Raw genomic sequence first — 58,468 nt, forward strand, 5'->3', positions numbered from 1 at the left:
ACATTCGCGGGAGGGCTCCTGCTACCACTTTCCCGGAGCTTTACCGGGAGTTCAACTCCGCGGAGAGGCGCCGCGCCACCAACCGCAATCACTACGATCCAGTCGAGGGTAACGAGTGCGCTCCCTGCTGCAGTCGCTAGGGGCGGGCTCGTCGCGTCCCTCCCCCTAAACGGGTCCCCGTTTGCGCACGCGTGATTACTTTCCTCCGGCGCTCTCGCCCCACTCTAGGCACGTTCGCGCGGCGCGTTACAGGCATTTTCTGACGTAAGGCGCTGCAGCGAGGAGCCGAGCGGAAGTGCAGCGCGACGACGGCTACAGGAGGGGAGGGTGAGAGAGGTGGAAGTGGAGCCGGAAGTGTGACTAACTAGCCTGCCTCCCGGTCGCCCGCGAAGCAGGAAGGAGAAGGTGTCGGCCTGGCGGGGTGTGGCCTCGGGAGGCGGAGGGCGCTGCGATTGGCCCTTGGCTGTGGCGCCGGCGACGATTGGCCCTTGCTTGCGGAGGGAGGTGAGAAAGGTGGCGGCGGTTGGAATTCAAAAGTGGCGGGTGTGGCACCCGGCTGGTAGCCCCCCGGAGCCCGGAGCGCGCGTGCTTTGTGTCGCGAGCCGGCGAGAGAACGCGGGTCCCGGGAGCCCGGGCGCCGTGTCCTCTTCATTGTGCTCCCCTGGCGCGTGTGGTACGGAACTGGACATGGAGCCGCAGGTGAGTAGAAGCCGCGTTGGGTCTCTTGCCCACGATGCTGACGAGCCCCCGGCTCCCGGCCGGCCTTCGTCCTGCCTGCTTGGAGGGTGAAAGTCCGTGCGTCCCCGAACAGTGGACAGGAGGGAGGGAGAGGGCAGGGAGCAGACCCAGGAAGTCGGAGTGCATGTCTGTCTGCTCTCCCCCAATTTCAGGGAGTCCCATACACCCTTCCTCACTTTCATGTCTCCAGGATTTTCCATTTCGATTTCTCAGGCTTGTCTGACTCGTACCTACTTCTCCATTCCTACCGACGATTGCAGTGTGTGATCGAGAAAGGGGAGTTCTGAGATTCCGTCTACCGCTGGGGAAATGGTGCCCGAGGCCAAATCCCCGCTGATGATCTTTCCAGTTCTCTCTTGTTCCTTTCGCTTTGGAGTGCTGGAAGGGGATAAAGGGATTGGGGTAACCTGAACGGAAGGACTCCTCGTTCTCTCTCCTCCAGGTTTTACAGAGATCTCTGACTCCTGAGACTGGCTTGACTTAAGTTTCTTCTCTTATCAGCGCCCTGCTGCACCCCACAACCATCTGCAGCCTTCCCTCTCCAGTGGAGAGAGAGGTGTGACAGCGAGAGTGTATTGACTTTTGGTGCCAGAAAAAGACTCCTGTCTGGATCCTCTGTTTACTAGTATTTCACATTCAGATTTACCCAAAACAAGTTTCAACCTGAAGAGATGTTCTTTGTATCCTGACAGCTAAAGAGCAGAGCAGTATGATTGTGACAGTGAAAAACAGTAGAAGCCTTCTCATATTTACTGAGCACCTACTATGTACCAGGCACAGTTGTAGATAACTTGGGATGCAACAATAAACAAGACTAATCCCTGTCATCTCTATAGATGTCATTCTATGAGAAGCTGCCATTCTATGGGGAGATGGGAAATGTGTCATAAGTTATATAACTCTATTCTTTGTGCACATTTCTGCAGGCAGCAGGAAAAATAATGCCACCTCCTTTTTTTTTTTTTTTGTATAGAAGCCAGTGGTCTGGATATATCACAGTTTATTTAAGTATTCCCCCACCGGTGGACATCCAATTTCATTCCTTTAAAAATGTATTGAGTCCTGACATGTAGCAGACATTATACTGGTTATATGGTTGTGAACAAAACAGATATGTTCTTATGATGCTCACAATCTAATGTAAGGAAAGACAATAAGCCAATAAACTAAAATTTAAAAAACCTGGGCATCAAATTGTTCCAGAGTTTTCTCTATAGGGAAAACATCCTTAAATATAAGGATGTAAACATCCTTAAATATATCTCGTTGTATTTGGAATCTCTCCATGTTGTTTCTTAACAAGTTCATATGGATCTGCAATGAGTTTTAAATAAAAAGTTTAATTAAAAAACAAAAGAATAGGGGTGCCTGGGTGGCTCAGTCAGTTAAGTGACCAACTCTTGGTTTTGGCTCAGGTCATGATCTCATGGGTCATGAGATCAAGCCCCATTGTAGGGCTCTGCACTCAGCAGGGAGTCTGCTTAAAGATTCTCTCCCTCTGCCCCTCCCCCTACTTGAGTGCACTCTCTCTCTCAAAATACATTTTTTAAAAATATTTATTTATTTGGGGTGCCTGAGTGGCTCAGTCGGTTGAGCGTCTGCCTTCGGCTCGGGTCATGATCCCAGGATCCTGGGATCGAGCCCCACATCGGCTTCCTGCTCAGCAGAGAGCCTGCTTCTCCCTCTCCCTCTGCCTGCCTCTCTGCCTACCTGTACTCTCTCTGTCAAATAAATAAATAAAATATTTTAAAAAAAATTATTTGACAGAGAGAGCACACAAGAGGGCGGGGAAGCAGCAGAGGGAGAGAGAGAAGTAGGCTGAGCAGGGAGCTCAAGGTGGGGTTGGATCCCAGGACTCCAGGATCATGACCCGAGCCAAAGGCAGAGGCTCAACTGACCGAGCCATCCAGGCATCCCAAATAAATTTTTTAAAAAAGGGAAAAACAGCCCTTCCTCCTGTTCTCTTGGTTGTTGGAACTGTGGCAGGCCTCTTGGAATCACCCTGGACTCCTCCATCTCCCTCACTGCCTGCCCTCTACCTCCCCTCACCAGGCCAGCTCCTAAGTTAGATCAATACTTGGTTTCTAGTAATCCAGCCCCTCCTCTTCATCCCCACTGCCTGCCCTCTCTCAGATGGATTTCTACTTAGCCCTCAAGCTCCTAAAACAGCCCCTCTCGGCTGAGTTCCATGAAAATTAAGCTGTATGCATCTTTTTTATCTAATGAATTAACTTCTCTCTTATGCATCTAGAATGGTAAGAGGTGTATACATCCTTGGGAGAATTGAGAAAGTGGATCATTTTTTGTAGAGTTTAATTCTGTGGTACTCCAGTCTGGAAAGAATGTCCTATAAAGTTACCTCTGGGAGGGCAGGGATTTTATTCATTACTCTCACCCCAGCTTCTAGAACAGTGTCTGGCATGGAGCAGTCTTGCAACAAATCTTAGTGCAACAAATCCTTGTTGGATGAAGGAAGAAAGGAATGATGCATTCTTTCTGCCTGTCATACCCCTCATCTACCTCCATTCATTCTTCACCTTGTTTCACGTTGCTTTTTGGTACAAATCTTGTCTTACTATTCTGACAAAATCATCATGGTCCCACTTGCCTTCAGTAAACGCTAGACTCCTTATCATGGCAGGCCGACTGCCACAATCCTTTCCCTTCATCTCCCCACTTTCCGCGCACACTCCGTGTGTCAGCTAAACAGAACAACTTGACATTCCTTGCATGCACCCCTCCTTGCTTTCTGCCTGGGATGCTCTTCCTTGGCCCAAGCCCCCTGGCTAACTCTCATCATCAAGGTTTTGCCTTAAAAGACCTTTTAGAAGTGTTCTCTGACACTCTCCCCATCTGAACTACATGCTCATCCCCTCCTTGGGGCACTTTTTATGATAGCACTCAGTAAAGTTTTAATAATCTCTTTAAATGCTTCTCTTCCCCATTTTTTCATGAGTATTTTGCAGGCAGGGATCACATCTATTACTCCCAAACCCAGATCGTTTTCTGGCACATAACAAACACTAAGTAAATATCGAATGAATGAAGGAAGCCAAAGGGCAGAGAGACTGGCCTTGGAATTAAAAGTTAATTATAGTGAAGATCAGAAGTTGATCAGTCTACATAGTGCTCTCCTGATGGTGGGATCAGAGTAGGGTTTGCATAGGAAGGATCTGGCTTTAGCACGGAGAAGTTCTGTGTCCTCAGAAACCCGCTAGTTCTGCGCAAACTAGAATGGTTGGTCACCCTAGATAGGAGTAGCTGTGGAGTGGACATAATCTCCAGGCACCGAATTGAGGTGCTTAGGAGAGGATCTCTCTTTCACACTGCCCCCACCCCACACCTGTACTTTGGTGGTCTCTAAACTGGGTCATGCTGCTTCTTAGTCTTCTCCATGCAAGTCAGCCTACTTACAACTCATTGTTTTTTATAAATAGGCTCTTTTGTATATTTTTAACATGCCTGATCAGAAACTGTGTCCGGTTTTCCACACACACAAAGCTAAAGCCTAAACTCCTCCTTAGCCTGGCATCAAAGTCCTACAGGTCACTATATTCTAGCAGTTAAACGCGTGGCCTCCAGAACCAGACTGTCTAGATTGTAACTGCGGTTCTGCCTTTTACTCGCTGATGAGCTTAGAGAAGCTATTTTACCTCTCAGTGCCTTCCTTTCCCTCATCTGCGAAATGAGGCTGATAATAGCACCTCCTCAGTGGGCTGCTGTAAGGATTAGGTTGATACAGAGGAAGCATTTAAAACAAATTCTAAAATGTTACCCACTTGAGGAGCCTGGGTGGCTCAGTTGGTTGAGCATCAGACTCTTGATTTCAGCTCAGGTCATGATCTCAGGGTCATGAGATCGAGCCCCACATGGTGCTTGGGCTGGATGTGGAGCCTGTGTAAGATTCTCTCTCTCCCTCTCTAAAAAAAATTTTTTAAAAAAATAAGTAAAATATTACCTACTCCTCCTATCTAGTCTTCAGCCTTATCTATCTTCCACTCTCTCTCCTATTTATGATTCTCCATTTTAGCTGAAAGAGCCTATTGGTTTCCCAGCCATATTATGTGTATGTTTGAGGTTTTGCCTTCTGAAGAAAGTATCCATTTCTCTGTGCTTGTTTAAGTACTACCCTTGGGATGCCTGGGTGGCTCAGTTGGTTAAGTGTCTGCCTTTGGCTCAGGTCAGGATCCCGGGGTCCTGGGATCAAGCTTGGTATCAGGCTCCTTGCTCAGCGGGGAGCCTGCTTCTCCCTCTCCCTCTGCCTGCCACTCACCCTCTCTTGTGCATGCTCTCTCTGTCAAATAAATAAATAAAATCTTAAAAAAAAAAAAAGTACTACTCTTAAAGTTCGCTGAAGTTCAGCATCTGTCCAGCTTTTCCCTTAGAACTTTCTCCCACTTTTGCATTATGTCCCACTTCTCTCTGTGCCTTTTGGCTGGCACATCATCTGTGGGCCCCGGTTTGTGCACAGGAGGTACTCAGTCAGTGCTTGTTGGTGGTTGAGAATTAGGCTAGGGGACTAAGAAGGGGAGTTCTTGGGACATTTGGGCTCCAGGGTATGTCTGAAGGGTCTCTCTTTTCCCAGCAGAGGTCCCCCTTGTTGGAAGTGAGGGGGAACGTAGAGCTGAAGAGGCCCCTGGTCAAGGCTCCTTCTCGGCTGCCTCTACCGGGAACCAGGTTTAAGAGGGGGCCTGACCAGATGGAGGATGCCTTAGAGCCTGAGAAGGTGAGCTGGGTTTGGAAAAGCTTTACGTGTGTGTGTGTGTGTGTGTGTGTGTGTGTGTGAAAGAGACAGAGGGAGAGTGTGTGTGTCTAAACCAATCAGGGAGAGTAAATGTACGCAATTCTTGTCTATCTCCAGAAAAGGACACGAGGACTGGATACAGTGACCAAAGTTGCCACGTCCCACCCCAGAGCACCTGCCCTCACTGCAAGACCACAGACACAAGGCCAGACCATAGGTGGGTTCTAGCAGTGGGCAGAAACCAAGGGAATAGAAGTCCAGTGCTCTTCAACTCACTTATTTCTTGTCTTTCAATTTTAGCTTATTTTGAATAGGTAATAGGTTTCACTTGTTTTAAAATTCCAAAGGCACAAGGGGTGCCTGGGTGGCTCGGTGGGTTAAGCATCTGACTCTTGATTTTGCCTCAAGTCATAATCTCAGGATCATGAGATCCAGCCCCAAGTCAGGCTCCACCATGGGCATGGAGCCTGCTTGGGATTCTCTCTCTCCCTCTCCCTCTCCACCCCCCTCCAAATTCCAAAGGCACAAAAGTCATTTTACAGAGGAAAGTCTCCCTCCTACCCCTGTCCCCCAGCCACCCAGTTCCCCTGCCCAGGGGCATTCTGTGGGTGTTCTGTCCCTTCCAGGGCGTTCTGTGGGCGTTCAAGCACATCTGGACATGTTCTCCAACATTTTTTTTTTTTTATATAAATGGTAGCACTCTTGACACATGGCTCTGCCCCCTGCTCTTTTTGCTTATCTTGGTCCAACTTATTTCTTGGTGTCTTGAGTAATTTCTGGTCCTGGGAAGGATATCTTCAGAGCTGGGCAGATTTCAAGGAAGAGGGAAGTTATCTTCTTTCTTTTTTTTTTTTTTTTTTTAAGATTTTATTTATCCATTTGAGACACAGAGATAGAGAGAGAGAGAGAGAAAGCATGAGCAGGGAGAGAGGCAGAGGCAGAGGGAGAAGCAGGCTCCTCGCTGAGCCAGGAGCCCGATGTGGGGCTCGATCCCAGGACCCTGGGATCATGACCTGAGCTGAAGGCAGACGCTTAACCATCTGAGCCCCCCAGGCGCCCCGAAGTTATCTTATTTCTAATCCTCAGAAAAAGCAACGACTCTGTGCCTGGCCCAGCCAGAGTTCATGCCACCCTGAGACTGATTGTGCTACTTTTTCCTGTCCCATCTCCCGACAGCTCCAAAAGTTCCCAAGAATTCAGGACCCCGATGTTCTACAGCTATTGCCACAGGTAATAGTGCTTCAGAGCTGGGGCTGAGGAGAGATTTGAGGGTATGTGTAAAAGGAGATGATGGGGGTGGAAAGACCCTGGTGCTGTGATTTCTTATGTTAACTCCCCGATTCTCTAGTGTTGAAGAATCAGAAACCAGGCCCTGCTGTTCCTGCCCAGAAGCCTGCAGGTAAGTGCCAAGCATAACCATTGGGTGAGAGGCTGGGATAGGAAGGAGAGGAGGTGGTGAGTACCCCCCCAAAAAATCCATTTGGTTCCCTCCGTCTCTGGAGGGGAAAGAGTTGTAGCAGTGGGTGTGGAGGCCTTAAAGGCCTGGAGGGAGGAAAGATAGAAAGCCACGACCTCCCTGACCTTTGTCCTTTCCGTGCCCATCTTAGCGGCTGCCCCTCCCATGGTGGGAGGGAAGAAACCCACCAAACGTCCGGCCTGGGACTTAAAGGGTCAGTTATGTGACCTGAATGCCCAGCTGAAGTGCTTCCGTGAGAGGACTCAGACTTTGAACCAGGAGAACCTACAACTGCAGGACCAACTCGAGGAGGCCCAGCAACAGGCCCAGGCCCTGGGGGCAGAGTGCAGGACACTGGAAGGGGAGTTGGCCAGGCTGCAGGCCCAGGCTGAGCAGGGTCAGCAGGAGTTGGGGAACCTCAGGGCCCATGTCCTGGAGCTGGAAGAGCAGCTGGGCACAAAGGAAGGCTTGGTGCAAGAGCTCCAGAAAGAACAGTTGGGATTGCAGGAGGAGCGAAGGGGACTGGCCGCCCGGCTGGAGGAGCAGGAGGTAAGGGCCACCTTCTTACCAAACGCCAACCCTCCTTTCTGGGTTACCCTGAGGACTCTTTGGGCTTGGGAGTCCCTGGCCACCTCTCTCCAGCAGTATTCCTCTGTCCTTCTCCACCCCTGCCCACTCCTGACTGCGTCTTGCTTTCTGCCCCACTTCTCCCTATCCTGACTGCTTTCCTAGCCCCCCACCCCACCCCAGATCTGTGTCTCCCCTCATCCTCCATCTTCTCCTCAGTCTCTTTCTTCCCTGGTCAAAAATCCCTGCGGCATTCTCTCTTCTTCTCATGTCCATTTGACTCCTTGATCTTGATGTCCCCACCAACTAGATGGAATTACTTGCAGTTTCTCAAATGATTCAATCTTCTCTTCAGGGCATTTTGCACATTCACTTCCCACTTTGTGGAACATTCTTTCTGTTCTCCGTCTTTTCCTTGGTTTATTCCAATACTTTTGGGTGTCGGCTTAGCTATCATTGTCCTTGTGCCCCTTTTGGCTGTTCCCAGAGCACTCCCTAATCTGGTACCATGACTCTTATTTTCTTACCTCTTTCCTTAGCAGACTTTGAAGTCCTTGGGGACAGGGACCGCCCTCCCTCCACCCCCCACCTCGTTATGACTTGTCCTTATTCTTCTGCTGGGTCTCACCCTCTGTGTCCACTCCATTCCGAACAGAGGAGGCTGAAGGCCTCAGAAGCAGCTCTGTCAGTTAGCCAAGCGGAGGTGGCATGTCTGCGTCAGGAGGCTGCAGCGCAGGCAGCCGCACTGGTGGAGCAAGGAGAACGTCTTCATGGGCTAGAGATGGAGCGCCGGCGACTCCACAACCAGCTACAGGAACTCAAAGGCAATATCCGTGTGTTCTGCCGGGTCCGCCCTGTCCTTCCAGGGGAGCCCACCCCGTCCCCAGGCTTCCTCCTGTTTCCCTCTGGCCCCGGCGGGCCCTCCGATCCTCCAACCCGCCTCAGTGTCTCCCGGTCTGACGATCGTCGTGGGACCCTGAGTGGGGCGCCGGCCCCCACCACCCGCCACGACTTCTCCTTCGACCGGGTATTCCCACCAGGGAGTGGACAGGACCAAGTGTTTGAGGAGATTGCCATGCTTGTCCAGTCAGCCCTGGATGGCTACCCAGTGTGCATCTTTGCCTATGGCCAGACAGGCAGTGGCAAGACCTTCACCATGGAGGGTGGGCCTGGGGGAGACCCCCAGGTGGAGGGCCTGATCCCTCGGGCCCTGCGGCACCTCTTCTCTGTGGCCCAGGAGCTGGGCGGTCAGGGCTGGACCTACAGCTTTGTGGCAAGCTACGTAGAGATCTATAATGAGACTGTCCGAGACCTGCTGGCCACGGGGACCCGGAAGGGCCAGGGCGGTGAGTGTGAGATTCGCCGGGCAGGGCCGGGGAGTGAGGAGCTCACTGTCACCAATGCCCGCTATGTTCCTGTGTCCTGTGAGAAAGAGGTAAGCACCGAGGGGCACTGGGACTGGAGAATGGGGAGGAGCAGGCAGGGTGGCACAGGATGTAGGTGGACAGAGGAGGGACCAGGAGAGAGCAGAAGGATGGGGGAAGGGTGGGTTGCGTCGGTGGGTCGCCACGTCAGTTTTGGCCGGGGGTTGGGGGGGGTTGGGGGGCTGTAAGGTAGATCTGTCTGCCTTAGGGAACGAGGGGGTGGAGTGACGCACATGCCGAGGGCTTCCTGGCCCCTGCCCACTGTATCTCAGGTCCCATTTCCTACTACTCCCCTTGCTCAGCTCTCTCCAGCCACGCTGGCCTCCTGGCTGTTCCCCAGCCAGCTCATCACATTCTCGATTCAGGGCTTTTGCCTGAATGTTCCTCTCTTCGAATGGCTTGCTCCCTCGCTGCCTTCAGAGTTGAAGGCACTGAAGCTGTCCCTGGCCATCCTGTCTCAAATTGCAGCCCTCACCCTACCTTCACGCGCTCCTCCTGGTTCTGTTCTAGTTTCCCCCTCAGGACTCTGGGGCCGTAGCTGTGCATTTTACTTAATCATTCTGTCTCTTCACTGGCTAGAAAGAAATCTTCAAGAGGGCAGGCACTGGCTCTGGGTCATTGCTACCGATGTGGCTGCGTGCTGAGCCCCTGCCCGCTCTTGCCCCTTGCTCCTCCTGTCCCCAGGTGGAGGCCCTGCTCCACGTGGCCCGCCAGAACAGGGCGGTGGCCCGCACGTCACAGAACGAGCGCTCATCACGCAGTCACAGCGTGTTCCAGCTCCAGATCTCTGGGGAGCACGCCGGGCGGGGCCTGCAGTGTGGGGCCCCCCTCAGCCTTGTGGACCTGGCTGGGAGTGAGCGGCTGGACCCTGGCTTAGCCCTTGGCCCTGGGGAACGGGAACGCCTTCGGGAAACACAAGCCATTAACAGCAGCCTGTCCACGCTGGGGCTGGTCATCATGGCCTTGAGCAACAAGGTGGGAATGGGGATGGGGGCCGGTGGGACCTGGGGTGGGTTGAGGCTGCTCACGCTGAACCCTGTCCTATCCTAATCACCCGTCTCCCTCAACCCTCCAGGAGTCCCACATTCCTTACCGGAACAGCAAACTCACCTACCTGCTGCAGAATTCTCTGGGTGGCAGCGCTAAGATGTGAGTGAAAGCGACAGACAGACAGGAGGGGTTGGGTGGAGACTGTGAGGCTGGGGTCAGGGGCCGGAAAGGGGCAACAGTGGGAACCTGGTTCAGGCTCCACCCAGCCACTGATGCTGGGGTTTGGTCCCCTCTCCTCTCTCCACAGGCTCATGTTCGTGAACATTTCCCCCCTAGAAGAGAACGTCTCTGAGTCCCTCAACTCCCTACGCTTTGCCTCCAAGGTGCAGTTACCACCAAGCCCAGGCCCTGTCAGGACCCCTGGGTGATTGTAGGCTTCTCCATTCTGACCCTTTAGGGTCCCCTTCAGTCCTTTAGGCCAAGGGCACATTCATCTGGAAAGGATTTGCATTTGCCGGGCATCTGGGGTACTATCTCTCTGGATCCATTTTTAGCTATTGGGTCTTGGGGTTTTTAAAATTTTTTTTTTTTAAGATTTTATTTATTTATTTGACAGAGAGAGACACAGCGAGAGAGGGAACACAAGCAGGGGGAGTGGGAGAGGGAGAAGCAGGCTTCCCGCAGAGCAGGGAGCCCGATGGAGGGCTCGATCCCAGGACCCTGGGATCATGACCTGAGCTGGAGGCAGACGCTGAACGACTGAACCACTCAGGTGCCCCAGGGTTTTTTAATTTTTAAAAATAGGTAGTTAAGGGGTCAAAACTATATAAAAGCTATACACAACAAATGAAGTTTTACCACCGCCCCTGTACACCCCATTCTCCCCACCTGCCCTGGTAGAGGTAGTCATTTTTAACATTTGGCATTTTACTTATCCTTTCAGTGTTTCTTCTTGCAAATATAAGCAATATGCTTGTGCTTATTCCCTTCTTCTATAGACATCTCTCTTTTCATATATATGTATGTATATGTGTGTGTGGATATATATATATATGTTGTTCTGTACTTTGTTCTGCTTAACAAGATATCCCTAAGATTACTCCTCTCCCCACCCCCAGCACGCAGAGATCATCCCATTATTTTTATGTCTGCCTGGGACTCTGCTATGTGGCTGCACCAAAGTTTATCCACCAGTTCCCTCTACTGGACACTTGGATTGTTTCCACCCTTTTACAAACAAGACCATGTTGGCTAACCTTGTACATATATGTCATTTTATATTTGTTTAGTCATATCTGACTATGTAGGGAGAGATTCCTAGCATTGGGATTGCTGGATCGAAGGAGACTTAGATGTGGGCACCTGGGTGGCTCAGTCGGTTAAGCGTCCGACTCTTGATACCGGTTCAGGGCATGATCTCAGGGTCGTGAGGTCAAGCCCCACGTCGCGTGGAACCCACTTCAGATTCTTTCTCTCCCTCCACCTCTGCCCCCCTGCCCCATGAGTGCACACGCTCTCTCTCTCAAAAAAAAAAAAAAAAAAAAGTGAGAGACTTAGATGGGTTTCAGACCATTCCAAGTAGTGTGAAGTCAGGCTCCAAACCCACTTAAACATTAAGGGAAGGTCATGCCATGAATTCTCTAGGAGATTTATGCTCCTTCCACTAAAGTTTTAGGGGCTTCTTAGATTTGAATCAGGCTTATATTTCTTTTCTTTTTTTTTTAAGATTTTATTTATTTATTTGACAGAGAGAGACATAGCAAGAGCAGGAACACAAGCAGGGGGAGTGGGAGAGGGAGAAGCAGGCTTCCCGCAGAGCAGGGAGCCCGATGTGGGACTCGATCCCAGCACCCTGGGATCAAGACCTGAGCCGAAGGCAGACGCTTAAAGACTGAGCCACCCAGGCGCCCAGGCTTATATTTCTTGACGAGAAAACTCAAGATGGTACAGTATACTTCCTGTTGCATCAGGAGCACCTAATATCCAATTGTTTTACTTTTAATGAAATAAAAATCAATCATGGGATTTGGGTGTTACCAGCTTGTTACCATTTGAAAACTCCCTATTGACCTAGTGATTTCACTTAGTGATTTTATCAAACAAAGATCGTACCTAGATCTATTATTTCATTAGGGAGTTTAATTTTCTCAGTCACTTTACATTTGTTAGTCCTGTCTCTTCTATAAAGAACTTCCCTTTGCCATGTATTTGGTTACTCTGAAATCCAGTCTATATAGGAAAGGCAGAGTAAATGCTAGATTCTTTATTAATTTTCAATATTAGAAGTTGGTATCTTGGCAACTTCCAAAGGTGACCAAGTGGGTTTTTATCTGGGTGGGTGTCATTTTACAGATGCTTATGGATTTGATATATATCCTTTGTAGTCATTTTTTCTGATGCTCAAATTGCCCCATCTTTGGCCAGTGGGCGCTCCTTTAAGTTGGCTTCTGTGTCCTTTAGACAGGAACCAGTAGTCTTTATTGTAGATTCATCGTGTACATATCCTGCCTAAACTTAGGATCATTTATTTTCCAAGGAGCCTTGGTTCTTAAATGAGTGTTGTTCATGTTTTATCTAACTTATTAACCAGTAAATGGTGGGAGGCTTGGGGTCTCTGGGCCACGGTATTGCTGAAAATGGACGTTCCATCTCTCTCTGCTCCTGTGTGTGGCTTCCATCCCTTCTCAGTCAGGCCTCTTCACCTCATCCAGACTTGGTGTGGTTAGTGGGCATAGACCTCACCTTAACTGAGACCAGCCTGAACCCACCTTCAGAGCCCTTCAGTATTTTCTGAGGGCAGCCCCAATATTGGGAGTGGGAGGCAATCCAGAGAAACAGAGAAAACTGTTATTTTGGTTACTTAGAAAACGTTTTTATCCTGTCTAAACCCTCTGCCCGCAGGTGAACCAGTGTGTTATTGGTACGGCCCAGGCCAACAGGAAATGAAGACAGATCCAGATCCTCTGTGTGTTTGGGGTGGGGGTGGGGGGCGGTTTGGGGATGCTTTATTGGGGGGGAGGGGCGCTGTGTGACCTGGGTCTATCAAATAAAGAACAGTTTTTGGGGTTTTTTTTCTTTAAATAAAGGTTTTATTAGCAATGGGCCATATCTGTAAAAATGGGAACTGTGGATCTGCAAAGTATTTGTGTTTGCAGAGCAAGGGCGTCAGCTTTTCTCCCTATCAGGCCATCACCTCGAGTCTAGGTGGCCTAAGCCTCCCATACCACCCCCCTCCCCGTTGTCCGCCTCTAGGAGATGTGCCCACCAGCCAACCACCGTCACTAGTTTGCCGCAGGCCACCCAGGCCCATTCGGGAATGCTCCTCCGGCGGGTGTGGGAGGGTGGGAACCCGAGCCCAGGGGCGGGGCCGACGCGCCCTCCCACAAAATGCTGGCTCTTCCTCCCGCCCTTTCCCTGGCTTCCCGTTCGAACCGCCAGGGCCGGCCCGCCCGCTGCCCATTGGCTGGCTCTCCGCGGCGTTACCGCCTCGCTACTAGCTCTCCGGGCCCGTGCACCCGCCCTGGAAGCGCTGGGCGGGACGCACGCCCGCTGACTCGCTCGCGCCAACCGCTAACGGCCACCGCCCCATAAAGGAGGGGCTCAATCCTCCCAGGTGCCGCGCGCGGGAGGGGTCACGCGTGCGCAGAAGCGCAGCGGCGGTGTGGGGGGGGGGACTTGCCACGGGGAGGGCGGGGCCGGGGGCAAAGGCGGGAGGAGGGCGTGGCGGGGGCGATAGGAAGGGTGAATGGAGGGCGGGGTCGTGAACTGGGGCCGGGGGGCGGGACTTAGAGTGACCATGGAGGTTGGGGGGGGCAGTTAACGGATGTGGCATGGGGCGGGGGCCAGGCTGGAGGCCGGCTGCCGGGAAGGGGGGGATTCCCTCCTGCCCCGAGGGCGGGTCTCCCTCCGAGGAAGGGTCTGCGGGGATTCCCTCTCCCTCCGGGTCTTGACTTTCCACCCGCCCCAGCCTCGGAGAGGCCACCACTAGCTCGGCGCCCTCCAGGCCCTTTGGAGGTGAGGGAGGTGGGGTGAGGTGGTGCCCGCCCCCCCACCGGCTCCTCCTTCCCCCCAGTCCTCCCCTCCCACCACCCTCCCCCCGAGCCGGTTTGTCCCTCCCCTCCCTTCCCCTCCTTCCCCCCGCCGCCGCCTCCTGCCGCTGCCGCTGCTTTGGCTGCTGCGTCATACGCCCCAGAGCTGCCGGGACGGAGGGGCTGGGCCTGGGGACCCCCCGGCCCTTGCCTGCCCGCCCTCCGACGCCCAGACGTGCCCTCCCCGCGCGGGGGGTTCGCCTCGGTCTCCCACGTCTGCCTCTGCCCGGCTCCCGGCGGCCCCAGCTGTCACTGGTAAGGAGGCGCGGGAGGCGCCCATGGGGGGGCAGGGAGCCGGGGGTCGGCGCGCAGGGCGCGGGCGGGAGAGCCTCGCCGCCCAGGCATCGGTTCGGGCTGGGCCGACTCAAGTCCCCTCTCGGACTCGCCGTCGTGGGGAGTAGAGACCGGGACTGGGACACGCCCCCCTCCCCGGGCACTCAGGGAAGTTATCTAACCCGGGGGCAGGGAGCCCCGTATTTAACCCGACATAACCTGGCGTCAGGATGATTGTTCTGAATGAGACACGCGGGCCCGGGGAGGCAGCCGTTTCTGTTCTGGAAAACATTTCCAGAAAAGCTCCCAAAACACAGATCACCTCAATTATGATACCTCTAAACAGGAGAAGGTGACAGAAACTGAATGGTAACCTTTGCTTCTGCAACCATCATTTCTCCTAAAATCTCAAGGCCAGGATATAGTATCCCAGGGGAGCTCTGGAAGCTGGGAAACTAGAGAACTAGGTTGGGGGTGGTGGGGGGTGTTAGGGAGAGGAGAGCCAGTCACTAGAGTTGGAAAAGCTGGAGTCAAGAAGCTTGGGAGGGGTGCTGTGTGGTTTCCTATCCAGGTGTCTCGGGTTTGGAGACTGGGAGCACAGCTGCTTGAATCCTTGAGGCAAAGAAAAATGGGGAGTTTCTCAACATTCATAACCTCCTCCCATCCCACTTCTGGCTAGGCCCCCCCCAGGATGCAATGGCACAGCCCCCCCGGCTGAGCCGCTCTGGTGCCCCCCCACTTTGGGACCCAGCCTCCCCTGCTCCCACCTCAGGCCCCAGGCCTCGACTTTGGGAGGGTCAAGATGTGCTGGCCAGGTGGACGGATGGGCTGCTATACTTGGGGACCATCAAGAAGGTAAGACATTTGACCTCTGATCTATTGCCTTTTCCCCATTCTCCTTATGTAGTTCTGATTCCTGTTTCATCCCCTGTGCTCATCCATTCCAGGTGGACAGTGCTCGGGAGGTGTGTCTGGTCCAGTTTGAGGATGATTCCCAGTTTCTGGTTCTATGGAAAGACATCAGCCCCGGTGAGACCCTACAGGCCCAAGTGTGTGCATGCCATGGAAAGCAGAAATCTGGCGTGAGGGATGGGAAGGGGGCTTAAGCACAGGCCCCGTAACACTGTGTTCCCTCACAGCTGCCCTCCCCGGGGAGGAACTTCTCTGCTGTGTCTGTCGATCTGAGACTGTGGTCCCTGGGAACCGGCTGGTCAGCTGTGAGAAGTGTCGCCACGGTGAGAGGGCAGGACACCTGAATGGTCCAGCTTGTCCTGAGCCTTCTAGGCTGCCTCTCAAGTCTTCCCTCCACCACTGGTCCTTTTGCCACCTGTCCTGAGTCCCCAAGCCACTGCTCCGGCCAGTCTCAACTCTGTAATCTCACTCCCTTCCAGCACAGGGAGAAACAGCCATGAAATGGGGAGGTGTGAGCTTTGTAGACAGAGGGTGGTTCAAATACACCCTTTTCTAACCGTAAGACCTTGGGCAAATCCCCAAACCCCTAGGAACCTGTTCCCTTACCTGTAAAATAAGGGTAATTCACCCACTACAGCTGGATCATGGTAAAGGATGAAATGAGGTGGCCGAGACTCCTCCTATCCCAGTCGCTAGCACACACAGGTATGCAGTGCAGTAAGTGCCCTACCATCAATATTATCGTTATTCAGCTTATCACCAGGACTGCCACGTTCCAAGGGCCCCAGCCCCTGGAGAAGGAGAGGGCACATCCTGGGTCTGCCGCCAGTGCGTCTTCGCCATTGCCACCAAGGTACTTACTTTCCTGAGGGAGCCTCCCATCCACAGTCTCTCCCGAGCCTTTCCGCCCCCCCACCCCTCTGAGGCAGCCTGCCTGTTCCCTCTCTGCAGAGGGGGGGTGCACTGAAGAAGGGCCCCTATGCCCGGGCCATGCTGGGCATGAAGCTGTCACTGCCATATGGACTAAAGGGGCTAGACTGGGACGCTGGACATCTGAGCAACCGGCAGCAGAGCTACTGTTACTGTGGTGGCCCCGGGGAGTGAGTAACGACGGGGGGGGGGGGGTGTTTGTGGGGGGGTTTGGGAATGGGTGATGGAGTGGGGTGGGAGGAATCCCAGGGAATGGAGGAGAAAGGACAGGACGAGGGGAGTGCTGAAGAGGGCAGAAGTAGGTGGTGAGTAGGGTGTGGGGCCGTTCAGGCGGGGGCAGTGTCTGGAGGTCACGAGTCCTGTGCTGCCCCTCAGGTGGAACCTGAAGATGCTGCAGTGCCGGAGCTGCCTGCAGTGGTTCCATGAGGCCTGCACCCAGTGTCTGAGCAAGCCCCTCCTCTACGGGGACAGGTGAGACCGGAGCCCTCCGGCTCTGCTCCCTCGCTCAGTCCCCCACGATGCCTCAGCTCCGTTCTCTCCCCAGCCTCTGAAGCTTGCCTCCCCTGTGCGCCCTGTCCTTGTTAGTGAGTCCTCCATAGCCTGGTATCGTTTTCTTGTGTAAGGTGTGTTCTCTCCCTCCCTCCCTCTTGCCCACTTCCAGGTTCTATGAGTTCGAATGCTGTGTGTGTCGGGGGGGCCCTGAGAAGGTCAGGAGGCTACAGCTTCGCTGGTGAGCTAGCACGACCTCAGCGTAGGTCCTCTCTCAGCACCCCCAGGATTTCACCCTGTGTGCCCCAACCTCCCACCTAGGGACTGTAGGTTTTTGCAGTGCTGCCACCACCTTGATAACTCAGTATTTCTCCAGGGTGGACGTGGCCCATCTTGTCCTCTATCACCTCAGCGTTTGCTGTAAGAAAAAATACTTTGATTTTGACCGTGAGATCCTCCCCTTCACCTCTGAGAATTGGGACAGTTTGCTCCTCGGGGAGGTAAGGGGTGGTGAAGCTTTGGGGGTGAGGGTGGAACAGAGGAGTATAAAGAATGGGGGAAGGGAGAGGGACCACTGCTCCCCTGATCTCCTTTACTTTCCCCTTCCCCAGCTCTCAGATACTCCCAAGGGAGAACGTTCTTCCAAACTCCTCTCTGCTCTCAACAGCCACAAGGACCGGTGAGTTGGAGGGAGGCTCAGAAAGAGATGTGGATATGGAAGCTTGGGAGGGAAGGGGCTGCAGCCCACCTGGAAGTTCATCTCTGAAAAGGATTGAGTAATGGCATCAGAGGGGCCCTTTATTACTGCACTGACCCTGTATCATTTCTCTCCTCACCCCAGTTTCATTTCAGGAAGGGAGATTAAGAAGAGGAAATGCTTGTTTGGTCTCCATGCTCGGATCCCTCCCCCTGTGGAGCCCCTTACTGGAGATGGAGCCCCCACCAGGTCACTGGTCCAGGGAGGATGGGGAAATTCTCAGGGTATTAATGGGGGAGGCATATGTATGGAGATGGGGAGGTCTTTGGGGTGTCCGGGAGGGGGCTGGGGGGATAAGGAGGCCTCTTACAGCTTCCCTTCAGGGCAGGGCCCTGGGGGAGGGGTCTCACGTCCCCTGGGGAAGCGCCGGAGGCCGGAGCCAGAGCCCCTGAGGAGGAGGCAGAAGGGGAAAATGGAGGAGCTGGGGCCACCCTCAGCAGTGCGCAATCAGCCCGAGCCCCAGGAGCAAAGGGAGCGGGCTCGTCTGCAGAGGGCACTGCAGGTACAGGGGCAGGGGGAACCCCGTGGAGCTAAATGGTGGTGTGGGAAGGAATCAAGGATTATCTCTCAGTCCTTTGCTCCTCTTTCTAGGCCTCAGTGTCTCCACCACCCCCCAGCCCTAACCAGAGTTACCAGGGCAGCAGCGGCTACAACTTCCGGCCCACAGACGCCCGCTGCCTGCCCAGGTCAGTGCTCCTTCACCCTCCAACCAGTTATGTACCCCTAGAATCTCTCCTCCAGTTGTCTACATCCTCTGGACTTTCTTATCCAGAATTATTTTCCATCTCCCCCTTGGCTACCCACTTCTTATCCTAGAGAGACTTCCAGAACCAATGTCTGATCCCTAGTATTCTGGGGATGGGGATTCCTTGGGGCTGTTTGAGCTCTGCTCTTCTCAGTGGGAGAGAGTCCTATTCCCCGGCTTCAGGTCCTGACTTTCCCCCTCCCCAACCCCAGCAGTCCCATCCGGATGTTCGCTTCCTTCCACCCCTCTGCCAGCACCGCAGGGACCTCTGGGGATGGTGAACCCCCAGACAGGTGAGATTTTTTCCCTTTACCTGTGCCACCCCTCTTCATGTCTGTGCCCTTAAGTTCCTCAGTCTGTAACCTGATTTCTTTGTGCCTCTGATCCACATGTGAGCTCCATTTTTAGTCAGTCCTTATCTGCATCTGGATTCACAATTGCCTTCTCTCCCTAGGTCACCCCTGGAACTTCACATTGGTTTCCCCACAGACATCCCTAAAAGTGCCCCCCACTCGATGACTGCCTCATCTTCCTCAGTCCCAGCCCCCTCCCCAGGTCTTCCTAGACGCTCAGCACCCCCTTCTCCCCTGTGCCGTAGTTTGTCTCCTGGGACTGGGGGAGGAGTCCGAGGTGGGGTTGGCTACCTGTCCCGAGGGGACCCTGTCCGGGTCCTTGCTCGGAGAGTACGGCCTGATGGTTCTGTGCAGTACCTGGTTGAGTGGGGAGGTGGGGGCATCTTCTGAACAGCCTGCCTCTGCCTACCTCCCCATTCACACACACCGGCACTTTCATACCCTGACCTCTGACCTCACCTACAGCTGGGATGTACCTGGGGAGGTAGGGGGTAGTTCTCCCTACTGCCCAGGCTGGAATCCAGGTTGGGGGTTGGGGAAGAGGCTCTCTTCTCTACTCCCTTCCTGATTCCTGACCCTTCCCCCATCCCTCTTCCCATTTCCTTTGATGTTATTTTGTTACAGCTTTTTAAATATTTTTTAAAATTATTTAACCCCTGGGGATGGAGACTGAGGAGGGGAGGAATGATAAGGATCCCAGACTCTGTATGATTGAAATAAAGGTAAATAAACAAATCTAGCAGCCCTGGGTCATTCTGGAAGATGAGAACACAGGGACTAGCAGCAATTCCAGTCTTCCCAACCAAATTCACATATATGACAAGGAAAAAGGCAAAAGGCAGAGAAAACCAAAGATAGGATTTATTAGGGGCCCAGTCATCACCTGGAAGTCAAAGGGCGTGGAAGTATACAAGGGGAACATGGCAGAAACAAGGCTCATCACGGTAGGACTGTGCTGGAATCGGAAACTGACTCTGTAACCTGGTGCACCCAATGCAGGTATGGGGCATTCCCCTGCTCCACAGGCAATGCAATCACCTCAGCCACTTCGTAAGGGTGCACAGAACTGTGAAAACATGGGGGATCACTCAAAGATCTACCTTAAAGGGGCCCACCACTCCCTCAGACTGCCCAGCAAGTGCCACCCTCACCGCTACCCACGTCAAAGTTCTCACCGAACAAAATCTGTCAAAGCTGGAACCATGGAACTTCGGGTTTTAATCATCTAAGAGGCAAAGACAAACATGACTGAATCAAGGAGTGGGGTTGATTTCAGGATCTCAGATGAGGGAACGGGGTCAGGGTATTGAGGTTTCATTGGATGGGGAAATGTTTCTCACCATCAGCACCTCATTGTCCTCCTCAATCTTTCCTTTCCACTCATAGCTGAAAAGGTCAGGGAGAAAATGTTGAGGGAGCAAAGATTGCCCTCAAGGAAAAGCACTGCCAATCAGCCCCTAGAGTTAGGCTAACCCCCCAACTCCTATGACTCACATGGATGTAATCTGAGGGATGAGGTTAACGCAGGCTGCCAGGCGCTTCACCACCACAGCCCTGAAGGTGAAGAGAAAGCCCCATTCAGAACGCCCCATGACTCGGATTTTGCACTGGCAGCCCAGAGACAAGGTTCCAAAGCCCGAGGTCGGGCAGGAAGCTGCGGGAGTGCACTCTTCTCTCCCACCCCCAACTCTCTCCCGTCATGATCCTCCTTCCTCGCTCCACACTGAGGTCCCCACCTGGCGATCTCCTTGGCGACCTTCTCGTTGGGGCAGGTGACAAAGGCTGCAGAGACCGAGCCGGGAACATAGCCGGAGCTCGGGGCGGGCGAGGGCTGGGACGGGGGGCTTCCTGAAGCCATGGACAGCAGAGCTCGGGGTAGCAAGAGAAGGCGGGAGGCCACAGGCAACAGCGCCGGCATCCAAAGAAGCGACAGGAGCAGAGCGGCCTGAGAAAACGAAATGAATAGGGTGTCACCCCACAAATAGCCGAGGAAATTGCATCTCGGGAACCCTTCACTTGGATAGACAGGCTCTGCCCTCCCAACTCCTGCACCCCGAAGGAAAAGCTGGGAGAGAAACTTGGGAAATTAAGGCAGACTCGGTTTTCACTCCCTCCTCAGGAGCCAATCCCTAGGATTTTGGGTGCGGGTGGTGGTTGAGGCTTCGAGGACCGGAAGGGGCGGGGCCGGTCACTCACCCCTCCGCCGAGCAGGATTGCGGGAACCCGCTCCCCCCTCATGCAGCCTATGCTGGTAGAGGAGGGTTGAATATCAAAAACCGCACGTAATGCCGAAAAGGGACCCCAAACCCAGGAAGGGCGGCCTCTTCTTACCTGGGCAGCACCCACGTGATAAGAAAACAGCACACACCACGTGACAATAGAAGCCGCACCCGAACCTCCAGAGCCACCCAATCCTGGCCCTCACGTGGCCCAGTTTGCCCCGCCTCCTGTCGGGGGAGGAGCGAAAGGGAATTTGGCCAATCGACAGCCGGATCTGCGGACGTGCACGGAAATGGCACGCTCGTTTCCGTGTAAACCGGAAACGGCCGATTGCAGACTGAGGAGAGCCGCAGCGGCCTTCCGCTGTCACGTGAGGGGGGCGGTCTCCCTCAGGCGGCTGTACCTCAATGAGCTGCGTGAAGAGGCCAATCGCAGGCCAGCCCCGCAGGCCACGTGACGAGAGAGCTCGCGCTAGAAAGGGGGAATGGAGACCCCGCTGACTCGATGCGTCAGGTTGTGGAGTGGGGAATCATCCTTAAACCCCAGAATGTGTCCAGTTACAGCCCCTACACTGTTCCCGAGGCCTTAAGGAGTGGGAGGGTCTGAGAAGATTGAACCTCAGGGGGTAAAGAGAGCGCCCCCTGCCTCTTTGGTTAGGACTGACATATGCCTAGGTTGGGTAATGAACAACGAAAATCGAGAAGCCTGCTGTCCCTGAGCAGGGGATAGTGATTAGGCAGGGATGGGCACGGCAAGACGATGGCTAGGTGGGAAAAGATTCATTTTAAAAAGGACAGAGTGAGACCCTGTAAATGGGATAGAGGATGATGAAAATGGGGCTGAGGACAATTCAGGCTTCTTAATTGAAACCCCAAAGGTCAGGACAGACTGGTGGTGAATGCGGAGGGGGGCGGGGAGCGAGCTTTAGGTTGGGGATATGGAGACACCAGGAAGTAGTGATGGTGCTTTTGTCCCTTACCCCTCCCCCTCCTATTTAACTCTCCAGGACTGGTATACCTCTGAGTCTTGGGTCTCCTTCCCTTAACCCATCCCCCTAGGAGCCAGGACCTGTCCTACATAACTTCCCAGGGGCCCAAGCACATCCAGTGACCCAAAAATGGAGAGAGGGGCCAATGAGAGGAGAGAGAGGTGGGAGGAGGCAGCAGAGAAAAGGCTCTTGCCACTCCCCCTACCCAGTGTTCCCCCTTCTTTCAAGGTTTGGGGGCCTCCAGAGTCTGCGTGACTGGGCGTTTATCAGAGTTCTCTCATACCTGTGTCTCTGGGGATGGGGTCTCCCTGAGATCTGTCTTTGGGTTTGGAGTTCATTTCTGAGCTAGATCTCTGTAGGGCCTTTCAGTATTTGCAGTGGGATATTTCTCGGGACCGGAGTTTCCATTTTGTTTTGGGAGTTTCTGTGTTTCCAGGACCTCATCACTCTGTGAGGTCTTTCAAACTCTTCTTTATGAGTTTGGGGTCTCTGCATTCTACATCTCTGAGCTACATGAGTGTCTCTCCCTGTCCCTCTCCCTTCTCCCCAATCTCAACCCCCAGGTCTGGAGTTTATCTCTTGAGTTATCAGTCTCTTGAGTGCAATTTCTTTTCTCTGAGATACAAGTCTGGGGTCTGGTATCTCTCTCTGGATAGGAATCCTCTAAGAGCTAATTCTAAGTCTGGGTTTTTTCTGAATCTGGATCTCATCTTTTTCTTTAACTCTAGGTCTCTGATCTTGGTTCCTGAAATCACCATCTGATTCTGGAGTCTAAGATTTCTGTGGCTGTGGAGAACCTTTTTTGAAACTGGACACTCACATTTTGACCTCTGACCCTTCTCTCAATGGGGGATCTGGGGTCTTTTTTTTTTTTTCTGAGATTGGGGTCTCTTTTCCTCTAGATTTTGGGTTTGTGTCTCTGATTAACCCCCTGTCCCCGGGGTGGGCAGCTAGGTATCTTTCTCTGTGGGTCTGGGGTCTCTCAGTCTCAGGATCTGAGGTCTACATCTTTAGAACAGCACTCTCTCAGTCTGGTGTGTTTTTGAGTCAGGGGTCTCTCTCCCTGGTTCTCCCTGAGTAGGGGTGGGGGCTGCAGAGTCTCTCTCTCCTCCTCCTCCTGCTCTCTCCTCTCTCGCTCGCTCCCCCGCCCCCCTCTCTCCCTCTCTCCCTCTCTCTCTCTCTCCCGGCTGCCGCTGCTGCCGTTGGCTCCTATTCTCCTCCTCCTCCTCCTCTCTCCTCCTCTCTGCTCCTCTCTGCTCCTCTCTCCTCCTCTCTCCTCCTCCTCCTCCTCCACCTCCTCCTCCTTCTCCCCCTCTCTCTCCCCCTCTTTCTCTCTTCTCTTTCTCCCCCGTCCCCCCCGCCCCCTCCCCCCCAGGCCTGATGAGCAGGTCTCGCGCCTCCATCCATCGGGGGAGCATCCCCGCGATGTCCTATGCCCCCTTCAGAGGTACGGTGGGGAGGGGAGGGGGAGGGCCAGTGGGGGGGGCAAGAGGGGGAGGGGCAGGGGCGGGGGGGGGGGGGAGCAGAGCCGGGGCCAGGGAGGGGAGCAGTTGAAATGGAGGGAGAGAGAGGAGGACCGAGAAGGCAGGGATGGGAGCAATGGGGAAGGAGGGATTGGAGGCCAGAGGATAGGGGTAGATAGGGGCCGGAGGGGAAAGGAAACAGGCTATGAAGGGGGCTGAGGGGAACATGATGAAGGGGAAAGAGACTGCCAGAAAGGGTGGGAAGATAGAGGGATAGGGTTGGGGAAGAGCTGCAGAAATAATTTGGAGGTGGGAGCTGAGAGATGAGGAAAATATTAAGGAAATAGAAGGAAGTCTTAGGAGAGGGGCTAGGAGGGGGAAATGAAAACATAGGGGTGAAAAGAGAAGCAAAGAAGATGGGGGGTAGAATACAGTGAAGGGGCTCAGAGAATGGTAGGGGGTTGAAAAAGAGAGGAGGATGGAGGGAGAGAAGAAGGGGCCAGATGGAGAGAGAGGGAGGCAGTGGGGGGTGGGGGGAATGGAGGGTCCAGATGGAGGGAAGAGAGGAGAGGGAATGGTCTGGGGGACGAGAGACCAGGGCAGGGGGAGGGCCAAATTATGTGTGTGTTTATTGAGGGGGGAGGGGGCAATAGAAGTAAGATTGAGTGATGGAAGTAGAGGGCAGGTTAGGACCCTGCCCCAGACTCTGACCCTCCTTAAGGCCTTTGACCAGTGAAATGTAACCCCAGGGGTCCTATCCGCCTCTTCACTTCACCACTTTTTACCCCCCTCCCCCACCTCCAATCCCTATTACCATTCCCCCTCCCTCCTCTGGTGTCCATCACCTATATCTTTCCCCCCATATGGTGTCCGTTCCTTATATGAGTCCCCCTTCTGTCCTTCCCTTATATCAGTCCTTTGTCTGGTCCATTCTTTCTCCCTCTCTTCTATCTGGTAGCTCCCTTATATCTCTGCCACCTCTTCACCTGTCCTTCATGACCCCCTTGTCTTAGTAACCTATTAGGTGCACCTCATTTCCTCTGCCCCGTGTCCACTTGGGCTCTTCTGGTATATTCCCTTGTCTCTAGGGATTTACTCTCATTTCTGCCTTCTTTTCTCTTGATCCATCCCTATGATTTGTCCCCCAGCCCATTCTATCTCTACCCCATTCCCCGGCTTGTCACTCCAAGTCTGTGCCTACCCACTTTCCCCTAATACCTCAGCTCTTACCACCCATTCCTCTTTTCTTGTCTCCTCTACTTCCTGGGCTGTTGGAGATGTGGGTGCAAAGATGCAGGTTTTGATGGTTGGAACAGGACCTAGAAGACATCCCCATCTGAGCCCTGTGGGACTTCGTATCCTAGTAAATTTTTCCCTTTTCTCAGCTGTGTTAGTCTGTCTCTTGCATCTGCCTCCCAGAATCATCCTTACTTAAGTCTAGACAATATGTGTGTGTGGAGTGTGTGTTTCCAGAGCTGCTTCTAAGCTAAGTTCCCTGCAGCCTTCCCTGCTCCCAGGAGGAAGGTGTCCCCTGAACTCTAACCTGCCTCCTTGGGGCTGCAGCCTGAACCAACCCTTCCCAGAATGATTAGATGTATCAACAGATTTCTCCTCTGGAAGTCCTCAGAGTCTGAATGCAGTGGGCATGTTGCCTGCAGCGTGTGCAGTCTCAGAGCCTAGGGACTGGTGATCTCTGTATCTAGAGGGTATCGGACAGAATCTCTGAGATGGCATTGCAATAGTGAGTCTCAAAGTATTGGGGTTTCTAACTATCTGTATTCTAGGGGTTCATCTCTGACTCTGATCTGCAGGTTGGATAAATCTGAAGAATATTTTTGTAGACAGAAAGGGGTAGATTTTTCAAAATTTCCTACTCAGGGTATTCAGTTAGAATGAAGCTTAACGACCAGTTCTTTTCCTGCACTATACCAGTGATTATTTTGTAAAGGTGACAGAATTTGATTTTGCTTCCTCTAAATTGTTTCTCACTGTGATACCTTAAACCTATTTTCTATCACTTTGATGTCACCAATTTGATTTCTTTCTTACTTCCATAGTGCCTGGTTCCCTGTGTCCCTTTGATGGTGTGTGGCATTGGGATTTAAAGGAGAGACAGTTTACAGGGATAGGGGTGAGGGAAGAATAGCTAAGTTGGGTAAGATGCCCCTGGGGGCATCTCCAAGCATGGGCAACGCTTGGTCTACTGTTTGTCCCCATCCCCAGCTTGAGCTTTTGGAGGCCCCCCTCTCTGTCCCAGGCCTGGATCTTCCATTCTTCCTTCCCCTCTTTCTTCCTCAAGCTCTTCACTGTACCTTGGAGAGGTTTCTCACCTGTGGAGTCGGCTTTCATCCTATCCATGGAGACTAGGTGAAGAGAGGGGGCAGTATCGAATCTTTGATCTCTGGGCATGGAGCGGGAGAAGAGATCAGTTCAGTCTCTGTTATTCAAACAAAGGCATGTTTCCTACCTCCTCACTCTCCAGCCCTTCCCATAGCCAGGTGTTGACATATCCTCCCCCTACCACCAGAAGAACCAGAACTTTCCCCAGAGTTGAGCAGGGTTGGGCTAGAGGAGGAGGGAGCTCAGAATAGAGGAGAGGCAGAAGGAGAGGCCCTCTCCTGTCTCTGACTTTGTGAACAGGTAAGCTCCCTCATGTCTTCTCTTTTCCAGATGTTTAGCTCTCAGCATTTCATGCTCAAATGTTCCTATACCCCTGGCCCCATCCTTCTTTCCCACAGCTGTGTAGCTTATCCTCTCACTCACTTCCCTCCAAGTGCTTGACTTCTGCAGTTATTTGGATGTCCTCCCTCTTCCCAGTCCCCTGCCACCACCATCTCTGTGTGCTTTTCTTCTGCCAGTTCTCCTGCACCCTCCATCTTTCCATTTTTTGGATATGGATGGAGAGCACCGCCACTTTTCTCTGCCTCTGAATGTGTACCCTCTCTGTCATGATATAATCCCCCTCCCTGAACCACCCCTCTGTATTTCTTTCCTGCAGTCTACAGAGCCCCCATGTGAAGTGATTTCCCCTCCCCTCTTTCCTCCCAGATATACAGGCTTATCTTCTGTTCCTTTAATTAAGTTACCATGTGCCTAACCCCCATCTGTGATCCCCAAGGTGGGTGGGGTCTTACTCTCCCACTTTGTGGACTCTCTTCTTGCCATTTTGGGCCTCTGTCTCCTAAGTGCATAGACCCTTCCTTACCATTTCTGTGTGTCTCTGTCCCCCAGATGTACGGGGACCCCCTATGCACCGAACCCAATATGTTCATTCCCCATATGATCGTCCTGGTTGGAACCCACGGTTCTGCATCATCTCGGGGAACCAGCTTCTCATGCTGGATGAGGACGAGGTGAGCAGAGTGGGAAGGTTGGGGAAAGACCTCTGGGTGGTGAGAGACACAGAGAAGGCAGAGAAGAGGGAAACATTTGCAAGCAGTCTGAGGAGGGTGGCCACTGAGATTTGGATTGGGATGTGCAAAAGTGCAAGCATCCTCTCACCTTGGCCAGGGGATCTTTCTGGGCCATGTGCAGTGTTGGAGAGGAGATGTGGTTCTGAAGACTTGGGGGTGGCTCCTGTTGTGGCCCTGCCCATATTGTGGGATAGGTTAGGATGGGAAAGGGAAACTGAAGGGCTTGGAGAAGGGGTGGCAAGAAATGGGCATTGCTTTGGAGGGATCACCTCCCAAGTGGTCCTCGGGAACCCTCTCCTGTTCTTCCCCCACCTCAGCAAGACCCATCACTCACCACTCCCAGGCCTGCCCCCCATCACGTGAGGAGTGGGAACTGAGGGAAACCGGGACCAGGAGGGGGCCAGAGGGTACTAGGAGAGATGACAGAAGTCAGTGGATCTTGGTGTGGATGGTGGTGAAGACTGGGAAGGTGCCCAACCAAGGTCAGCATTTAGAGAGACCAGGAGGGCTTTCACCAGGGACATCAATCAGGAAAGAATATAAGGGAGGAGATGCCTGGGGAATGAGGGGAACTGGGAGCAGGGGACATTTTCTAGAGAAGTAGGAATGGGAGAGGGGTAGGGACTAGCCAGAGTATGGGAGGTGGGGGCCATGCTGGGTCATTAGAGCCAAGGGAGTATGGGTTCTGACTGGGCACTGGGTCAGCAGTGGAGGACCCATCAGAGGAAACAGGGTACAGATATGAAAGGTGGGTGCCCAGAGGTGTGATTCAGGGAGTTGGGGGTGATTTGGGGGACCAGCTTTAGAGAGATAGGTAGCCTTGGAGCCCAGTGAGGTGGTGAGAGGTGCTCCTGCCACTGTTGGGGAGGATGTGGTGAGGCAGGGCTAGGAATTGGTTGGGGTTAACCAGGGTTTGGAGGGACCTGAGGGGCAAGGGAGAGTGTGCAAAGGCTGGCTAGAGCTTCCAGGTCACAGAATGAAGTCCAGGTGTCTAGGGGAGGACATGGTGGCTTTAAAGGAAGAGGTGGTTCAGGAGTCCAAGTTTTAGGCATTGGGGGGCATTTGAGTGATTCACTAGTGGTCTTGACCAGGTTGTAGGGGGTGTGTAGGATCAATTAGGGGAACTGGAACCAATAAGAGTGGGGACTGTTGTGAGGATTGAGAGGGTGGGATAACGAAGGAATGACAGAGCTGGGCACAAGTCCAGGGGACCAGTGGCCAGCAAGCTAAGGGGCAACCTGAGCAGAGCAGCCAGAGTCTGGAGTGGAAGGCTGTGGGGGTGGGATGGGTAGGTGAGCAGTGTGTAGGGCTACAGGGGGCTGGAAGTAGGTGGGTTGTGGACCTGGAGCTAGGGACTAGCAAGGTGGGGTGGTTCTTGTAGGGGTGGAGAAGATTGGAGGCTTGGAGCTGGGAATGAGGCTCAGGGAGAGGGAATGGCTCAAGAGAAGGAGGCACGTGAAAAAGGTTGAGTGGGGGGCAAGGGAAGGAGATGAAGGGTGGGGGAAGGTGACCAGGCCCTTTGAGGGGGGCGGGGAGGTTGAGTCCCAGTCTGGCCGAAAGCCAGGCCGTGGGAGGGAGACAAGCTGTAGATCCTGATTATAAATGCAGCTTCTGCTACCCCCGTGACAGGCACGGAGGGAGGGAAGGTGGTGAGGGAGGTGGGAGGTTGGGAGGAAAGCAGGGAGAATGGAGGAACTGAAGGTCAAGGGGAAAGGGGATTACCAGAGTAGCAGACTCCTGTGGGGTTGCGGGAAGAGCTGAGTCGGGTTTGGGAGAATTTCCCGGAGGGTGTTTCAAAAGAAATGGAGGGAGGAAAAAGGAGGATGGACGGGAGGGAAACGAGGGAGAGAGACTTGAAGAGAGAGGGGAAAGAGAAACCGACTCATCCCAAGACACAAAGAGTGTGCAGGAGTAGGGGCCAAAGGTGGGCAGGCCCGGTGGAGAGGGAGGTTCATCCTTCCTTGGTGGGGGAGGGAAAGAGGAGGGACGGCCTGGGCCAGTGAGGTCTGACACCCCCCCGCATCCCCTAGATACACCCCCTTCTGATCCGGGACCGGAGGAGCGAGTCCAGTCGCAACAAACTGCTGAGACGCACGGTCTCCGTGCCGGTGGAGGGGCGGCCCCACGGCGAGCATGGTACGGCGGCCGAGCAGGCTCTCGTGCCCCGGACAGTGGCGGGGAGAGGGCCGAAGGTGGCCGGGGCTGCAGGGGCGGGGGGAGTCGGGGAAATGAGGGAGCTGTCAGGGGGTGGGAGGAGGAGGAGACAGTCTTTCATCCTGCGAGTGGGAGCCTGGAAGGAGAAGGCGCCCTCCTCTGGGATCTGGAGCGGGACTGGGGCTGTGGGTGAGAGGCCCCAGTGGTCTTTGCTCTGTTTCGCTCCCTTTTTCCTCTCCAGCAGCGAAGTTTGCCTGTTTTCCTGGTGCTTGTAAAAATAGTCTCCTTAGATCTTTAGCTTCCTGTCCGAGCGTCCCTGCCCCTGCCCCTCTCCCAGCCCTTGGTCTGGGATCGTGGAGAGAATGACCTAGTTCCTGCCCTCCCCCCCAGACCTCTGCCCCACCCCCACGTTCCTGATTCCTCTTCTAGACCTTCTGGCCTGTGGGCCCTCCCTCTTTTCTTGCCCCCTTTTCTCTTCAACTGCTTCTATTTTCTGCAATTCTGTCACCCCCTTTCTCTTTCTTTCCTCTCCGATTTCTCTTATTTTCCCCATCCCTCTTGATTCCTCTGTCGCTCCCGTTTGCTCCTGGTGGAACTTCATCAGACCCCCCACCCCCATGATCTCCTTTCTGTCTGTCTGTAGAGCTATCTGCTCAGTCTGTCTCTCCAACTCTCTCCCTCTCTCCATCTGTCTCTTCCCCTCCCTCCCTCTTTCTGCCCCCCCCTCCACCCCCCTCTTTAGTCATTTAAAAAAAGATTTTTGTCTTCCTGAGAAGTTCGCTTAAAAGGTTTCCATGGGAACAGTGAGGGGAGATGAAGGCAGAGAACAGAGATCTGCAGCCAAGGTGCAGAGAGACGCCCTCAGCCCCCAGAAACCCCCTTGTCACTGACCCCTACCACTGCATTCCCCTTCCAAGAGTAGGGATCCAGTTCCTGCATCCCTCCAACCCCTGGTTACCCCTTTCTTCCACCAGCAGACCCTTCCCTCAGGTATCCAGGCTCCCAGTTTCTCTTCCTCCAAGAGATCCAGTGGCCTGTCTCCATCCTTTAGCTCCCTATATATAGTCCTTTTCTGATAGGCCCAGGTCTCACTGCCCTTGGGGGCCAGCTCTGGGACCCCGGGTGGGTGGGTGGGCCAGGATGTGTGTCATTGTCATGGAAAGCTCTGACCATGGGGGTGTGTGGATAGCACATTTCTGTGAGGCAAAGCCAGGTGCTGGTGGTGGTGGTGGTGGTGGTAGTGGTGTGTACAGAGAATGTGTGTGATGTCTGTCACATCTGTGTGTGTGTGTGTGTGTGTGTGTGATGTCCATGTCTGGGAAAGATTTGTGTGTGTGCACATGTGCATACCTGTGTGTCCAGGCCAGAATGGTCACATGCTCACGGAGCATGTTTATCATATGTAGGGTGGTTGATACCTCTGCCCACATAGGATAAGGAGAAAGATGGGGATTGAGTCCTCAGGGTCTGGGGTCTCCAGTGTGGGTCTCCGTTGTGTTTTGGGTGGGGGCATCCCTGTGTGTTTGGAGTTGGGGATGGTATATGGAGGTTGTTGTGTTGGGGGTTCAATAGGGGTTGGAAGAGGGTCCTGGAGTATATCTAGTTGGGGGGAGGGTCTAGTGAAAGAGTTGATAGCTGGTGAACGTTTGGGGTTTTCAGGGGGACATGGAATGTGTAAAGGGCATGGAGAATATGCAGGGACATAGGGATCTTTAGGGGCTTGGGGGCCTGGGTCCACGAAGGTGTGTGCTGAAGCTGTGGACGCTGGAGCCCAGGAGAGGTCGCCGGACCTTTGAGGGGCATTGGAATCCAGGGCTCCTCCTCTGCTGGGTGGAGCCGCCGCCCCTCGTTCCCTCCGCGGTTTTGGTGGGGGGTCCTGCTAGGGAGGGGATGGTGGGAGGCCCGGTTGGTTTGGGGGGTCCCCTCGCCCCCCTCCCCCGTCTCTCTCGCGCTGTCTCCGGGCGACGGGGCTCGTGACAGAGGCGGCCACGGCAGCAGCGGTCGCCTAGCAACGGCGGCGGGGCCCGGGCAACGGCGGCAGCGGCGGGAGCGGCGGCGGAGGGAGCCGTTCCCGCGGCCGTCACCGCGCGGCCGTCCCGGCCGTCCCGGGCCCCGCCACCGCCCCCAACGCGCCGGGCGGCGCGAGCCGGGCCGCGCCGCCCCCTCTCCTGCCGCACCCCGCCCCGCCCCCGCGCAGGGGCGGGGGGCCCCTCCCCCACCGGGGACCCCCCCCGACCCCCCCAGAGGGCGGTGCGAGGTAAGGGCGGGGCCGGGCGGACGAAGAGCGCGCGTGGGGGCGGGGGCGCGCGTGTGCGTGGGCTTGGGGAGGGGGGTGGGGAAGCCGCGGCGGCGGCGGCGGCGGCGGCAGCTGCTCCCTCCGCATGTTCTCGCTGCATCTTCCGAGTGGGGGGAGTTATGGTAACTGGAGGGGGGCAGCGGAGGTGGGGGATCGGGGACCGGCTTCCGGGGGGCCAGGGTCGCGAGCACGCGGGGGAGGCCGGTGTGGGATGGTCTCGGAGACCCTTGGTGGAGACGGCAGCCCGTGTGTCCGTGTGTGTGTGTTCGTGTCCATGCTCGTGTCCCCCGTGTGTCGATGCCATGTGTACCCGGGGCCCAGTTCCTCATGCACCGTGTGCAAGCCTGTCCTGTCTCATCGTGCCTCTGTCCGGTTCCTGCCTAGGAGGCCGCTGGGCCGGCCACTGGCCATACTGGTACATGTCACCTCTGACCCTGAGCTTGCATGTCCCTGGTTGGGGCTCACCTCCAGTCAGTCTCCTGTGTGTAGGGATGTGTGGCAGCATGAGCAAGATTTTCTCTGTCCCTGGTGGCAGGTGTGTGTCTTTGCATGTGTTCCATCATTGGCCTGGGTATCTGTGTCAATCCCAGCACGGGTGTCCAGGGCGTGTCTGGATGTGGGTGGTGTGCAAGTGGGGGAAGGAAGTGAGAGTGTGTGAGTGGGCTTCTTGGAATCCTACTATGTGTGAAACACCTTTGGGCTGGGCAGGTGTGAGCCCCTGGTCTGTCTGGAGTGGGGACAGAAAAGGTGTAAAGGAAAGGAGTGGAGAGAAAGTGGAAAAGTGGGGAGAAAGGAGGTGAAGAGGAATGAGGGAGGTTTGGCTAGGATAAAAGGAATAGCTGGAGAATGGGAATGTAGGAGATACTTGATCCAGAATGAGGAGAAAAGAGGATAAGAGAGCTTAAGATGGGGAACTGGATAGAGATGGAGGGAGACCGGGTCTGGGAGCTGGGGAGGAGGGGTGGGGAGAGCAGAGAAGCCTGTTAGTAAAGCTATCTGAGAGAAGTAAGGGGCAAGATGAGAGAGGGCATTGGTTCATGTAGGCTGTATAGGATCAGGCTTAGTTGGATGAGGGATGGCCACTCAGGCATGGAGGCTGGCTCATGGTGAGGCCTGTCACCATAGGGACTGTCATTAGAGCTTCCTGTCCCCAGCACAGAGTTTTGCCCCCCATTTCTCTGCTCTCTCCAACTCTGTTCCTCATCCTGCTCTGGCAACCTCCCTCCTTGGCTCCCCTCAAGAGCTGCCAGCTGGGTATGACAAGGAAGAAAGGCCAAAGGGAAGGTTAGGGATCTGGCAGATTGGAGGGCAGGGGGAGATTCTGTGGATGATGGCAAGATTAGAGAGGTTGGAGAGGCGGGAGTCCAAGCCCTTGCGGTTTGTGTGTGAGAGTGCAATTGTGTGTGTACACGGGGTGTGTACATGTGTGGGTGTGTGCACAATGCCTGTGTTACGGGTGCGTGTAGGTGGCTGTTATGTGTGTGCATGTGTGTATACATCGTGCAGGGATGGGACATGGAGACCCAGGATTGCAGTGTACGCTGACCAGGTTTGCTGTGTGTGTGTACACGGGTATGTGCTGTCTTTTCTGTACATGCCACTGCATGCAGCTTTCATAACAGAATGTCCTGTATTTCTGTCACTCTTTTCTCTACGTGTTTTTCTTTTTTGTGGTAGTGAAAGTCTCTGTAAGCATTTGTGTATGTGGTCTCCATGTACCTGTGACTTACGTGTGAGTTCATGGATCTTAGTTCCTGGTAACATGTGTAAGGTTATGTTACTTCCAAGAGCCAAGTAAACCAGTTAGCAAATTTGTTCTCTTTCTGCCAATTCTTTAGTTCCAAAGCAAAATTTTAGTGGATTTAAAGTTAGTCTTTGTGCCTTTATTAGAGGAGCTTGCATATGAAAGTAGTGCCTGAGTTTGGTTCTTTGGAACGAGAGTGAGGCAACCATACCTAAAAAATGCAGAGACTAAGAAAAAAATATCCTGACCTCTTAGATGCATTGTTGAATGTGTCCTAGAAGGGTAATTGATGCATTTGCTCCTCGTTTTTTCCTCCTTGGGAGAGCAGTCATGGATGCCTGCATTGGAATCAGACAAGGGCTGGGGGAGAAGAAGGTTGTCCTGAGATGGAGTGGATGTGGTCATACTTCCCATGTGAATGAATGGTGTTTGTGCTTTTGGGGTACCAGGATGCCTTGCTGTGGTTGGCATCACAGTATACTCAAGCATCTATCTTAGAGGTTAAACCGACTTTGTGTATGTGCGTGTGTTAGGGTTTAACGTCCATTTCTGTAATGTGCTGCCCACATGATTGCCCAAGGGACTGGGGCCACACGTCCACACCAGCAGCTCTCATGTGGGTGTCTGGGTCGAAATGTGTACTCCCCTGTTGCAGTGTTCACATATGTTTAAGCATGTATCCCATGGAGTATGTGGGCCTCAAGGTCTCAGAATGTGGATCTGTGGCACCCCCGTGCTCACAGTTGTCTGTATGTCTCATAAGCACCTAGATCCCTATTTTTTGTATTGTGGTTATATACACGTACCCCCACAGTTCAGTGTATGTTTCTGTGCTCTACACATTGTTCCCAAGGGTCTGGCAAGGGTCCCTCTGTCATGGGGCCCACGTTTTTGTCGGCAGACCTTCTAACACCTGGGTTTTAGAGGCAAAGGGAAGCTGGAGACTGATTCTAGGGCAAGTTGCTGGTGATTTGCAATTCTGGGAGCAGACAGTGAAAATGTAGCTGTGGTCCTCCCTTGTTCTGGAACCTAGAGAGTTAACAGGCAGCTCTTCCGGTCCCCCCCTCCCCAGCCTGTAGCTTCTTGTTGCCGTGGAGATGGTAGCCCCGCCCCTGATGCAGCACCTGCCCCCCCATTGGCTGCAGTGGTGACTGTGGGGCTGAGGGGGGAGCCCAGGCCTGGGCAGCCATTCTGGAGCTGGAGCCGGAGCTTGGCATCCCCCCACTTTCATTCTCCTCTAGCCCCTTGGCCCCTCTAAATTCCCTGGCAGCAGAGCCTCAGCTTCCCTCCTCGAGCTGCCACCCCTCTAGACTCTTGGCAGTCTGAGCTTCATCCGCATTCTCTTCCCCTCCTCCTCTTCTCCCTACCCTCACTTGGGAGTCCCCTGAACCTCCACTGCTCATCCTCCCCACTCCCTGCCCACTCCCCCACTCCCCTGCATTCTTTTATTTTTCTCTCCCTCCTCCTTCCCTTCTGAGTCCCTGCCACTGCAGTGCACGTGGAACCGGCCCCTTTTCCCCTCCCCCCCCATCTGCCCCTTCCTTGGATTTTCTGTCCCCAGGCTTCTTTTCCTGCCACTCCTCACAGGTCTCTTCTAAGACGTCCCCCTCCAGACCAGGGAGGGGGTCATGGGAGGCAGCCCTGGCTCTTCAGACGGACAGGGGTTCCAGGAGAGGGGAGCAGGTGGAAGATGTGCCCAGCTGAGGGGAGAGGAAAGCCTGCCTATGGGCAATGACCTTTAACCCAACTTTCCCCCCCAGCTAGCCCCTTCCTGGGGGGGTGGGCACCAAGGACCTAGCTTCCGTGGATCTTTGGTGTCCTTTAATCACTGGGGTTTTACTGACCCTCTCAGCCATGCCCTTCTGCTGACTGCCAGTCCCAGTCATGGGCCTAAGGCCTCCCACCCCGTCCCCCTCAGGGGGCTCCGGCTCGGGTTCTTTACCCCCTCCTTCCCGCCGCCAGCCTCTCAGCCGCCGCTGCTCTTCCTGCTGCTTTCCGGGGGGTAGGTGAGGCTGGAGCTGAGGGGCAGAGGGAGGTGGGCGAATGGGCTGGGGTCAGAAGTGGACACCTGGGCTAAGAGCGACCCCTCCCAACCTCCCTCCTGGCTCTTTTCCCCTCTCCAGAATACCACTTGGGTCGCTCGAGGAGGAAGAGCGTCCCAGGGGGGAAGCAGTACAGCATGGAGGCCGCCCCCGCTGCGCCCTTCCGGCCCTCGGTGAGTGAAGGCGCCTGCCAGATGTGGCTCAGCTGGGCCCCCTCCCCTCCAGCCCCAGCTGAAGCCCCAGCATTCCAAGAAAGGGGGCAGGAGGGAGAGAGAGACAGAGAGAGAGTGCACTTGCCTCTCCCCACCTCCTTGGTTTCCCCCTCCTTGGCTCTGTCCCCCTGCTTCTCAGACCAGACCTCCCACCTTCTCCAAGCTGGTGTGTGTGTGTGTATGTGTATGCGTGCGTGTGCAAGCTGGTGTGTGTGTGTATGCGTATGTGTGCATGTGCGCCCGCTTGCACCCGATGGGAGCAAAGGAAGACAAATTGGTAGCAGGACTCCAATCTCCATTTCCTCATCTCTAGAGACTTCCCTTTTCCCCCATCCCACTTTCATCCAGGGACTCTTTACCAGCTGAGGGCTGAGTAGGTAGAACTGACCCTGCCCCAACCCACCCATATCCCCATCTCCCCCCACCCCAGCAAGGCTTCCTGAGCCGGAGGTTAAAAAGCTCCATCAAACGCACGAAGTCACAACCCAAACTTGACCGGACCAGCAGCTTTCGCCAGATCCTGCCTCGCTTCCGAAGTGCTGACCATGACAGGTATGGGGGCTGGGGTGGGTGGGGTGAGTTGGATGCAATATAGGGCAATATAGGGGGTTCTTGGGTGAGATTGGAGGGAAGGGGGTTACCTGGGTGCAGAGAGTGAAGGCCCTGGATTGGCTGAGGGATGTTTTGGGCCAGGGGACAGAATGGAGAAGAGGCAGCAGCAGGAGAGGGGCAAGGTGCAGGGAGAGGACAAGCAGAGAGGCAGGAAGGGAAATGAAGGTGAGGCCAAGGAGGGACTCTTCTGGCCAACAGAAGGATGGGTTGTAGCCCAGGACTGAAGGAGCTGTACAGGACAGAGAAGGAGTAGAGGAGCCTGGAGGGAACATTGAAGGAATCCAGGAAAGGGGACAGTGGGCTGGTAGGAGAGGGAGCAGTGTGACCTAGGGAGAAGGGGTGAGAGGGGATGGCAGCAGGTTGGAGTGGGGCTGGGGCTGGCAGAGTCCACTGGAGGAGGGAAGGGGAGCAGGAGGGAAGGGGAGGCTGGGACAGGTATACAGGTTGGCAGAACAGGGAGGGGAAGCTCTAGGGTTAATCATGGACTGAAGTATGAGGAAGAAGCCCTCAGAGAATTTCGGAGGGTACTGTCTCTGAGGCTGGGGTTGCAGGAGATCTGATATTTGCTTCTGTTGTCTGCTTCTTGGGGTCCCTCTTTGGGTTTCCCTTTACCCAGTCACTCCCCAGGGAGAACCCTGTCCTTCCTTTTCCCCCATGTCTGGCCGCCCCCAGGATTGGGCAGGTAGGGAGGTTGGGATAGGTGAGTCACACCTTCCCCTGCCCCCTCCCATGTCACCAGAGCTGGATTTGGGCCTTGCGGGGGGGGGGGGGTGAGGGCATGGTATTCCTGGCCGCGGGGGCGGGGGGGGGGGGCCGGGGGAGCGTCGTGCTGACGGCAAAGGAGCCCAAGATGACGGGGCTGCTATAAATAGCTTCATGGAGGCTCCCACACCCGAGCTCCCCCTCCTGCTTTCCTACTGCTCTCCACTCTTCCTCCCCTAGCCATCTCCCAGCCGCTCACTATCCCATCCCTCTGTATTGTGTGGCCCGTCATCCGTTCCCTCAGCCCCCTTTACCTTCTGTTGTCTGGTGCAGTCTCTGCTTGTCCCCCCATCTCTGTTCCCATGCCCATCTTTCCCGCTGCTCCTCCTCATCTTCTCTCACCCTCTGTCTTTCTGCATTCGGCTTTGCCCCCACCTGCTCCCTCCTGCCCTACCTCCCCCTCTTCCCCAGACCCCATTTTCCAGCTCTTCCTTCTCACACAGCTTTCCCCTATTTCTTGTGATTTACCCTCCTTCTTTCTTCTGATTCTGAGAAAACTTGTCCTCTTCTTGGATTCATTAATTCTTTGAATCATTAAATGTTTTTTAGGTACTAGCTGTGTGCCAGGCCCAAACCAACATCTTCTTTTGTACTTTTGGTTCTTTACTTCTACTTTCCCCCCCTTATTTTGAGGCTCTGGTTTCAGCTAGAAGTCCCATCTAGAAGTGCCCCAGGCCCACCTGTTCTCTTTTTTTTCCTACCATGATCTATTTCTGGGTTGAGATATTTCCAGGTGTCCCCAGTCCTCACAGCCCCTTAGGTGTGAATCGGTGGGGTAGGGGCTTCTTAAAGGGTTCTGGCTTCTCTCACTTTGCTCATGTCTTTCCCCAAGGATAGGTCAGCTCTCTTTCTGTCTGTGTCTATATGGGAAGGGGGTTCAGAAGGCTCTTTCCCCAGGTATCTATCCTAGAGTTGGCCCCTGGGTGTATAAGAAGAGTGAGGCCCTGACCCTGTGGTCTGACCCTTCCCTGCCAGGGCCCGGCTGATGCAGAGCTTCAAGGAGTCACACTCACATGAGTCCTTGCTGAGCCCTAGCAGTGCGGCCGAGGCCTTGGAGCTCAACTTGGATGAAGATTCCATTATCAAGCCAGTGCATAGCTCCATCCTGGGCCAGGAGTTCTGTTTTGAGGTACTGAGTCTAGTGGGCTGGGGAGGGCAGGAATGATGGAGGGTGAGGGCACGGAGGCCTGGAGAAAGTGGCACAGGTGGGGATGGTAAGGAAACAGAAACCTCTGGGGCTGGGAGAGAGGAGGGTAGGCCAGGGGGAAGACATGGCGATGGGGTGTCGGGTGCTTAGGAGTCACCTCCCCTCTGGAGCCCCATCTCAACCGCCCACCCCTCTCAGGTAACAACGTCTTCAGGAACAAAATGTTTTGCCTGTCGTTCCGCGGCCGAAAGGGACAAATGGATCGAGAATCTACAACGGGCAGTAAAACCCAACAAGGTATCGGGAGTAAAGGAGACACAGACAGCATGGGCAAGGCAAAGGTCAAGCCACAGGGGAAGCTGGGGGCCTAGGGGGCAAGGTGAGCTAAAGGGAAGGGAGGCTTGGGGAGGAGGGGACCTGGATGAGCAGGAGGTGACCCCCACTTTTCTTTGAGTCCCCATTTCTTTTACCATTCTTTCTGCCTCATGGTCTGTTACCATAGAAGTCATAGATTTGGAGCATTGATCCACCTTCCCTGTGGTGCCCCACCAACACCCTGACAGCTGGACACCTAGCCCCTGCTTGCCACGGGAATGGGGTTTATATGGCAATTAGATGATCTCTAAAGTCCTTCTGGCTCAGAAATTCTACAAGTCTTTGTTCTTCCCAAGGCTTCTATTTCCTAGGAGAAATGCTCCCAGTTCCATCAGCTCTTCTCGAATCCCAGGTTCCAGTGAGCTCATAGTCCTGGCAACCCTCCTCTGGGGGAATCCCTTGTTTTTCATTGTCCAGAACTAGACCCAAGAGGCTGGATGCAGTCTGACCCATGCAGAGTCCAAACACTGTGTTCTCTTTATGCAGCAGTATCCCCTGAGCTTGACTAAGACCTTGTGGTCCGCTGCATCCCCCAGGCCCTTTCGCACTAACTCTGCATATAGCCTCACCCATCCCGTATTTATACAACCCGCTTTTTTTGTTTTTGCTATCAATCTCTGATTGTCTTTGGAGGGCTCCCCAGTTCTCCCCTTCAAATTCCATCTTATTATTTTTGGTTTATTCTTCGAGCTTTTGAAATTTTTCCTGATGCTGATTCTATGAGCCACCATCTGTATTAGTTGTCTAGGGCTGCTATAACAAATTACTACAAATTAGGTCACTTAAAATGAAAGAACTTTATTCTTCCACAGTTTAGGAAACCAAAAGTCCAAAATGAAGGTGCTGGCAGAACCTTACTCCCTCGGAAGCTCTAGGAAGAATCCTTCCCTGCCTCTTTTTGTTTTTTTTTCGTTTTTTCTTCCTTGCTTCCTGATAGCTCCTTGACTTTACAGCTGCATCTGTCCAATTTCTGCCTCTATGTGCCTCCGGTTTCTAAATCTCCCTCTGCATAGAGAAATGAGGCATTGGATTCTCTAATCCAGGATGAATACATCTTAATATGAGTAGATCAGCAAAGACCCTTTTCTCAATGAAGGCCACATTCACAAGTTCCAAGTGGACATGCATTTTGGAGGGGGGGACACTATTCAACCCGGTACACATCTTCTTGGCCTTATGATTGCTGTCTTAGAGACCCTGTCTCGTTTTCTCACTGCCTCTCCCCTTTTGGTGTCTCTGTCTCTCTCTCCCTTCCCCTTTATCCGCTGTGCCCACCCCACCACCCCAGGACAACAGCCGCCGGGTGGACAACGTGTTGAAGCTGTGGATCATAGAGGCTCGGGAGCTGCCCCCCAAGAAGCGGTACTACTGTGAGCTCTGCCTGGATGACATGCTGTATGCGCGCACCACCTCCAAGCCCCGCTCGGCCTCAGGGGACACCGTCTTCTGGGGCGAGCACTTCGAGTTTAACAACCTGCCGGCTGTCCGCGCCCTGCGGCTACATCTGTACCGTGACTCAGACAAAAAGCGCAAGAAGGACAAGGCGGGCTATGTCGGCCTGGTGACTGTGCCTGTGGCCACCCTCGCTGGGCGCCACTTCACAGAGCAGTGGTACCCTGTCACCCTGCCGACGGGCAGCGGGGGCTCCGGGGGCATGGGGGGCTCAGGAGGGGGCGGGGGCTCGGGGAGTGGCTCAGGGGGCAAGGGCAAAGGAGGTTGCCCGGCTGTGCGACTGAAAGCGCGTTACCAGACAATGAGTATCCTGCCCATGGAGCTGTATAAGGAGTTTGCAGAGTATGTCACCAACCATTATCGGATGCTGTGTGCCGTACTGGAGCCCGCCCTGAATGTCAAGGGCAAGGAGGAGGTGGCCAGTGCACTGGTTCACATTCTGCAGAGTACGGGCAAGGCCAAGGTGAGTGCTGTGCCCTCAGGAACAGGTGACCTGGGAGTGGGCACTTGCTGGGGAGGGCGGGATAGTAAGGATAGGGCACTCTGTCTTCAGAATGAGCTTGGGTTGTACAGAGGCTGACCCTTGGATTTTCCCGGGCCTCAGGACTTCCTTTCAGACATGGCCATGTCTGAGGTGGACCGGTTCATGGAACGGGAGCACCTCATATTCCGCGAGAACACGCTTGCCACTAAAGCCATAGAAGAGTACATGAGACTGATTGGTCAGAAATACCTCAAGGATGCCATTGGTATGGCCCACCCTCAGGTCTTCTTCCTAAACCTACCAGATGCGCATCCCAACCCTAAACCTGGCTACTCCAGACCCCAAGTCACCCTTCCTCAGCTTGATGCTTCCAAGCCTAGAGTCCCCGGACTCCAGCCTCCAACCATGGGATTCCGAGATTCCCCAACCCAGGCAGCCCCCCTCCTTGCCCTTGGCAAGTGTGCCCACCCTCTGTTGTGCCCCCACCCCAGGGGAATTCATCCGTGCTCTGTATGAGTCTGAGGAGAACTGCGAGGTGGACCCCATCAAGTGCACGGCGTCCAGCCTGGCAGAGCACCAGGCCAACCTACGGATGTGCTGTGAGTTGGCCCTGTGCAAGGTGGTCAACTCCCACTGGTGAGACTGGGAACGCTGGGTGGGGGCCGGGTCTGGGGTCGTGTGTTCATCTGTTCATCCATCTGTCCATCCGCAAAGAGGACTGAGTACTGGTTATGGGCAAAGTGGTGTGCTGGGGGCTGTAAAGCAGACAGAGAGGAATGAGGCCTGGCCCTGCCCTGAGAGGGCCTCACCCAGAATGAATAGGGACAGAGTAGATAACACGGAAAGCCACAGAACAGCTGTAGTATGTGTGAAGTGCCACAGGGAAGGCTTCATGGAGGAGGTGTCCCCCGGGGCTGGGCTTTGAAGACTGGGTTGGGTTCTGATAATGTGGATATGGTGGGCAAAGGAGACATTGCAGGAGAAGGCTGTAGGACGGGCACATGCGTGAAGGTGAGCGGCCCAGGAGCTTTCCGGGGCCAGCAGTTAGCTCAGGTTTAATGGAACCCGTGGCTCCTAATGGAGAGTGGAAGAAGAGGTCCGGACAGGGGGGATGGAGTTAAAATCTGGAAGTCCTCAGCTGCCAGGCTAAGGAGATTGAGTTCACTGGTAGGTCATGGGATGCCATTAGTGGTGCTGGTGCCAAGAAGTATCACGAATGAGAAGATTAATCCTTAAGTGGTGTGGAGTGTGGGGAGTGACTGGAGTAGGGAGAGCGAAGTGCAGGCTAGTTGGAGGTGATTGTTGTTGGATGACATGCAGATCAGGATGGTGGCAGGGAGGGGAAAGGGGGCCCACTGTGAAGGCCCCTCTGAGGAAGGGATCAGCTGGAGTTGTCAACTGACTGGGAAGAAGAGAGCTTGTCTGTGGGGAGTCAAGGATGACTCAAGAGGCCATGAGGCTGGTGTTTGAGACCTGTGGCCTCATTGACAGAACCAGGGAAGTCAGGAGGAGGAGCTCATTGGAGGTGTGGGGGCGATGGTGAGCTCTGTTTTACACTACACGAGTCAGTTTAAGGTGTCAATGGGACACTGAAGTGGAACGGGGAGGTGGGGGAGTGAGCGCTGAGCCATTGCAGGGAGTGGGGATCATGCAGGGGCACCTTCATCCCCATTTCCCTGGAATCCAGAAGAGTTGGGGGGTCCGAGCTCCCTGTACCTCAAGTGACCCTCCATCTCTCTCCCATCTCTGTCTCTCCCTGGTGTCTGTTTTTCTTCTACTCCTCTCCTTGTCTCTCTCATACACCCTCCGTCCCTCTCCTGCATGTCTCTCTCCCCTCACCCTCTCTCCCCCTCCATTTCTCTCTCCCTGATCTGTTTCCTCTGCCATAGGCCTCTTCTTCCAGCAGCCTCCCGTCTTCCTGCTGCAGTCCTTCCCTCCCTGTCTCTCCCCGACTCTGTTTCCACACCCTCACCTCCTACCACCCCCCTCAGCATGTTCCCTGGAAGCTGAGGGTCTCTGGGGCTCAGTCCCGGTCTCTCTCTTTCTTTCTCTCTCTCTCTGTCTCCCTACCCCTTTCCCTCAGCGTGTTCCCGAGGGAGCTGAAGGAGGTGTTTGCATCTTGGCGACTGCGCTGCGCAGAGCGGGGCCGGGAGGACATCGCTGACAGGCTGATCAGCGCCTCGCTCTTCTTGCGCTTCCTCTGCCCAGCCATTATGTCGCCCAGTCTCTTTGGGCTCATGCAGGAGTACCCAGATGAGCAGACCTCACGAACCCTAACCCTCATCGCCAAGGTCATCCAAAACCTGGCCAACTTTTCCAAGTGAGGGAGGCCTCAGGCAGGGGTAGGGTGGGGCTGGGGGTGGGCAGGAAGGGTCTCCCGAGTCCCCCAGAGACCCTGAGATGGGTGGGAGTGAGGCCTTCTGTGTGTGTGACCTCTACCTTCTGGATGCCTTGGCCAGGTTTACCTCAAAGGAGGACTTTCTGGGATTCATGAATGAGTTTCTGGAGCTGGAGTGGGGTTCCATGCAGCAGTTCCTGTATGAGATCTCCAACCTGGACACGCTGACCAACAGTAGTAGCTTTGAGGGTTACATCGACTTGGGCCGAGAGCTCTCCACACTCCATGCCCTGCTCTGGGAGGTGCTGCCCCAGCTCAGTAAGGTCAGCAGATGCCCCTCTGCCCCCTCCCCAATGTCTCCAGAGGCTCCAGTGGCCTGAGAGACCACCCCCTGCACAGATTTTTTTCCCTTCCCTGTCCCCAGATGTGTCTCTACCACTCCCCCAGTTCAGACATCCTTCCCCCCGCCCCCCACACCCTCTGGGGCCCTCTTAGAGCTGGGTGCTTAGCCCCCAGGTAACAGCCTCATCCTTCCAGGAAGCCCTCCTGAAGCTGGGCCCACTGCCCCGGCTCCTCAATGACATCAGTACAGCTCTGAGGAACCCCAACATCCAAAGGCAGCCAAGCCGTCAGAGTGAGCGGCCCCGGCCTCAGCCTGTGGTGCTGCGGGGCCCATCGGCTGAGATGCAGGGCTACATGATGCGGGACCTCAACAGGTGAGTACCTGGGACCCCACACCTTTGCCCTAGGAGCCCCTACTTTTCTGTTCCGGATACGCTTCACTGGGCCCCAGTGCATCTCTCTAGGGCTTGAAAGAAAGGAACAAGAGGCAGGCTCTCAGAGAAAATGGTAAAGAGACAGGTTAGGTGGAGAGCTCTTTAAGGCCAGAGGGAGCAGGAATCTCCCAGCCCTGGGAAGAGTGACGGGGCTCCTCCGGCTCCAGCTTGTTGTAAGCCTGGGGCTTCCTGCTGCTAGCTCTGATTTGCCTAGTCCCTCCGCCTGCCCATGCCTGTCCCAGAGCCGAGGTGCTGCCAGACATGTTGGATCAGCCATGTACTATCCAAACATTGAACGATCTGTACTGGTTGGTAAATAAGCACTATCCCAGCCCCCCACCAGAACCGAGCAGACCTCGGTCACGATCCAGCACTGGAGAAGTAACATGGGGACCCTAGCAGGGCCTCCTGAGACCCAACATCCATTCCAATGTGGCGGCCTCAGCTGCTGCTTATTCTGCTGACCACCCTGCTTGTCCCTCCACCCTGGTCTCCCTCCATGATGCCATACCCATTCCACCATTCCCACCTCTTGTTCCATGCGTCCACGCCTTCTGCCCACCTCTCTCCTTCTGTCTGTCTGTGCTCGCCCCTCTTCCCATCTCTCTCCAGCTCCATCGACCTACAGTCCTTCATGGCTCGAGGCCTCAACAGGTGAGGGGCTCTCCCCTCCCCCGCCCCCTCTCCTCTCCTCTCTGCTCCCCCCCTCCCACTCCAGTGGCCTTCACCTTTCTCCTCTCCTCTTCTCCTCCATGCACCCTCATCAACTCCATATCTGCCCGGACCTGCCCCTCATCCCTCCTCTTGGTGCCCCCATCTCCCCTCCTCTAGGCCTCACTCCCTTCCTGGAGGGACCTTTTCCTTTCCTTTTTCCCATGTATCCCCTTCCCATGCTCCCTGCCGGCCCTCTCCAGAGCTGCCACCACCAGCTCCCCGCCCTTCCCTGCGGGTCCCACTTCTCACCCCAAGGCCTGTGCCAGACCACAGCAGGCTCAGTTGCCAGTGGCCGTGGCCTCACCTCCTGCTCGTATGCCCCTTTCCCTTCCCGCAGCTCTATGGACATGGCTCGCCTCCCTTCCCCAACCAAGGAAAAGCCACCCCCGCCACCCCCTGGTGGGGGTAAAGACCTGTTCTATGTAAGCCGTCCACCCCTGGCCCGGTCCTCGCCAGCATACTGCACAAGCAGCTCGGACATCACAGAGCCAGAGCAGAAGATGCTGAGCGTCAACAAGAGTGTCTCCATGCTGGATTTGCAGGGTGACGGGCCCGGCGGCCGCCTCAACAGCAGCAGTGTGTCCAACCTGGCGGCCGTTGGGGACCTGCTGCACTCAAGCCAGGCTTCCCTGACTGCAGCCTTGGGGCTGCGGCCTGCACCCGCTGGACGCCTCTCCCAGGGGAGTGGCTCGTCCATTACAGCAGCTGGCATGCGCCTCAGCCAGATGGGTGTCACCACGGACGGTGTCCCTGCCCAGCAACTGCGCATCCCCCTCTCCTTCCAGAACCCTCTCTTCCACATGGCTGCTGATGGGCCAGGCCCCCCAGGGGGCCACGGAGGGGGTGGTGGTCACGGCCCACCTTCCTCCCATCACCACCATCACCACCATCACCACCACCGAGGTGGAGAGCCTCCCGGGGACACCTTTGCCCCGTTCCATGGCTATAGCAAGAGTGAGGATCTCTCCTCAGGGGTCCCCAAGCCCCCTGCCGCTTCCATCCTTCACAGCCACAGCTACAGTGATGAGTTTGGACCCTCTGGCACTGACTTCACCCGTCGGCAGCTCTCACTCCAGGACAACCTGCAGCACATGCTGTCCCCTCCTCAGATCACCATTGGTCCCCAGAGGCCTGCCCCCTCAGGGCCCGGAGGTGGGAGCGGCGGTGGGGGCAGTGGTGGGGGTGGCGGGGGCCAACCGCCTCCATTGCAGAGGGGCAAGTCTCAGCAGTTGACGGTCAGCGCTGCCCAGAAACCCCGGCCATCCAGTGGGAATCTGTTGCAGTCACCGGAGCCGAGCTATGGCCCCGCCCGTCCGCGGCAACAGAGCCTCAGCAAAGAGGGCAGCATTGGGGGCAGCGGGGGCAGCGGTGGCGGAGGGGGTGGGGGGCTCAAGCCCTCCATCACCAAGCAGGTATGTGAGGGTGGGAGGAAGGCCAAATGGGTGAGGAATAGGGAGGGAAGGAGGAAGTGGGTTGGGGAGGTGGGGGCAGCATAGTCTGGGGTTTGAAATTATAGTGTTCTCACCTCCTTTCATTCATTAAACAAATTGTATATAGAGTCCCTGCTACGTGCCATGTCCTGTTCTAGGCACTGTGGGTTTGACAGTGAACGCCACACAAACCCTGCCCTGGTGGAGTTCGCCTCTCCAGAGGGGAGACATGATAAATAAATAGCATTCACAAGGGCATCAACACTAGAGCAGGGGAACAAGACTGGGATGGTCATCTCCTTTGGCAGCACTCTCTCCTCCTAAATGCACCCTGCCTTCTCCCACCTTTCCTCTCTCTTCACCTCCACCTTGCCCCATCCCAGCATTCTCAGGCGCCATCCACGCTGAACCCCACCATGCCAGCGTCCGAGCGGACGGTGGCCTGGGTCTCCAACATGCCTCACCTGTCAGCTGACATTGAGAGTGCCCACATCGAGCGAGAAGAGTACAAGCTCAAGGAGTACTCTAAGTCGATGGATGAGAGCCGACTGGACAGGGTACGCTGGGCCCCTGACCTTCCTGTTACCCACAGGGGAAGCCTCTAGACGCTTTTCAGGGAAGCACCAGGGGTCAAGTAGTTACAGTAGAAAGAAGAAGAGACAAAGACCTGATCCCCTTTCTTGAGAAGGCTTCAATCTTCTAGGGGAGGCTGGGCACACACAGTCTGTTGGAAAGCCAACTTCCAACTTTATTTTGTGGCTTCTATGCATCATAGACAGTTTGCAGAGAAATATTTTATGTTATAGCTTATTTCCGTGTTCCTCCCCAGGGAGAACATAAGCCCTGGCTCCTATGACTACTCAGGAAAGGGAGGGCTGCTCTACCAGCAGTGTGAACTGCTAAATTGGGTGGGGGGCAGAGGGGTTGCAGTTGTACTACAAATGATGTCTAGCTTACCCAGTCATCGTCCCACCGGCATAGGTGACAGAGGGTCGGTGTTGGAAAAGTGGTGTGTATTGGCCCATGTGTCGAAAGACCAGACTCTCAGCTGGTGGTGACCCAGAGCAAAAGACAGCAAGAGCTCAGGGACACACACAGATAACTTAGCAGAAAGTTCCTTGGGGAAGCTGTCGCTACAAGGACTCTGAAGAAGAGGGTGGCTGTAGGATTAGCTTAATGTAAAGACTGTAGGGCCCCAACTTGGGGGGAGCAGAGAGAGGTTTCTTGGGAGCTGTGGTCTTTGAGCATAGGAAAATGTTGGGACTGATCTAGATGGACTTGGTGTAGCAAGTTCCCTGAGAGAAGTAGGCCCTAATGCCCCAAGGTAGCCACCTTAGGTAATAAATAACATCTCTCTTTTGTGTCTAGAATGGGGTTGATTATGTATGTGTCCTCCTTGGAGAATGAGCAAATACTCTCTCAAACCATTTTTTCTGTTCTATGGCTCAGATGAGCTATTTTTGTTGAGGAAGGCTCTAGACTAGGACCGTCCAGTAGAATTTTCTGCAGTAATGAGAAATGTTCTATGATCTGCACTGTCCAGTATGATAACCACTGGCCACATGTGATGTAATTGAGGAATTAAATGTTTAGTTTTATTTACATTTTAAATAGCCATACATAGCTAGCGGCTACTGTATTGGATAGCACACAGCTCTAGACTCTAGAGCCAATAGGGCAGGTAAAATGACTCTCTTGTGCCCTTCTAGCCCCAGAATTCCGGGATCATTATCAACAGAGAGGCAGTCCTACATTCTCAGCCTGGACTTGTTTGAAGCCCAGACCCGTGATCCCACATAGCTTCTCCTTATCCGATGTCTTTTCTTCCTGGGTCTCCCCCATGTGATCTGGTTGGATTGAGGAATCACCTTAATCTTTCATTTCTGGGTACGGTCACTCAAGGTGTGTCCTTGAGTCTGTCTAGGTTCTTATGTGGTCCTCATGTGTCCAGATTTACATGTGAGGGTAGGTATATACTTCTCAGGGTATGGGAGCATATGACCTTGGTCCATTTTAAAGGAGCCTTAGTTAGCTCCATAGAACGTCAAACGCCACCGTGTCTGGTATGATCAGCAGGCAGGGAAAGGGCTGCAGAAGGCAGTTGGGATGTCCCTCACCATGCAGTGGCTGCATGGTAGTCAAGGACAGAGACTGGGTGGTGGGGTTAGGGTGAGGCACCCCTCACAGTGCGGGGTCGTGTGCCCGGCGGGCAGGTGAAGGAGTATGAGGAGGAGATCCACTCACTGAAGGAGCGGCTGCACATGTCCAACCGGAAGCTAGAAGAGTATGAGCGGAGGCTGCTGTCCCAGGAAGAGCAGACCAGCAAAATCTTGATGCAGTATCAGGCCCGACTGGAGCAGAGCGAGAAGAGGCTAAGGCAGCAACAGGTGGAGAAGGATTCGCAGATCAAAAGCATCATTGGCAGGTGAGGGGCGGCCTGGGGAGGGGTAGCAAGGGAGAGCCTGAGGCTGAAGAGAGCCAGTGAGCTTCCCCTCCAGCTTCCAGCCCCAAACTCAGGACACCATGAGGAAAGCCCACGACCCTGCTCCCAGAGATTGCCACTCACTCACCAATCACCAAATGGGGAGAAATTTCTTGCTTAATGCATAAATGTTCTCTCCTGATAGAGTAACTTCTGAAGGCCTTGAAAAATGTGCCTGTTACTGTCCATCACTATGTGTCTGGCCCCAGCCTAGGCTGGGACTCCCCACTGGTTATTCTCAATCCAGCCTGTGATGTTCTCCCCAAAACCAAGCAGAGATTCCCTAGCCAGAGTAGGCCCTAGCCATCCCTATCCTCGGTAAACCCTCTCCAGCCCTGAAAAGATGTTCTGTTAGAAAGTGAATGACCCTTCTTTTAGCGTGTGAACATTTTCAACTGCTCTGCCAAGCCCTGGCCTCCAAAGAAGGTGTCTCAGCAAGGGGGTCAGCTATCCTGAGAAGTGGATGGGACCCCAGGCCCCACTCTAACCAGAGCCAGTCCCGTTTTGGTCCACTCTGAATGTAGCTTTGAGTAAGATTAATTAGAAGAAAAAGGCTTGACTTGAAACTTATTTTGAAACCCTGCTCTAATGGATATCCTTGCTGAGAAATCACCTTGAGAATTTTCATCAAAGGCAGGGAGGTGGTGGGAATGATGACTGTAGAGACCCCTCTTGGGCTAGGGGGCATCCCAGGGGAGGCACTGGAGGTATCCTAGGTTCAGTCAGGTAGAATGGGACATGGAAGCCAGGCCTTCAGCCACAGAGGGGCTGTGGGAGGGCACTGTCCTGAATGGGAAGATGTAGGGCTTAGGGGGTGTCTGGGTGGTAGAGGTCTTTGAGGCCCAGAAAGTGGTCCTTAGCAGGGAAATGTGAGGATCCCTGAGAGGAAGGTTAACACAGGGAGTCTTTTGGGTTGTAACAATGGAAGGATTCTGAGGGCAGAGGAGAAGGACGCCCGAGGCTTTTCCAGAGAACTACAGGGGTTCCCCAGGATCAGGAGTTCCACCGGCAGGCTCCAAGCCCGTGCCCGCCACTAACCCCACTGAAGCCCGTCCCTTCAGGCTGATGCTGGTGGAGGAGGAGCTGCGCCGGGACCACCCCGCCATGCCTGAGCCGCTGCCCGAACCCAAGAAGAGGCTGCTCGACGCTCAGGTGGAAATTACAATGTCATTTATCTTCTCCGTGTCCCATCCCCATCCATCCCACTGTCCTTCGTGCACTCACTGCACCAGCCACCCAGCCCCATTTCCATCTGTCTCCCACTGTCCTCTGTTTGTCCACTGGCTGCTTCTGGCAGCCCCCCCAGTGACCCCATCTTCATCCCATCGTCTGTGCCTTTGTCACTCCTGGCAGTGTCAGCCCCACCCCTGTGCCTTCCTGCCCCATGTTTCCCACTCCTGTCTGGGTCTTGGAACATCCACCAGAACCTCAGTCTCTCTGCCCCCGGACCCCACCCAGTTCCCGGCACCCCTGCCCCATCTTGTGCCTGCTCCTGTTCACATCAGGGAGTTCAGCTTCCTGAGCTCTCCTTGAGCCAGAAGGGCTAGAGGCTGTAGTTTGCTGGAACAGAGTATGAGTTCTAGCTTCTCAGGCTCTGAATGGCCCCCATCACCTCTATTCTCTTCGCTTCTCAATTTTCCTGTCTCCTGGGCAGCTTCTGAATAGCTTCCTCTTCTGACTCTTTAGCTCTTGAAGGCCCCTCCCACCCCATAAACTCTCCTTTCTTCGGTATTTAAATGCAGTGAAGGCCTCTGGCCTGTCCCTCTGTTCCTCACACCTGTCCAGCTCTCCAGCTCCCTGCTGCCCTCCCTCTCTTCTCAGCCAGCTTTTGGGACCTCCCTCCTGCACCCTTACCCCTTGCTCTCCCCAATTCTGCTCACTTTCCCACCCATGCTCCTCCTTCCTCTGCTCTGACCGCCAGGCTTCCCCACCACTACCACTAAGGCTCCTGACCCCATGACCCCACTCTCTCCCCCTGCAGCTCCTCATCAGGTAATTCTCCTGGTTCCGCTTTGACCACGGGCGGAGGACACAGGGGGAGGTGACTCCGGACCACTGCAGGTTGGTCGTGAAGCCCACTCCCCTCCGACTCTCTGGAGCCTCTCCCCACCGCTCCCCCCCCATTGCTGCTCTCCACACCCGAGAACCTCCACAGACCTACCATCCTGACACCTTCTGCACAGACCCATTTCCAAGCCACTGCCCAGAGAAGCACTTCTTGCTGCTCCCGGAACTGTTCAGTGACACCCTGCCAACACCAAGCATTTTACCCTGGACAGGCCCAGCACAACCCCACATCTCCTTCGATAGAACCCACTACCCAGCCTCCTCTTAGTCCTCTTCCTCTGCCTCTCCAGTGTATGTCTGTCACCCCCCATTTCACCAGAGCGTCCTTGGGAGTTGGGACGTTGGGGGTGGGGCTTGTTAAGGGGTGGCTGTGATGATGGGTTGGGGGACCCTGGCTAGAGGGGCTGTGCTGACTGCAGCAGGTAGGTGGGGTTTCCTCTTCCTTCCCTAACCTTGGTTCTCCACGCCTCCTTCCACCCCTCACCGGTTCCTCTCTTCCTCTTCCCTTACATCTGAAGTAGAAGGCATCTGCAGCTCCTGTTGGGCCCCACTGGGTGGTAATTAAGGGTAAGCTAACTCAGGAAGACTTTGGGAGGGGGCACTGGAAAGAATGCTCTTCAGGATGTCAGGATATTAGGCAGGGTGAGTGGAACAAGAAGAAACAAAAAAAGGAGGCTTGACAGATGTTAGGACACAGACTGGCCCATGTGGCGTGGGAGTTGGAAGTGGGGTGAGCCGTCTTCCTAGATAAGATCATGGGCTCAGTAGCCATGTGGATTCCCAGGCAGAGATGCCAGGAACAGCATGTTAAGTAATCTCTCTATTCTTCTTGTCAGAGCTCACTCCCCCTCTCCCGCCACCCAGTGGCCTTGCTGTATGCACAGTCCTACCTAAAAACCAGTAAATGTGAATCTGTCAGCCACTGACATCATTTCTGAGGTGCTTTCTTTTCTGTGGGACTGATCTGCAGTGGGCAGTGGCTCCTCACATTGTAATTTTAACTCTCTGCCTGCCCAGCCTCTCTGTCAAAGTAGTTAGTGATCTGTAAACAGATGCTGAAAGGCACCAGGGGACCTCACCATTTAAAGGACTCCTGCAGTGAATTCTTTTGTAAAATGAATAATGGTACCCTCATTTATCTACTTTCTAAATTTGGGTCCATGGGGGTGTAGGGGGCATGCCTATGTTCTGTTGCCAGCAGACAAGCAGAGAGGAGGGAATCTGAGGTTCCCTTCCCCTGCTCTCCTGCCATACTCAGGATCCCCTACCATACGTAATTTCCTCTCTCCCGCTGACTTGGGGAAAGTGTACGAGATGCTCAGCAAGCTAAGGGGGAGGCTTTGCTTAAGGCTGGGGTTTTGGTGACCTTCTGAGAGGTGAGTTCTTTGATTTGGAAGGGAGAGCTGATCTGGGAGCCTCTACTTGGAATGTTTTTGTATCCCACAGAGATATGGTTACACATAACAGGCCTAAATGCCCCGTGGCCCAGGAAATAACTTGGACACTTTTTAAATCACTTTTAGGTATGGGTCCCTCTGCAGTGCATTCATTGGCTTAAAAATTAATTTTGTGCCTGTATTTTAAAAAGCCAAGTGAGCGACCAGAAGTGTAGTAGAGGTGGCTTCCTTCTCTCCCAGCAGAGGAACAGAAGCCAGAGCTGAGGGCAGGAGGCAGGAGCTAGCTGGTCCAGGGGTGGGAGTAGGGTCTGGTACCCCTCTCCCTCTAACCGCGATCCCAGGGAGAGGGATTGAAAGGAACATGGGGGTGGAAAGGAATGAAGCAGTTCTGCTTCCTGGGGACACAGAGATGGAGGCATGCTGTGCCTCTGCAGACACTCCTAGTCATTTCTGCCCTTAGCACGAGACAGGCAGCCCTCCCCCAGTGTTTTTACCATCACCCATCACTTCCCTGAATCCATCGCCCCCCACCGCCCAGTACAGTTAAACCTAATTTGGAAAGTTATATTCGAGAAGATGACCACTCTGAACAAGTGACAAAACTGAACAGCAGTGTCTATTTAATGAAATGCATGTCTTCAAAATACGTACAGTAAGTAGGACTCGATGAACAAGGCTTTTCCACTGGAGGCCCTCAGGGAGCATGCATTAATGAATAGATAGGATTCAAAAGTCTGTTGGCTGGTACCCTCCTACAGACACGTTTCCACTATTAATTTGCTTAGTACACCCTTTTTTCAGAGCTAAAGGAAAACGCAAGCCCAGTTTTTGTTCAAATTATGAAAAAAGTCCAAATCCATGGGGGTTTGGATTAATGAGGTTTTGCTGTACTGCCTCCCCTTGTTCCCTCAACACAAAGTTCCTACCTCAGATTGGGGGTGGGCTGGGAGGGGGTTCCACGAGGAGGAGGGAGGCTGGGTAGGGGAAGATACAGGGGGTTAGGCCGGGGGTAAGATAGGAACTTGTTTCTTTTGAACTGGTTTCCTGGTATGACTCCCTGGGTTGAAGGCCCATTAGGAGTCAGGGGGTGAGATTCTCTTCTCCCTGATCCCAGAAGATGTAACTTCTACTGCAGGTGAGAAAAAAATAGGAGGATGGGGGTGGGGGGTTGTCCTGGGGGCAGGGAGGGGGACATGGTTTATGGAGTGGGCTGGTTATGGCGGGGGGCCCATGGCTAAGGGGGCTGGCACCCAGGCCCCCGCGAAGCGTCTCAATAAGTCCGCGCTCTCCTCTTTGGTGTCTTGCAGGAGAGGCAGCTTCCCCCCTTGGGTCCAACAAACCCGCGTGTGACGCTGGCCCCACCTTGGAACGGCCTGGCCCCCCCAGCACCGCCCCCCCCACCCCGGCTGCAGATCACCGAGAACGGCGAGTTCCGAAACACCGCAGACCACTAGCCCACCCAGCATCACAGACCTTCTCCCTCCCCATGCACCCCACCCTGGAATAGCACCCACCACCAGGACTGGATGTCGCCGAGGGACAGTGGGATTGCCTCCCTGAATGCCTCCTTGGGGGGCACCAATCCCCCACCCCCACTGCACCATTTCCAGGGGGGAAGAGTGCGGACCCTTAGCTGTCCCCTTTTCCTTCCTGTTGGGGTGCCGCCCCCTGTGACCCCCAGGGACCCTTGCCCCAGGACACCACCTACCCCACACAGACCCCTTCACTCTGGGGTGCTATCCCCATCCTCTGCCTCATCGTTCCCCTGAGCACTGGGGGACAGACCCTCACCCCCACCCTGGGGGTGTGGCACCTCCAAACTTTCAACTTCAGGGTGATTTTTTAGCAGTAACCAGAGCTGACAATCTAACTCCCCTCCACCGCCCCATTTTGGCCTCCCCTGTCCCCTTTGTTATGGGGAGGGGACCCCGGGTGAGGGGGCCCTATTACCCCTTGATTTCTCAGGAGCGTCTGGGGGGGCTCAGCACGCACAAACTCCTTCTCCTACTACTCTTAAATTTACTCCCTCCCCACCCAGAACCCAGATGGGGTGGAGGGGCCACCGGGGCAGGGAGGGGGCGGCAAGGGGGGAACGGGAGTTGTCTCCCCTTCCTCCCACACCTGATCTGCTCTTGGCTGGTCCCAGAGCGGGGTGAGGGGGCTTATGCCCCCCCCTCCCCCAGTGTGTTGGGTGGGGTGGAATTGAAGTTAGGGTGAGGGGTTAGGGTCTAGGAGGATGTGTGTGTTAGGGAGGATAGACTAGTTGATCTGCCCTACCCTGATACACACAGCCCCCCTCGCTCCTCCCCTCTCTCTTCTAGGTCTCTACTTCCAGGGGGAGGGGGGAACTTACTCTAGGAAAAGCCATGTCTCCCTCCCCCAGGGTGGGGGGACCTGTGTTGGAGGAGGGGTGTTGGGGGCCCCCTTCCATGACTCTGTCCCCCCGGGGGAGGTAGGACAGGGCTGGGCTTCCCTCTCATCCTCCCCCCTCCCCAATCTCCCTCCACCTCCCTCCCTCCCGCCAGCTCCACAATTTTTCGGTGTTTCTCTGTACATAGCTCTCTGGCGGGATAGGGGAGGTAGGATGGATGGGGTTTAGGGTGGGTAGGTCATGGGAGGGGAGAAGCCCCTCCGTGGCACCCCCTCTTTCCTGACTGCTGTCCCCTACCCAGCCTTGCCCCCTCATCCCTTCTTGCGTTTGGTATTGAGACTCTTTCCAGACTTCACCCTTCTTTCTTTTGTATGGACAGTTCCTCTTCAGTCCCATCCCCCTACACACATACACCCAGCCGGGGCCAAATTTATACTTATATAAAAGTTGTAAATATGTGAAATTTTATCCCTGTGCCCTTTCCTTGCTTTCCCAACTTCAGACCCTACCCCTGGACCCCCTTTCCTCCTCTCTTTGGCTGTTGTAATTATCTGGGGTTTGTACTGTACATATCGGGGGTGTGTGTGTGTGGGCTGGGGGCAACCCCTCTGTACAGAGCTTCCTGGCCCCCTCCCCCCCCACCCTTCCCTCCCCCTCCACCACCCTAAGGGTAGGGAGATGCTCTTCCTACCTGTTTTATTTTGTTTTCTCGTTATCCCTCCCTACCCTATCCCACCCCACTCCCCGCCTTCTCTGTCCTCCACCACTATCCCTTTTTCTCCACTCCCAGCCCCATTTCCTTTTTTTCTGGAGTGTGTGGTGAAACAGAAAAATCATGTTTAATAAACGGAGATTGTTCTTTTATCGCTGTGCTGACTTTCCTAAGTTGGGACCTCCAGACGGACGAGCAGGGTCCTGCTTTTTGACAGGAAGCTGACAGCCTGGGAGAAACTATATCCCTGCATGATCCCAAAGTCTCCTCCAGAGTATCATTCTCCCACCCAGCGACGAGATTTATTCTGGTTTTGAGCAGGGGTTGTACACTGGCCAAGCTTACCCAATCTCGCTGTCCCCTCACCACTGCTCCCCTTAGTCCTAATGAGTAAAGAGGCCAGGGAACAGGAACATTATCTGATAAAAAATTCCAAGTATAATATCTGCAGACACACATATACATATATATTTAGTAATTGCCTAGAAATAAGGTTTATTTAATTGCTGGTTAAAATGCTCCCGTAGGGAATGGAGGAAAGAACTCGGTTCCTCAGCAAATCTTGAGTTCTAATCCCAGGCCCATCACTTGCCAGCCTCGGTTTCCCCCAGGAAACAGCACACCAACACCTACCTTGCAGGGCTGGGGGAGGAAACAAGGTGATGCGGACAATGGCTGGCCCACACAATAGGTGCCCACTTAATCTCGCCTTCTCAGCACCTAGCAGGGGGCGGGCGCTATATTTAATCACCCTCAGGGTTTACGGGTCGCCCCCTCCTTCCGGGCTGTGGTCTCTCGAGCCCTGGCTAGCCGTCCTCCCACAGGAGCCGCCACCCCGTCCGCGGCCGCGCGGGGGTCAGAGACCTCCTGCCAGCACCGCCTTCTCGCCCGCGCAACCAATCAACACGAGGCTTGTAGGCCACCGCCTTCCGATTGGCTGCGGCTCTGGCACCGCCCACCGTACCTGACGTTGGCGTCCGGCGGGAAGGCGGCGGCTTCCGGCCCGGGACTGAGCGGTGTCCGCGGACGCGCTCCGACCCCTTGCCGCCTGTGTACCGGCGGGGGCGTGGCGGCGGGAAGGGCATCCCTGCTGGTGCCCACGGTCTCCCGGCGGCCGCGGCTTCCCTGGAGTCGGGCCCTCTGGGCACCGTGAGAAGGAGTGGAGCGGCGCGCGGGAGCCGTCCGGGGCCGGCGAGGTCAGGCGCGTGGCTGAAAGGACCTCCTCAGCTTCCTCCACAGGCCCTGGAAGTGAAACCCCGGTTGGTCTTTTGTTGTGGTCGTTTAGTTTTTCTTTTCTTGGTGGGGGAGTGCGCGGGACTGATCTGCGGAAACCACCACTGACTGAGAAGTTTCCACAGGTTCGGTTGGGGAGGCGGGTGTTGTGTGAGGAGACGTGGTTGCCCTTATCCAGAGCTTCTGTGACCCCCGTCTCTTTCCTCCACAGCCTTCATCCCGCTGGGGGTCCGCCCCCAGCCCCTCATCTCCTGTATTTGATCCTCTGGGATCTCTCTCTTTCTGAGGCGGCCATATGGATACCTCGACGCCCATGCCCCCCGTTCCCCCCTCCCCGACCTGCAACCCTGCCCCACGGACAATCCAGATCGAGTTCCCGCAGCATAGCTCAGTGCTGCTGGAAGCCCTGAACCGCCACAGGCTAGAGGGAAAGTTCTGTGATGTGTCCCTCTTGGTGCAGGGCCGGGAACTTAGGGCGCACAAAGCAGTGTTGGCTGCTGCCTCTCCTTACTTCCATGACAAACTTCTTCTGGGGGATGCGCCACGTCTCACTCTGCCCAGCGTCATTGAAGCTGATGCCTTCGAGGGGCTGCTCCAGCTCATTTATTCAGGGCGCCTCCGTCTGCCACTGGATGCTCTCCCTGCCCACCTCCTTGTGGCCAGTGGCCTCCAGATGTGGCAAGTAGTAGATCAGTGCTCAGAGATTCTTAGAGAACTAGAAACCTCAGGGGGTGGAATTTCAACCCGTGGGGCGACCTCTTACCACACACTTCTTTCCACCACATCCTCTCCAGGAGGCTGGTGCATTCGCTCTTCCCCTTTCCAGACCCCAGTGCAGTCTTCCACCTCTACCGAGAGCCCCGTTTTAGGGGAGGGGAGTGAACTGGGAGATGTGTTACAGATTCAAGTTGAAGAAGAGGAGGAGGAGGAGGAGGAAGAAGAAGAAGAAGATGAGGAGGAGGACCAGGGGTCAGCAGCACCCTCTCAGACACCTCAGCCTCAGAGAGTATCAGGGGCTTTTCCCTGTCCTCATGGATCACACCCACTGCCTATATCCACTACTCCCCGCAGGGTTTCAGAGGGCGAGAGTGCACCACTTGAGCCACCTACCCCTCATACTGCACTGCCCCCCAAAGTCTTCTACATTAAGCAGGAACCCTCTGAGCCTAAAGAAGAGATATCAGGAGGTGGAACTCAGTCTGGAGGAACAAAGGAGGAGACCAAAGTGTTTCCTGGAGGGGACACTGAAGGGAATGGAGAGCTAGGGTTCTCACTGCCCTCAGGAGCAGGGGCAGCATATGGAGGAGGAGGTCCATCCTGGAAACCAGTGGATCTTCATGGGAATGAAATCCTGTCAGGGGGTGGGGGACCTGGGGGGGCAGGACAGGCTGTGCATGGGCCTGTCAAGTTAGGAGGTACACCCCCTGCCGATGGGAAACGCTTTGGTTGCTTGTGTGGGAAGCGGTTTGCAGTAAAGCCAAAGCGTGATCGGCACATCATGCTGACCTTCAGCCTTCGGCCCTTTGGCTGTGGCATCTGCAATAAGCGCTTCAAGCTGAAGCACCATCTGACAGAACATATGAAGACCCATGCTGGAGCCCTGCATGCCTGCCCCCATTGTGGCCGTCGGTTCCGAGTCCATGCCTGTTTCCTTCGCCATCGGGACCTATGTAAGGGCCAGGGTTGGGCCACCGCTCACTGGACTTACAACTGACTGCTGAGGCCGTACACTAATTTCTAGGATAAGAGAGCCACTGCTGCTGATGGATACTTTGCCCTCACAACCATCACACCCCTCTTCTGGATCTTGTAATCATGCCAAGAAGATCTATATATTCTGGATATCTTGTTCTTAAGTGTGGGCATCAACCTGGCAGATTTGGGAACTCAGATATCTCCTCTCCAGGTTTTTGCAAACCACCCCATAGGAAGGTGGTTTACAAGGCATACATAAATTGATCACTTGCCCATAATAGACCTTTCATAAAGGAAGCCAGATTTCAGATTAGAAGTTTTGTTTGGTGAGAAGAGTTACAGCAAAAAGATGTAAAAATGTTTCATTTGGTCTCCATGAGGTGTTAAAGGAGCTGGTCTCCATGTAGGGATGTTTGATTCCAAGGTCTAATAATTCAGAAACTAATAATGTTCTCGTCTCCCTTGTCATTGCTGAAATGATTTAGGCAGAGTTCTTTTTAAGTACTCTTAAAAAGAAAGAGTACTTTCTTTTGTTCGGTCTTTCCAGAAGCCTCTCAGAAGCCTCTTGCTCTGCACCTTCCCAACACTTCTGTTTTTAATTTTGTAGTTAAGCACTTTAACAAATTGAGCATTCCATGTGTCATTCTTAGAATCCTCTTTTTAATAGAGGATATTCCCTCAACAGCCTGTGCCTCTTGTTTATCTTTGTCTACCACTGATCACCCATATACTGATCACAGTGATTGGAATGTGACCAGTGAACTCAGGAGATGGCCACTGACCTAAAATGCTCTCAGGGTAGCACCACTGTTGAACAAGTGGCTGTTGTCAGAGGCTGAGACAGCACATAACAGAAGGCTGAAGAGTATCTGCACAGTAGGACCACACCCCCTTCCTTTCCTTCCCGCTCACATGATAGGCCCTTTGTTGAGAGAGAAAAAAGTAGATACTGGAATGGGGAGATTGTGACAGTTTACTTAATTTCTTCAAATAAACTTTGCTCTGAAACCTAAGCTGACAATGGACTGGATTGAGTAATTTACGTGGGAGAGACAGCATAAAAACAGTTGCAAAGACTTGGATGTGTTCCTTATGTGGCAGGGTTATGTTGATGGGGGAAGAATGGGATGGTTTCACACCGGTGCAGAGAACACTGTCCTGGATGTCAGTGGGCCAGATTCTAGGCCCTGACCTGCCACTAAATGATCTCAGATAAGTTATCTTTCAGAGTATGAACTGGGGGTTTTTGTGGGGTGGTATGTATCTCCTCATTGGTTCTCTTGTCTTTTTATTTTTAAAGGAGTTGGTTCACATGACCTTTACCTATAATGTTGTCTGACTTTATGTATAATACATGTTTCGTTGTGGTTTGGTTTGTTCTACAAACATTTAGTGCAGAGCACTATGCTAGACCCTTATACTC

At 54.5% G+C, this 58,468-nt stretch overlaps 5 protein-coding genes across 11 annotated transcripts; 4 read left to right on the plus strand and 1 right to left on the minus strand.

Moving 5' to 3' along the window:
* The first annotated feature begins 307 nt into the window (after positions 1 to 307).
* Positions 308 to 12,963, plus strand: KIFC1 (kinesin family member C1). Of its 3 annotated transcripts, none has more exons than XM_054505819.2 (11): positions 308 to 504; positions 5,327 to 5,464; positions 5,600 to 5,699; positions 6,659 to 6,712; positions 6,831 to 6,881; positions 7,090 to 7,487; positions 8,161 to 8,940; positions 9,614 to 9,904; positions 10,005 to 10,078; positions 10,227 to 10,302; positions 12,821 to 12,963. In XM_054505819.2, the coding sequence occupies exons 2-11, from the start codon at positions 5,438 to 5,440 to the stop codon at positions 12,863 to 12,865; spliced, it is 1,896 nt and encodes a 631-aa protein (XP_054361794.1). In that variant the 5' UTR covers positions 308 to 504; positions 5,327 to 5,437; the 3' UTR covers positions 12,866 to 12,963. The 3 variants fall into 3 exon arrangements, with proteins under 3 accessions (XP_054361794.1, XP_045722656.1, XP_054361793.1); XM_045866700.3 differs by lacking the exon at positions 308 to 504 and adding an exon at positions 511 to 699 and having other exon boundaries at positions 5,324 to 5,464; XM_054505818.2 differs by lacking the exon at positions 308 to 504 and adding an exon at positions 511 to 699.
* Positions 12,964 to 13,756: 793 nt separating this feature from the next.
* PHF1 (PHD finger protein 1) lies at positions 13,757 to 19,201 on the plus strand. 4 transcript variants are annotated; one of them, XM_045866702.3, is made up of 15 exons: positions 13,757 to 14,262; positions 14,960 to 15,135; positions 15,228 to 15,309; positions 15,420 to 15,515; positions 15,945 to 16,045; positions 16,144 to 16,292; positions 16,498 to 16,593; positions 16,784 to 16,852; positions 16,988 to 17,111; positions 17,223 to 17,290; positions 17,453 to 17,557; positions 17,681 to 17,870; positions 17,960 to 18,054; positions 18,329 to 18,406; positions 18,568 to 19,201. In XM_045866702.3, exons 2-15 carry the CDS (start codon positions 14,977 to 14,979, stop codon positions 18,854 to 18,856), a joined length of 1,701 nt encoding a protein of 566 aa, XP_045722658.1. In that variant the 5' UTR covers positions 13,757 to 14,262; positions 14,960 to 14,976; the 3' UTR covers positions 18,857 to 19,201. The 4 variants fall into 4 exon arrangements, with proteins under 4 accessions (XP_045722658.1, XP_045722660.1, XP_045722659.1 ...); XM_045866701.3 differs by having other exon boundaries at positions 13,759 to 14,262; positions 18,326 to 18,406; XM_045866704.3 differs by lacking the exon at positions 17,681 to 17,870.
* A 103-nt stretch (positions 19,202 to 19,304) lies between these two features.
* Positions 19,305 to 20,952, minus strand: CUTA (cutA divalent cation tolerance homolog). 2 transcript variants are annotated; one of them, XM_045866706.3, is made up of 6 exons: positions 20,798 to 20,952; positions 20,203 to 20,411; positions 19,961 to 20,020; positions 19,807 to 19,852; positions 19,642 to 19,691; positions 19,305 to 19,532 (listed from the first exon to the last, which is right to left on the minus strand). In XM_045866706.3, exons 2-6 carry the CDS (start codon positions 20,382 to 20,384, stop codon positions 19,406 to 19,408), a joined length of 465 nt encoding a protein of 154 aa, XP_045722662.1. In that variant the 5' UTR covers positions 20,385 to 20,411; positions 20,798 to 20,952; the 3' UTR covers positions 19,305 to 19,405. The 2 variants fall into 2 exon arrangements, with proteins under 2 accessions (XP_045722662.1, XP_064453538.1); XM_064597468.1 differs by lacking the exon at positions 20,798 to 20,952 and adding an exon at positions 20,663 to 20,796.
* A 128-nt stretch (positions 20,953 to 21,080) lies between these two features.
* Positions 21,081 to 54,326, plus strand: SYNGAP1 (synaptic Ras GTPase activating protein 1). The gene is made up of 18 exons (XM_064597469.1): positions 21,081 to 23,121; positions 26,369 to 26,490; positions 28,581 to 28,686; positions 34,868 to 34,959; positions 35,429 to 35,550; positions 37,348 to 37,501; positions 37,718 to 37,816; positions 39,183 to 39,809; positions 39,951 to 40,095; positions 40,322 to 40,466; positions 41,914 to 42,150; positions 42,290 to 42,491; positions 42,706 to 42,884; positions 43,996 to 45,070; positions 45,472 to 45,645; positions 47,302 to 47,513; positions 48,632 to 48,722; positions 52,342 to 54,326. The coding sequence occupies exons 1-18, from the start codon at positions 23,055 to 23,057 to the stop codon at positions 52,486 to 52,488; spliced, it is 3,996 nt and encodes a 1,331-aa protein (XP_064453539.1). The 5' UTR covers positions 21,081 to 23,054; the 3' UTR covers positions 52,489 to 54,326.
* Positions 54,327 to 54,915: 589 nt separating this feature from the next.
* Positions 54,916 to 58,053, plus strand: ZBTB9 (zinc finger and BTB domain containing 9). Its single transcript, XM_045866708.3, has 2 exons — positions 54,916 to 55,376; positions 55,562 to 58,053. Exon 2 carries the CDS (start codon positions 55,646 to 55,648, stop codon positions 57,062 to 57,064), a length of 1,419 nt encoding a protein of 472 aa, XP_045722664.1. The 5' UTR covers positions 54,916 to 55,376; positions 55,562 to 55,645; the 3' UTR covers positions 57,065 to 58,053.
* Positions 58,054 to 58,468: the final 415 nt, after the last annotated feature.

Source organism: Mirounga angustirostris, unplaced genomic scaffold, assembly GCF_029215605.1.
Source record: "Mirounga angustirostris isolate CCGP_5_RB_7025 unplaced genomic scaffold, mMirAng1.0.hap1 SCAF_8, whole genome shotgun sequence".
Lineage (NCBI taxonomy): Eukaryota > Metazoa > Chordata > Mammalia > Carnivora > Phocidae > Mirounga > Mirounga angustirostris.

Excerpts from the sequence above, each read along its gene's own strand:
- KIFC1 (XM_045866700.3), top strand. Across the intron at positions 6,882-7,089 it reads TCCTGCCCAGAAGCCTGCAG|CGGCTGCCCCTCCCATGGTG; the intron begins GTAAGTGCCAAG and ends TGCCCATCTTAG. Across the intron at positions 10,303-12,820 it reads CCCTACGCTTTGCCTCCAAG|GTGAACCAGTGTGTTATTGG; the intron begins GTGCAGTTACCA and ends CTCTGCCCGCAG.
- PHF1 (XM_045866701.3), top strand. The coding sequence starts at position 14,977 with ATGGCACAGCCCCCCCGGCTGAGCCGCTCTGGTGCCCCCCCACTTTGG. Across the intron at positions 15,310-15,419 it reads ATGGAAAGACATCAGCCCCG|CTGCCCTCCCCGGGGAGGAA; the intron begins GTGAGACCCTAC and ends GTTCCCTCACAG. Across the intron at positions 15,516-15,944 it reads CTGTGAGAAGTGTCGCCACG|CTTATCACCAGGACTGCCAC; the intron begins GTGAGAGGGCAG and ends ATCGTTATTCAG.
- CUTA (XM_064597468.1), bottom strand. The coding sequence starts at position 20,704 with ATGAGGGGGGAGCGGGTTCCCGCAATCCTGCTCGGCGGAGGG. Across the intron at positions 20,412-20,662 it reads CAATCCTGCTCGGCGGAGGG|GCCGCTCTGCTCCTGTCGCT; the intron begins GTGAGTGACCGG and ends TCGTTTTCTCAG. Across the intron at positions 19,533-19,641 it reads GCTTTGACAGATTTTGTTCG|TTCTGTGCACCCTTACGAAG; the intron begins GTGAGAACTTTG and ends ATGTTTTCACAG.
- SYNGAP1 (XM_064597469.1), top strand. The coding sequence starts at position 23,055 with ATGAGCAGGTCTCGCGCCTCCATCCATCGGGGGAGCATCCCCGCGATG. Across the intron at positions 40,096-40,321 it reads ATACCTCAAGGATGCCATTG|GGGAATTCATCCGTGCTCTG; the intron begins GTATGGCCCACC and ends CCCCCACCCCAG. Across the intron at positions 40,467-41,913 it reads AAGGTGGTCAACTCCCACTG|CGTGTTCCCGAGGGAGCTGA; the intron begins GTGAGACTGGGA and ends CCTTTCCCTCAG.
- ZBTB9 (XM_045866708.3), top strand. The coding sequence starts at position 55,646 with ATGGATACCTCGACGCCCATGCCCCCCGTTCCCCCCTCCCCGACCTGC.